General features: G+C 37.6%; 4 protein-coding genes and 1 pseudogene across 10 annotated transcripts; 2 read left to right on the top strand and 3 right to left on the bottom strand.

Annotated features, from left to right (window-relative positions):
* The first annotated feature begins 819 nt into the window (after positions 1-819).
* On the top strand, positions 820-2686 carry LOC148853297 (putative BOI-related E3 ubiquitin-protein ligase 3). 2 transcript variants are annotated; one of them, XM_088982020.1, is made up of 4 exons: positions 820-999; positions 1119-1183; positions 1297-1637; positions 1744-2686. In XM_088982020.1, exons 1-4 carry the CDS (start codon positions 962-964, stop codon positions 2326-2328), a joined length of 1029 nt encoding a protein of 342 aa, XP_088838146.1. In that variant the 5' UTR covers positions 820-961; the 3' UTR covers positions 2329-2686. The 2 variants fall into 2 exon arrangements, with proteins under 2 accessions (XP_088838146.1, XP_088838145.1); XM_088982019.1 differs by having other exon boundaries at positions 821-999; positions 1294-1637.
* An 8518-nt stretch (positions 2687-11204) lies between these two features.
* Positions 11205-13981, bottom strand: GAPA-2 (glyceraldehyde 3-phosphate dehydrogenase A subunit 2). Of its 5 annotated transcripts, none has more exons than XM_088986194.1 (5): positions 13901-13981; positions 13124-13806; positions 12604-13007; positions 12156-12400; positions 11205-11971 (listed from the first exon to the last, which is right to left on the bottom strand). In XM_088986194.1, exons 3-5 carry the CDS (start codon positions 12909-12911, stop codon positions 11469-11471), a joined length of 1056 nt encoding a protein of 351 aa, XP_088842320.1. In that variant the 5' UTR covers positions 12912-13007; positions 13124-13806; positions 13901-13981; the 3' UTR covers positions 11205-11468. The 5 variants fall into 5 exon arrangements, with proteins under 5 accessions (XP_088842320.1, XP_088842317.1, XP_088842318.1 ...); XM_088986191.1 differs by having other exon boundaries at positions 12604-13004; XM_088986192.1 differs by having other exon boundaries at positions 13129-13806.
* Positions 13982-23228: 9247 nt separating this feature from the next.
* On the top strand, positions 23229-24671 carry LOC148853295 (uncharacterized). The gene is made up of 3 exons (XM_088941042.1): positions 23229-23382; positions 23479-23557; positions 23676-24671. Exons 1-3 carry the CDS (start codon positions 23359-23361, stop codon positions 24395-24397), a joined length of 825 nt encoding a protein of 274 aa, XP_088797168.1. The 5' UTR covers positions 23229-23358; the 3' UTR covers positions 24398-24671.
* Positions 24672-27402: 2731 nt separating this feature from the next.
* LOC148853294 (WD repeat-containing protein LWD1 pseudogene) lies at positions 27403-28589 on the bottom strand (annotated as a pseudogene).
* Positions 28590-37768: 9179 nt separating this feature from the next.
* LOC148853293 (putative protein phosphatase 2C 39) lies at positions 37769-49145 on the bottom strand. Of its 2 annotated transcripts, XM_088986189.1 has the most exons (7): positions 48853-49145; positions 48663-48734; positions 42465-42578; positions 42239-42334; positions 38827-40150; positions 38473-38737; positions 37769-38109 (listed from the first exon to the last, which is right to left on the bottom strand). In XM_088986189.1, exons 5-7 carry the CDS (start codon positions 40096-40098, stop codon positions 37982-37984), a joined length of 1665 nt encoding a protein of 554 aa, XP_088842315.1. In that variant the 5' UTR covers positions 40099-40150; positions 42239-42334; positions 42465-42578; positions 48663-48734; positions 48853-49145; the 3' UTR covers positions 37769-37981. The 2 variants fall into 2 exon arrangements, with proteins under 2 accessions (XP_088842315.1, XP_088842314.1); XM_088986188.1 differs by lacking the exons at positions 48663-48734; positions 48853-49145 and adding an exon at positions 44165-44419.
* Between the last annotated feature and the right edge of the window lie 11803 nt (positions 49146-60948).

Raw genomic sequence — 60948 nt, 5'->3', positions numbered from 1 at the left:
GACATGGACATGCTGGTTTTCCCGATATAGTCGATTATAAGAGCAGGTGTTTGACACTTGTACATTAATAAACTATAGTGTATAGGTAGGACTATTACTATACCTTTATAATTTTTTGGTGCAGTCCCGACAATGCAATTGCGGAATTGCCATAAAGTGAGTGAAGGTAGTGGTCCCCGCCGTACCTGCAGGCTGCAGCGGTAACGTTAAGGTTACTACTTACTAGTTACTACTAAACGGTGTGGAGGAGGGTTGAGTAATAGGTCGGACCTCCCAAACCCGAACGAAAAAGAGAAGAGACCCAAGTTCAGGTTGCACTGGCATGGCATGGCCTGGCCTGGCCTGTGGGGCGTGGGCCCCAAGAAAATCAGGACATTCATTGTGTAAGAGACTGTGATCCTATAATAAGCAAAAATCAGGGAAACATGGATGATGAGTATGAGTGGCATGCCACATTTGCCACTGCCATGCTTACTTTTTCCGCTACGATCTGGATTTGTATCTATCTGTATATGCTTGCTTTGCTTGTTGTTTGTCTTTTTCTCCCGAATTTTTTTTTTTTTTTAGTTTTGAGTTTTGACTGTCTCTCCAGTTCGTCAACTTTGCCTTAATGTATAGGGCCGCTAGGCATCACTCCTCTAGCAAAGCCTAACGCTTAATTGCTTATTGCTTAGTACCGATTACCAAAATACTATAGCTTATTATCTATTAACAATTTCTTTCTTTTCTTTTTATTAAATTTATTTAAAAATAAAAAAGAGACTCCCAGTCCCCACACCGCACGTATAAAAACCAAATCCTCCTCTCCTCGCAAATCGCAATCTTTACATTTCCTCCTCTCCCGGCCCCGGGTCTTGCAGTCCCTCGGCCTTCTCGTCTGCGCGCGTCTTCTCCCTCACGAGTCCCGGCCTGTGTTGTGTTTGGAGCGTTGGATTTGGGGTTCAAACAAGGTTTCGCAGCAATGTCCGTGCAAGCGCAATACCCTGCAAACGCTTTCAGGTGACCCTTCTCCTACCTTCTACTTCAACAATCCTCCTCTATCTACCTACATCTCTACAACAAAATATCTCTACTTACATCTCTGCGAATTTCTGGTTTCCTTGAATTTTTGATATTAGGAATAAGAACAATCTCCTTCAAGAGTTTCAGCTCGGATCTTGCAACCACAATCACAACAATTACGGTAAGTAAACGAAACGCAAATCATTTGTCGGCTTTGTCCATGGACCCTAGCTCAATTATGCCAAACTTGACTCCCTTCTCTACTTCTTCAATTGATGAATGCTGATCAAGAAGCAAGCCAGCAATTCTTCAACGGAGCAACCGTATTCAGCGGTCCTGAGAGTGAACTCACCTGCAATATGTCCGCCTCCAGGAAGAGGACCCGATACAATCCAACTCACCCTCTTCAAACGCAAAACCATGACCCCCACTTTCAATTTGACAGAATGAACACAGAGGCGTCTCCAATTTCAACCAGTTTACAAAACCTCTCCTACCAAGATAGTCTCCGCCTGCGGATATTTGAATCCAGCGCCACCTCCACCAGTGGAAGATCTTCCTATCTTCTCCATCAGGATCTTACTTCTCAACTTTACCGTCACGACGTCGAAATCGACGCATTGGTCCGACTCCAGGTCTCTCTCTCTCTCTCTCTCTCTCTTCTCCAGCTGGTTGCTTGTTCGTTGGGTTTTATTTTTTCATTTGTATTAAACGAGTTGGCGTTTATGTTGCTCGATTCAGAACGAGAAGCTCCGATCGATACTGGAGGAGACGGCGAAGAGACATTGGAGATCGCTAGTGTCGGTTCTCGAACAGCAAGTGTGTAAGAGACTTAGAGAGAAGGAAACAGAGTTGGACAACGCGAACCGCAAGAACGCGGAGCTAGAAGTGAAAGTGAGGCAGATGATGGTCGAGAATCAGATCTGGTTCAATCTCGCCAGGAACAACGAAGTCATCGTGTCCACGCTGAGGTCAGGCCTCGAACAGATTCTGCTGCAGAGCAATACAGACCAACATGAAGTAGCAAAAGAAGGCATGGGAGACAGCGATGAGATCGTAGGGGTTGTCGCGGATGATGCAGGGTCGTGCTGCTACGAGGTGATGGTTGAAGAGGAAAGGGTAAGCGTGGCAGCGGTGAAAGATATTAAAGAGAATAGGGAACTCAAGAGCAGGACGCATTGTAAGGTGTGCCGGGAAAAAGAGGTTTCAGTACTGCTGTTGCCGTGCCGTCATCTCTGCGTCTGCAAGGTGTGCGAATCGAGACTCAGCGTCTGTCCAGTCTGCAACTCCATCAAGAACGCTACTCTCCAGATATTCATGTCCTGATTTCAACTCACTTCTGTCCGTATTGTCTTCTAGCCCACCACCGGTGATCGGAAGTTTCACAGTATTCATAGAAGTCTAATAAGCCGGTAACTTTCGGACGATGCTTGTTGTTTTTTTTTTTAGTATTAAAAAAACAAAATTATGGATTGGATATTGAAATTTGTAAGGAGACCAGACACGAAAAAATGCTTATAAAAAGCAGAAACAGTTTAAGTTGTGATTGCATTAATTGAAAAACAATTAATTAATGTAACCACCGGTTCAGGGAGTGAGTATGGTTCAGAGTCATACTCGTATGGTATGTATTTTTTGTTCTGTTTTTTAAGTGCAAGTATGGTATGTGTTGGGTTGACGAAAATTGCGAAGCATAGATAGATAGAATAGTGGGAACTGGGAACGGGGAAGAACAAAAAGGGTTGAGTCTTGTCCTTTGTGAAGTTAAGGCAAGTTATTCGTGTAGTGAATAAAGAAAGAAGTAACTATATTGAGAGGCACGTGCAAACGAACGAACGCAAAGCGAGAGATTTTGATTTCATTTTAGCCTTTAGGGGGGTGGTGGGGAAGGGGGGCCAATCAATGGGCAATGGGTGGAGCAACAGCATATATAGCATCGAAATCGTATTTGGTCCTCACAACACAAGCCAAGCCAAGCCAAGCCATGAGAAAAAAAACACGGACATATTTCCAATACACGGCTGTAAAAGTATGAGAGAACGGTGTGAACACGGTCTTGAATCCGGCCTCGATCACCATAGCATCTTGCATTATGTATGTAGTGTTCGGTGTGGAGAGGGTGTTTGTTCATCTTTAATCTCCTAATCTCTTGATGTGGTTCAAATACATGAGAGCTGCTTGTGCTTTCTTTAATCTGCTGGACTCGGAGTTAAAAAAACTAAAAACGGGCTTTACACAAAAATGGGAAAAGAGGGTGAGAGATGGTGTAGGTGTTGGTCCCTTATTTAATATTTGTTTCAGTTTCAGAATTCAGAGTAAAAGCGGGGCCAAGTATATATATAAAATATACCCAACTAGTTTCGGAATTACGGAACTGTGGTACATTAATGAATGAGCAATTAGCCTGGAGTAGGGACCAGGGATCTAATGTCTGAGGACAAGGTAGTGTGTCAGATGAACAAGTGGCAAATTGCAAGTAGTAGCTAATTAATTAAGGGCCTAAGTTTCTCATTTCAGTACTATTTACATGCGCATTCTTAAGCTGAATTCATCGCGAGTTCAAAGGGTGGTACTGTATTGCCTTGTACATGTATCGCAATTTACAAGGCTAGCTATCGGTTTTGTAGTTTTGCTTTCATTCTTTCAAGTAATTAATCGCAAATCCATAATAATTAGTACTAACGTACGTAGAGAAAAAAACATTATCCATCCATCAAACAAAACAAAAACGAATATTACAGGTGGAGGGGTGGGCTTAAGTCTGTCTCATGTGCCACATATCAAATTTTCTGGGGACCATACTCTATACCGTCGTCGGAAACACCAGTTTGAAGCATAAATGACGAAAGGTTTCCTTACCTTTGAATTTCACAATATTTGTGTGAAGAATAATCTATTGGCTAGTGGTGTTAGAACTTAGAATTCAGGAACCCAGAAAATTTCCCAGTAACTTGTCTCGGACGTTGTCGTTGAGCCAGGACTCATGGGCAAAACGTGTATGAGACTGAAACAGCCCCATATTCTTCTTTTCAAATTGCTTTAGCCTTTAGTACGTACGGGAAATAGAATGGTCTTCTTCTGATCTGACTTTATTTTGGTGTGCCGCCTGTGTGTGTGTGTAACATTAACAAATTGAAGGGCGGAAATTTAATTTTTGGCCCCATCGCCAACAGCATTAATTGTATGGTCAACTATGTTAAGTAAGATTTGTGAGATAAGAATAAGAGGGTGACAGATGAAAATGCCAACTCTTAATGCCCTGTTATTTGGTTTGGTCGGATCATTCCCTAGTTAATCGTGACACCGATCAGAGACAATGTAATTTGTGCCCACGTGGAAAGAATCTTTTATTATTTAAAAAGAATTGGAGGACGCATCTCAATCAGGGAACAAAATCAAATTAAAGAGCAAATGAACAGGCAACTCGATGCTTGCTGCCAACCATTATCCCCTTTCAAAAATAAAAACAGAGAGTAGGCAACTGACGCCGATATTTGGTTGCTTCCAAGATATGAATGTTGTGCACATACTTGTGTGCTCCTTTAGGTCTTGACTCTTGCATGTCCAATAATTAGTTTTCCTTATTTGAGTTTTAGTTTGCAATTGTAATTTGTATGCTCAATCAAATTTAATCGTTTCCAAAAGAAAAAAAAAATCAAATTCAATCGTGATCCCTTCTCAAATTGAAATTGGAAAACATATGATTGGATTGCATTGCCTTGAATTCAATCCATCGATGGAGGAGATATCAGATACAAAAGAAGATAACAGGAGGTTGTGAAAAAGATTATTCTTAGGCTCCATTCATTTTTTTCGAGAAGTTACTTATACAGATAAATGCACTTCCTTCCCAGGTAAATAAGACAAAACCATTTTATCCATAAAATAATAAAAAAAAAAAACATTATTAAAAGGGGCAATTTTATCTCATCCAAGTTTTACAACTTCTCAATAAGTGGAAAAGTTACTTGCCCATATGGGAAGTTAAGGAGGGTGTTCCCATCTCCTAGGTGGGTAAATAATATTCCCACCTGAGGGGAAGATTCCAACACTTAACTGGGACAAAAATGGCCCATTTAATAATGGATTTGTATGGCTAAAATTGTCATCTTTTTATTTGGGAAATAAAAGAACATGGGTAAATACACTTACTTGGGTAAGTGTTTTCCAAGAAAAACTTACCCAAGTAACTACAGTTACCCGGGTAAGTAATTTACCAAAAAGCGAATGGGGCCTAAGTGATACCCAGGTGTAAATGAATTATCCTAGGATCCTACATAAATATGAAAAAAGAAAATGAGTATCTCGGTCAATGAAAATCAAAATCCCATTGATCAATTTTTTCCCTCTCAAAGTCTGAAAAATGAACATGCCCTAATTCTAGGCAACCCAACCATCTAGGCTAATTCTAATTTTCAATGTACTTGAGATTATTATGACATATAGTCATAGTAATAGGTGTTTGTATCTCCAACCCACACATCACTACGGCAACACATTGAGAATATTTCCTATATTTACATGTTAGCATTCATGGGAAGATGTTCCCTAAGTTGTAGACTTGTAGTGTTCTATGGCTAGGTGTGGCCTGTGTGCATTGTTGCACACTCAATACAATAACCTTTAATATTTTTTTACCACACTAATCACCAAGGTTAGGGGATGAGGATGGCAAACCCTTGTTAGATGAGAGAGAGAGAGAGAGTATGTAGGAAATAGGAGAGATAAAGGAGGAAGTTTAGAAAGCAGAAACAAGTTTTTTCTTTTTCTTTTTTTTTTTCTAAGCATAAGGCAAAATATTCTTCAATTACCCAGGTCATGAAGCATTCTAGCTGCAAATTGAGCTAGCTCAAGTGTTACTCCGCTACATTTACGAGATGTATAAGAGATAGTGCAAGAGGTGAAACCAGAGAGAAGATCATGACACTCCAGCGACTATCCGCCAGTTTCAAACCTTCTAAGATGGCCCTTACTTCCAGAAAATAGAAACAAGTTAAGGAGAGATGTGGACTGTACTGATTGGTTGTGTGGTGGGAAAAATATGAGACAGAACATACACCTAATACCATGTATAGCTGTAAATTGAAGGGGCTTCAGGCCACTATGATACTGGAATGATATGATAAAAGGAAAAAACTTGTAACCAATCAACTGCTTTCATAAAATGGGCAACCAATCAGATGGAAATTATCATAATTCACAAAGCTTTTGATTGGCCAAAGCTCTTCTAATATCATGATTTTTATTTTTGATAATATGGATTTTCTCGTAAATTTAATTCTGTAATGGTACCAAAAAACAAATAACCAATCAACTGTATTTATTCAAAATCGTGGTGTTCTGATTCATCAAAGTTTTTTCATGTATGGTACCTTTTTGGTAGCATAAAAGATATGATATAGGGCATAATGTATGGTACCTGAACCGCACTGTGAAACTAAAGCAATGTGAACCGCATGTCACAGTTGAGATCTTCAATAAAGGTAAGTAGGCCTTCTAAAATCTAAAGCAATGAAAGGTAAATGGACGAGATTGTGTCACAAATATTCCTTAATGTAATTACATTACTGTAATTTTTTTTTTTTGGTACAAAGAAATTTATTGATATAGAGAAGACTGTTAGCCCAAGACGTAAGACGAGCCCAGACTTGATACAGCAGAAACGATAGAGAAATTTCAACCAAAAACGATTATGGGGGAAATAAAGCCTCACATGTGGCAGCAAGAAAGGAGCTGAGCCAGAGCCACAGAGCCAGGATGGGTCTGCTCCTGTCCAAAGAGCAAAAGTTTGTAGCCTCTGTAGCGATATTGTGGATAGTACTTTTCACGAGCTGCTAGAGTTCGGGCCCAATTTATTTGCTCCATTATTAAATGATATATATATATATATAAAATAAAATTATAAAAAATAATATATATGATAAAAATATTATAACTATTAATTATTATAATTTTAGTTTTTTAAATATTAAATAAAAAAATATTGTTATATATATTTTTTTATTTTTATAAAATATTTTTTCTCAAAATCGAGCTCGAGCCTGGTACTATTCGGCTCGGCTCGACTTGAATCCACCCCTAGTATCCATTAACAGATTAAGAATTTTCATTATTTGGTATTTTATGTTGTGCAAGCTGACGCTTCCTGACGGACAGTTCAGACGTTGGACTAGGTAGGTCGAGTGGCTAAATTGTAAGAAAACAAATATTGGTGTGTCCTAATTGCTTGACTTGGGATGGGCACTTTGATGCTTAAGTTAGCGATAGCGAATTGGTATTCAATTGCAATAAAGCAAGAGAGCTTAAGTACTTAAAGAGCTAAGTAGCAAGTATCATTTCTGGTTGTTGGGATGCCTTTATATAGGCAAAATGACATGAATTCTATGAAATGTGTTCTGGCTCGTCAAATTCAGAGGTGGTTCCACGCCCGGAGGCGAACTCCGCATAAGCTAATAATGCTAATCTAGTCTTGTCTGAGGCGGGTGGGATCGAGATCAGCCATGTCGATGTGCCATCGTGATCCCGGGGGAATCGGAGATAGCTACCTACTCGAGAAGGAATTCGTTGTCACATCGGGCAGGTCACTAATTAGATCCGTGCTAGATTGGTCGAGGCAAATCACCTCTTTATACCGACCTGACATCTCCTGAGGTATCCGTAGGTCATCCTACCGAGATGGGGCCAAAGACATTGAGGCAAATTCTATATGTCTGAGATTTATGTACATAGTGCCAAAATGCCGGTGGATAGTTTTATAGTACCATGTGTCATGATATCATTGGAGGACCAAATCATTTATTATCATTTTTTTTCTTCCATTTTTTTTCATGTTTCTCTCTCTTGGGTTAGATAACTCTAGCAGAGGCGATCTCTCTATACATGATCCAAAGCTGCAATAAAGACTACTGAGAGATGATTCATTTATAATATGTTGTTCTCTCTTCCGTAATTTTAGCTTGATTTTGAAGGAAATGCAGACTTTGCCGTAGCTTGTCAAAAGCTGACGGGGATGTCCAAATAGGGTGTGATGTGCTTCGGACATGCGGAAGCGTCCACTTTTCATCCCGCAAATTGATCTTTGAATTAATTTTACAAGTAACCATGAAGTTGACAAAACCATGATTTTCAAAATTGGATCAGACCGGATAGTCAGGACTGAAAAAATGGTAATCGTTCAGCCCCCGAGTCCGATTATACTGTAAACTGTTATTATCTAAATAACTATTGAAAAGGTAAAAAAAAAACCACTGACCCGGATGGTCAAATCGATAAATCGTTCAACCCGAGTAGCAGTTCGCGGGTTACCAAATTTATTTTCGTTAGATTAAAAAAATGACACCCATGTCCCCTGATTCCCATGTCTTACGAGTTAGGGTTAGAAGTTTAGAACGAAGGATCATTTTCATTCTAACTTCTAAACCTTCGTTAAGCTCCTTCCTCTCAGACGATCTACGACAGCCATGGCCGACAACGATGGACGATGACGGCGGTGAACTTCATCTATGGCGAATTTCTTTTTGAAATCAGTAGAGTAACAAGGAGCGGCGGCAGCATAAATAACAGGCGAATTTATAGCGGCAGCCACTGTAGCAGTTGGCAGCAGCAACGAGGAGACAAGGACTGTCGCGGCCGGCGGTGAGTTTGGTCGCATACCCTGTGTTGTTTTGGATTCTTTTTATTTCTCCCAATTAACTACCACTCAGCAAATCCTTTTTATTTGAAAACTCAATATGATACCATGGCTGTTCATTCATGAATTTTAAATTTTGTTATTTTTTAATATTTTATTTCTTCATAATAATACAATCAACTGAATCAAGGAATATTGGCTTGAGCAGGGTAACCTGTTTTCATATTAAGTTCTTGTGCTGGTTGAATTGCACCATAAACCAACACCATCTACCTAGCATCCTCAACATGCACCATAGCTGTAGAATTTCTGTATTTTATTTTTATATTTTTAATATATTTCATAATGTATTATTTTTGTATTTAGATAGTTTTATTTTCTGTATTTTTTGATATTTTATTTAATTTTATGTTATTTTTTATAACTTATATATATATTTTTTTATTTTAATTTATTTATGACATTACGGGTCAAATCGTTTGACCCGAACGGTCGAACTGCTTAATTGAAAACTAGTCCCCTGACCGATTTTGTTTCTGGGTCGTTTTTAAAAACCTTGACAAAACTGCCAGATAGGCATCTTTTTATAGAACAGAACCCCTGTTCTACTATCCTCTTCAACCGGCGAAGACGAAAGGCATCACCGGCAGTAAAATCTTCTTCCGACGACCGGCAACATAGAGCAGATAAATCTTTCTTCATCTTTGCTTCTCTAAAACACAGTCTTCAACGAAAGCCTGACCCTTACTGTTGATGATGCCAGTGATATTCCGCCGGCGACAAACGACCTCATCTACAACTGATCCGCCAGCAGCAGTTCCTGATTTACCATGAAAAATCATAGAAAATTTTATTAACAAAAGAAAAATGGAAATATCTCCACACTTGATTACCTCTCAGACAGCCAGAGAGAGGCCCGTGCCCATGAAACAGGGACAAAATCGATTTCAGTGAGAGCAGGCGGCAAAATCAACTTAATAAACCTTAATTTCTTTTTCCTCAGATTCACCCCTTCCCACTTTACTTTCCTCTCATTCACTCCCACTCCAATCCAAGCATAACAACGAGTGCCTTCTCTCCTCCCCTCCCTTCTTTCCTAACTCTTGTAAACTTATTGTTTTCGAGCTCTTGGACTCGTTACGGCATGGGGAAGGACGTTGAGGTTGCTGAACACGGCCATTTCTCCGCCGAGGACTACCACGACCCACGTCCGGCGCCTTGATCGATGCCATGGAATTGACCAAGTGGTCCTTCTACAGGGCTCTCATCGCTGACTTCATTGCCACTTTTGTTAGAGTTAACGGTCATCGGTTACAAAAGCCAGACTGACCAGGCCCACAAAGGTGGTGATTGTGATGGAGTTGGCATCCTTGGCATCGCTTGGACTTTTGGTGGCATGATCTTCATCCTTGTTTACTGCACTGCCGGTATCGTCGTTTGCTGGCGGATCAGTTGCAGATGAAGCCATTTGTCATCGGGGGAATATCATTGTCATCGACAGTATGGGTCAGGCTTTTCATGGGAGAAGACTGTGCTTTAGAGAAGTAAAGAAGAAGGAAGATTTACCTGCTTTATGCCGCCGATTGCCGAAGAAGATTTTATCGCCGGTGATGCTTTTTGTTTCTGCCGGTTGAAGAGGATAGCAGAACAGGGGTTCGGCCGGTCGATTTTGGCGGAGACCGGAGAGACGCGGGAAAGAAGAGGATAGAAGGGTAAAGCAAAAATGTTTTGAATCGAGGGATGGCTAACGGCGTTCATGTCCGTTTACCATTCTCGCACGTATATAAAATGCACACGCACCTATGAACGCGTGTCTTTTTCTCGTGATGTTCGAATAGTGTTCGAACGTATAAAGCTTTGACTGAGGCCGAACCCAAGATGGTGTGTTAATAATAAAATCTAGAACTCAATATCGTTTCTTTACTATCTCATTTTTCTTCTTGGTCCAATGGGTATGTCCTTTTACTTCCTTTTCTTCAAATCCTCTTAAACTATTTTTTTTTTCACAGACCTTTTCTGAATGTAACAGAAGTTCTATCTTTCTATAAGTTCTGTTATGTTTTTATAATGTTTATATTTCTTATAATTTTTCACAGACCTTTTCTGAGCAGCATTCGATTGCAGCTTAATTTAGCAGGGTGAAGTTGGAGGCCAAATTAAAATTAAAGCAGTTATTATTTTTACCATGTAAAATTGTTGAATGTGAAGCAGAAGCAGTCATGCATGTGGAGAAACAGAAATTTCAACATTGAGACCTCTTCTTATTTGGTCAATTTTATTTTGAAGGTAGAAGTGCTTAATTTCATTGTTGAAGTTGATCTAGCATCATCATCCAGCAGCTGCAATTCTGCAAAAATGCAGCTGGGGAGGAAGACCAAGTAGTGGTACGTAGCATAGGTCGTCTTACACATTACAGGCTGATCAGGCTGCTTAATTATACTTGGGTACGTAGATGGTGGGTGGGTGGGTGAGCGGGAGCCCGGCCTCTCTGCTTTAACTTTGTTGCGTTCTCCACGATAATGAATGAATGCAAATAGCATATTAGCAGTACGTAAGAAATTAACATGCATGGTTTTGCTATGCTAATGGTTGCCATAATTAATTGCCTACCAATTACAAAGAAATGATCAAGAGTAATTTTGAGGTTTAAGAAAAGTGAAACAAGGGTTACATTCTCAATACAATCTTGACAAAAATAGGCAGGCACACCTAAAAATATGGAATCCAAAATTAAGATGATAAGATGGATGGATGGATGGATGAATCCTTCCTTAATTGTCAAGGGGCGATTGATATTTGACGGGCCTTTTCTATCTCAGTCTCAGTCGTCTCTCACTCACTTCCAATTGTTGGCGACGATATCAGCCAAATCAACGACCCTCTGGGAGTAACCCCACTCGTTGTCATACCAAGCAATCACCTTAACCATGTCATCTCCCATAACCATGGTGAGTGAAGAGTCAACAGTGGAAGACACATCAGAGCACCTGAAATCCACTGAAACAAGTGGTTCATCACAGACGGAGAGGATGCCGTTGAGCTCCTTGTCGGCAGCCTCCCTGAATGCAGCATTCACCTCCTCGGCAAAGGTCTTCTTGGAGACCTGGACAACCAGGTCGACAACGGAGACATTTGGAGTAGGAACACGGAGAGCAATTCCATTGAGTTTCCCCTTGAGAGTTGGGAGAACAAGGGCCACCGCCTTGGCAGCACCTGTTGAAGTTGGAACTATGTTTAGTGCTGCAGCTCTTGCTCGTCGTAGGTCACGGTGACTCGCATCCAGAAGTCTCTGGTCTCCGGTGTAGGAGTGAGTAGTGGTCATGGTGCCCTTGATTATACCTGCAAGTGCATGCACCAACCCATGCCAAACAATAAATTTTGGGATTTTTTGGATTAATTGGGGATTAATAATCGCATACAGACTCAGATCTAGTCACTGTGTGTGCTGCCATTGCCATTGCCATTGCCAAGTAATAAAAAAACCTATTAATCGAATCCAACTACTACTGGCACTGCTGCTCACCGAACTTCTGATCGAGGACCTTGACGAATGGTGCAAGGCAGTTGGTGGTGCAAGATGCATTACTGATGATGGGCTCCTCTGGGTTGTAGCTGTCAGCGTTGACACCAACGACGTATGTTGGAATATCACCCTTTCCAGGGGCTGTGATCAACACCTTCTTCGCCCCTGCTTGGATGTGCTTGCCTGCACCCTCCCTGTCAACGAACACACCTGTTCCTTCGATCACAATATCAATCCCCAGATCCCTGATGAAATTAAACAACCAACGTTCATTCATGTAATTGTAATTAACATCTCCACCAACACCGTCACCAACCTACTATGCTACTTGTAACAACACTTTGGTCTGTGACAACTAATGCATGTGCAAGAAATTAACAATGCATATATATTTAATGACCTAATAAAAAAGAGTTAATTATATATGTGATTTAAATGGAGCGCTTACTTCCAAGGAAGATTGGCGGGGTTACGGTCGGAAACCACCTTTATGATCTTTCCATCGACCGAGATGGCATCATCTCCGACGGGCTTGACATCGGCCTCGAAAATGCCAAGAGTGGAGTCGTACTTGAGGAGGTGGGAGGCCTGCTTCACACCGCCTGTGTCATTGATGACGACGACGTCTAGTGGAGAATCCTTCCTCCCATGCCAACACCTCAAGAAATTCCTACCTATCCTTCCAAACCCATTGATTGCTACCTTCAGCTTTGCCTCCACCACTCCTCTCTTCTGACCGCTCCCACCAACCTTCATCCACAAGGGAGCCAAATAATATTACGGATCAAATGATGAGCAAGCAGAGCAAATCCACAATCCAAATGTGGCGCTGACGTTGAGATCATCAGCCTGCTGGGGTATTACATATACATACATATTACACATTACAGATTTACAGAGTTACATGGGGGAATTATAAGGGTTGGGGACTGGGGAGTCAAGTCAAGTGAAATCCACTGACCACTGACCTTACCATGCAGGCATATGCAGAGGGATGCCGACTGATTCATCATAGCCACTAGGTTGTCAGGTGGTCATCGTCATCGGCGATCAAAATATCAAAACAAGGTATCGATATGTGCTAGTTATTGGATTGCGCCAAGAACCTACCTAATCGATTCGTTTGTGCCTTTGGATAAAAAATAGGTGGGCACTGGGCAGAGACGCAGAGTTTTGTATGTTGACACATTGCAAAAACATGCAATCAAACCAGGTCCAAAGATTGGCCCACCTAACTGACCCTCAAAACCCAAATCCACTACCACACCACACCATATCCGAATTCCCTGAGACTGAAGAGGAGAATCGGCACAAACCTGAAATGGTTTGACCTTTAATTGCGAGAGTTTTCTCTTCATTCAACAACTATGTTCCAAATAACTTGCTACTGATCTCATTGATTCTACAATCATGTTTATATGACTGAAAATCAGCTATCGCCGTCATCCCTGTTGGAATGCTCGTTCAGGTGCAACATGGGGTTATGTAACATGAATAAGAAATTCTTAGAATTTTTCAGAGACAGAGATAGTACCGCAGAAGTCTGAAAGGCAATGACGGAGAGGAAGTCATCAGAAGTTTTTCTGGCGAAAGGAAGTGAAGCAGAGGAGATACGAAGGCCAGAGAAATCCGAGAAGCCCTTACCGTTGGCCTGCACCAACAAAAGGGTGATGATCAAGTATTATTTGGGAGTGCCCACTAAGTTCTCATAAATTATAACAAAGCAAGGAGCAGAAGAGCAGCACCTGGAGAGAAGGGTTGGCTACAGAGAGAGTAGTCGAAGCCATAGCAACAGAGGCAGAGGAGAAGTAGTGAGAATCCAAGTCTTTGAAGTAAGTGGAAGGAGGGGATAATAAAGAGAGGATGAGATTATGGATAGCCTCTCATTCAACGAATGGCTGTGGTTTGTGCTTCGTTTAATATCATTTCCCCCTTCCCCCGTCCCCCATCCCATCATCCATGATCGACCAGTGTCTCTCACTCTCTTATCAGCTAGACAGTTACCAGTGTTACGGACGGACCTGCTCCCGTGCTCCGCCTGATGATTGTTTTGGGCCTGGGCCTCCTGGGCCTATATCATGGATGGGTACGAAAAATTGTGGTAAAAAAAATGCATGAATCTATACTTGTATATCTTCTTTTTATTTTGTGGAACTTTGTACCCTGTTGACTGTGTTCGAGAAGGGGGAAAAGAAAAGCAAGAGATTAGAAGAATTGAATGGTTCATATTTGGCTTTATGTCTCCTGACAAAGCAACAAATGGATAGAGTGGAACTGTGAAGCCACTTGTTTAAATTTCAGTTCACTACTCTTTTTTTTTCTGGTTTATTCATTTTTTCCCTTACTTTGTGGAGTTGGGGGGGAGAGGGAGTCCCCTTTTTGTGAGCTGCAGTAGAAAGTAAAAACAAGGTTGTATAGATGGAAGGAATGTTTAAGTAGGGGATATAATGATATATTAAGGTAGATAATGGAGGTGCAATCGTAGTTGACGTTCCCATCCAAGATTGTGCATCATCCACACATATTTTATTGATGAAAATAAATCGTATTTGTTTATGTGATGATTCAAAAAAAACAAACCTAACTACAAGCAAGACTACCCACTTAGGAAAAGGTTTTCAATTCATGGTTAGCACATAATTTTGTTAGTCTAGCTGCTGCTAGGGCCTAGGGCTACAATTTCGGTTGGATCCAGTTGACAACATTGTTATAGTTAGGGTTGACTTTTGCCAACCCAATACAACTCTACAATTGCTACATACCATCATATATTTGTCTTGACTCTTACGCCCTAATGATTTCATTTCATAATTTTATATTTATCATTGTTGTTTTCATGGTTTTAGATTTTCAAAAATAGACTCCAACAATTTGAAATATTCCCTGTTTTGTGTTAATCAATGATTAATTAAGAGCATTTGAAAGATTTTAAGAAGATGGGAGAAAGGTCAGGTTGATTGGGTTAGGGTTGAGGGATTTTAGATTGGATTAGTGTTAAGGTTGACTAGTTTGATCACGTTGAAAGTTGGATTGAGTTAGGGGCTCAGAACCTTGGGTTGGTCAGGGTTGAGGCAGTTTAGATTAGATCAATGTTAGATCCCGTTGAAAGATATACTACCACGTAATGGGTAATGCGGCCATACATAAGGTGGATTGAGGTACTTTATAAATACATGGGTTTGATATATATATCAATGCACGCCACATCGAAGACCAAGACCAAGTAGGGTTACGTGCTATATCCATATTTTAACTACTAATTCTATATATGCTACTAGCTAGTACATTGGCGACGATGTATGATGTATCCCCTATTCCTGTCTCTATTTGCATATAAGCCTACAAGTGAAGTTAGAAGTGAGTAATCATCCAACTTAAACCCATTTGGATCAGGTCATCGAGCAGCTAGCTTAATTACTTTGAGGCTAAGCCGGTGCTCAAACTGCCAATAACAATATTAGAGCATCCCTATCCCATTGAAATAATTAAGATCATCTTCTCTTCTGATCACCATGTCTCCTGCAGATTACATCGATCTGACATAAAATTAGGGCTGTTCATAAGAAGGTCCAATCCGATTAAATCGACCAATCTGGACTGACTCAATCTGAGTCGATCGGGTTTTGATTAATACGGGTCAGTTTCGGGTTATGCAAATTCCTAAATCGATTATTCGGATCGGTTTCGGTTTTCGTACAAGAAAACTGAAACTGACCCAAACTGAACCGACTTAGTTCAAACATGAAGTTCCAAAGCCCATTAGGCCACCTAGTTTTTGAATGGTTGCAAGAAGCTTTGGATTAGTGAATAATGATTAATGATTATTCGGGTCAGTTTCGGTTTTCACACAAGAAAACCGAAACCGACCCGAACTGAACCAATTTTGTTCAAACATGAAGTTCCAAAGCCCATTAAAATTAATAAGATTTTATCACAGGGATGAACTTAAAACCAAAACCAACCCAAACCGACCCAACCCGACTCAAACCAACCAGGTCGGTTTCGATTTCTATGTCAAGTAACCCGACCAAGTAACCCATGAACAACCCTACATAAAATATCAAATTATCATAAACAGACAGACAGACTTTGTATTATTGTTGATCCAACGCCATGTAATAATTCTTGATTCTTGGTTTTTCTTTTTCTTTTTTTTTTTTTTTTCTTCTTCTTTCTTCTGAAAATTATTGATCGTTGAGTCCAAAAGAGTCTAAATAGAGACAGAGATTCATTGGGTGATGCTTACCGGCCATTTTTTGGAGATGATAAACCACAAATATAGCACCCAGGAAAGTATATAATTAATAAAGGCGAGAGACAAGTCAGACTAAGGTTTATCTCAACCACAAATTTGTGTGACTTTGAGCTGATCAGTGTTTATTTGTTTGGGTCCCACAGTCCCACTTCCATTTGGCACGTTATGCTACCATGTCCACAACCAATAATATATTTTTCAAACATGAATATCCCATTCACAGAATACTGTTTCTTTATTTTAAAAGGGAAATTCTATGATACTGAAAAACACTGTGAATTTTGATAAATATAATACCACTTGAATACCTGATTGGTCACTTCTCGTATGATACCGATTGATTGGCTGTGAATTTTTTCTTTCCGATATCACAGTCAAAATGGCTTTTTTTTTTCATATTCTCTTGATCGCTGAATTTATTGTAGGGCCCACTCATTTTTCTCCTGATTTATTAGAATTATTGTATTAAAGGAGATGTGTTCGGAGCACCTAAATATTTTAGTGCTATATGATAGCTGCAAGATATGATACAGAAAACACTTATAACCTATATATCAACTCATAAGAGTAAAAACCAATCCGATTGTATTTATCAAAATTGACGAAGTTTTGATTGATGAAAGCATGTCTCATATCCAAGGATTAAAATATTGATACGATACTCTTGATACAGGGGGTCGTCTATATTGGTATGATACATTTTTATATCGGGCCGTATCGTGTTGTATCAGTGGATACGATTTGATATATATCGATATGGAGTGTATCTGTGTCTAGTTTGACAATATTGTATATTGAGTACTTTTGGATTGTTTTTCATCTTTAATACAAGTTAAAAAAATAGTATTATGAAAATTAAAATAAATAATTTAAGATTTAATTTCCTAAAAAATTTAATAAAAACTAAAAATTATAAAAATAATATATTTCATCTACCTTAGATGATTTATATATTTTATTTTACTCATATTTATAAGTTAAAAATGAAAACATAGTTATTATTTGAAAAAATAGAGTTATTATATAAAAATACTAAATAAATAAATTTTCCCAAAAAATTAATGGAAAATAGAAATATAATTATAAAAACTGAAAAGAAATAGTTTAAGATTTAATTTTCTCAAAAAATTTAATAAAACTGAAAATTAAATATAATTTATTTTATCTACCTTAAATGATTTATTTATTTTATTTTACAATTATGTGTAAAATAAAAAACATTATATGTTAAAAATGAAAACATATTTATTATTTAAAAAATGATTGTTATTTAAATAAAATACTAAATTAATGAATATTTCCAAAAATTAATAAAAATTGAAATTTATAATTATAAAATTGAAAGAGTGATAATTATTGTACAATGTTTAAATGTTCTAGAGTCATGGTATTGTTTATTGTAATATTTTTCTTCATATAACCTATTGAAGCATGCATTTCTCATTTGTTTATATCTTATTCATAGATAATTCAGCTTTTTGTTTAGTATGATGAATGTATTTATGTGATTTGTATGCATTTCATTAGTGTATTCAAGTATTTCTATATCTTTTGTTCGTATCCATGCGTTTTCAAAATGTATCCGTATTTGAGTTATTCGATATGATACTTTATACCGATACTTTAATCCTTGCTCATACCCAATGTTTTTAAACCGCCGTTGACCATAAGGTTGAACCGTTCAACCCAAAAACCGGTCATTAACCGGATCTGTTTACCTTGTAACTCAGAGTTATAACAAAAATCGTTGAAATAAAAATCAATAAATCGTTGATCCGGCCATTTGAACTATCGAATCGTTCAACCCATACAACAGTTCGTAGCTTAAAAATGAATACGTTGACATACTAAAACTTCCTCTCTCTCATCAAAGACTAAAATGACAATTGACCAAAAAGTTTAAAAAAAAAAAGTAAGGTGAAAAATATCAAGTCTTGAAATTTGATAAGACCCATAATTCATTTTACAATTCTCACGAGAACTGCTGTGTCATGTGTTGAATAAATGAATTATTTATTTTATTAGAAAATTCAAATAAACTGTAGTTTTTTTTTTTCATGTGATGTATATAAATTATTATACAAGCGTATAAGAAGAAAAAACCTGTTGTGATTTTATTTATTTTTATTTTCATTTAGTTTATCATGGGTTAATTTGTTTGATCCGGACGGTCAAACCACTGAACCTTAACCCAGAAGGAAAAACAGTTCCATTTCTGAGTTGTATTTTAAAACTTTGATCATACCAATTAAATTGGACCATTGAATTGGTTAATTGAGAGAATCCAGATGTGCTACGCAGTGCCACAAATCCCAAACATGAATGCGTTGTCAAAAGCATCGTTTCACTGGTTTTTGGGTCAGTTAATTCAAACGTTTTAATAAGTAAAAATCATGTATATCTCATCATTTTATCCATTGGATTGAAATATTAGGATAAAATAGATATAAATATCATGAGAATGGGATTGAGAATGAGAGAAGAAAGAAGACTGAAAAAGAAGAAAATGATCACTTGTAGCAGTGATGGCAATGATGACGGTGGTGAAAGTAGATCTGATCTCTCTCTCTTGATCTCAGATATTGAGCCTTATCTTTTCATTCTATTGTTTTATTCCTATTTTGTTAGTTTATTTTTTGAAGACTTTAAATATGATATATTAAACCGCAAACTATTGTTCGGGTCAAATGGTTTAACAGTTAAATCATTTGGATCAACAGTTTGTTGACTAATTCAATGATTTTTTTATAAAATAGTGGTTTGGTATTAAAACGAAACTGATACCTTGACCAGTTTCTATACCAAACAGTCCAATCATCTGAGTCAATAACAGTTATAAAACCATGCCATGAAATACAACATACATATAACTAGGGAAGTGGGGAAACATGTTTAAAACTTGAGGTTATAAATGATGATAATGATTGAAGGCCGAAGCTAGCATATGTGGGCTCTAATTATAGATCATCCATAGTTATATGTTCATAAAGGCTATGTTTGGTTCCCTGTGTGTTTATTGGAAAAACACCATCAGTGCCACTTAGGTGTTGGCATTTATTGTACATTGAATCACTGTTTGGTTTCAGCATTTATCAAATAAACATAAAAAAAAAAAAACAGAAACACTTGGATTTATGTGCTTGAGATATTGGAAAAACTTCAAATTCTAGTTTCTCCCAATGCCCTAATGTTTATTAAAATGAAATACTTACTTAGAACATTGTAAGTTGGGGTGAAAGATAGCTTTATGAGGGTGTTACTTGAAACGCTCAACCAAATAACAAAAACAAATAAAAAAAATGTTAAGTCGAGGTGGAAGATAGCTTTATGGGATATTAATTGAAACAATTTAACTAATCAACAAAAGCAACAAATATTTAAAGTTTTTCAATTAAATGTTTATTTGAGAAACACTACATCTATAAACACTCAAGAAATCAAATACATAAAATCAAACGAACATCTAAACTGTCTAGTTAAAATATTAATTGCCTTTTGTTGTGCAGATTTATTATTCTTATCAGGCCAGGGTACAGGGTATCCAATGCTGGCGGGGCCAGTAGAATCAGTCCCCATTTGAAAAGGTGTGAGAGGGAGTGTACTAACCGGTACATAATGGAAATTTCAAAGAAAAAAATAGGAAGCAGCTGAAGAAAAAATAGCAGTGACCAGTGAAGAGAAAGAAAAAACTTTAGGCTGTGTTTGGTATAAAAGAAAAGGTAGAGAAAGTAGGGGCGGAGCCATGGCCCCCTTATGGTCCCAAAAATCCCCACTTGCGATTTCATATACATTCCCCCCTGTTCACCTTAGATTCTGACCCCTCATGAAATTTCCTAGCTCCACCAGAGAAGGGAAAAGGAAGGGAAACAATACATTTCCCTTTATTTTTTCTTTTGAATCAAACACAGCATTAGAGAGCTTGGACAAGCATATAATCCCTAGGCCTAATCCTGAAGAGGGAAAGGTAATAAGAATAAAAAAGCATTGTTATATTAGTTGGAGCATTACTGTGTTAGAAGTAGAAGAGGTATATTATTAGAGAAACAAACAAGCAAACGAAAGGATCTCAAAGTTGGGTAGCCAAAGGCCAAAGGACATGCATATATGTATATAGAATAATATCTATGTTGGGCGTCATTATTTAACAACCTCATTAGTCAGTCATATTCATATATCACTCGAGAGGCGAGAGGAGAGGAGAGCAGAAGTAGTACACAGAAACAGGAGCAGGAATAAATTATCCATCACATTCAAAGGCTAGCTATGGCTGTTAACGAATAAGGAGAGAGTGGGAAGAAGGTAAAGTTCAATCCATCCATCAAATTTTAATTTTAATTAAAAGTAATATAACATGGAATGGAACCTACATCTTCCTACAACGTAACCTTAACCTAGGTAGCAGCAGCTCTCTCTCTCTCTACTCCATAACTAGTGACTACCAAATTTAAAAAATAAAAAAGTCCTCCCCATCCATCTTCAACTTCATTCTAATTTCTTTTCTCTAGCATTCTCTTCTTTTTATGGAATTGAAAAAGGAAAGAAAAAGATGAATAATTAATTATATGCATTGCATCCATTTCAGTCCACGCGTTTGGTTTTGTTCTTCCTACCTCCTATTCCCATTCTCATTTAATATATATATATATATATCTGCAACTGCAAACTCTTTTAATATTCCTTTAATTCCAATTCTCGTTTTCCACCTTTATTTTAATTTCTCCATTACATACAAATATGCAGAGCATAAAACCTTGTATTGTATTTTTTTATCTGTATTTGCATTTTATATTTATAATCTTTCCACACTGAGCCCAACAATGCAAACATTTTCACCTCCATCATTTACCACTCTTACAATTTATCGTTTGGGGGGAGGGGGGAGTTGGTCAATGGGATTTTGGTTTCTATTGACCAAAAATCTCATATTCTATTTTTAGATTTATGTGAGGAGCAGTGAAAGTTTATTTCTCTGGGTATCACTTAAGCATTTACCACTCTCACAATTTATCATTTAGGAGGGGTTCTTTTTTTGGATCCTGAGAGGGGAGAAAGTTGGTCATTGGGATTTTGGTTCCCGTTAACCAAGAATCCCATCTTTTTTCACATTTATGTGGGAATCAGGAAAATTTTATTTTCCTCCGTATCACTTACCCGTCTCCTAGGTGAGTAAAAGGGAAAATTGCCAACACTTGAACTGATTGAAATGGTCATTGCCTTGTTTACATGAGAAATAAATGAACATGGGTAAATGCATTTACCTAGATAAGTGTTATCCAAGAAAAACTCACCCAAATAACTACATTTACCTAGATAAATGACTTATCAAAAAGCAAACAAGGCCTTAAAAATATAATTGAGTTCATTGGCCTCGCCAAATGTTTCTTCCAAGTATTTGATGTCAAAATAATACAACAAACATCAATTAATTAATCATGAAAAAAGCCAAATTCCCACTATAATTGAACAAAATTGAATATCATCTTTCTGCCATGTTTGGCTGCAACACCCAACACTCTTTCCAAAAAAAAGGACTATACATAAAACATTACAGAGGAACATACAACATTTTATTCCTAAAGGCTACAACTACCGCCATTTGTTATTTTGTTTAATTTTAAAAGCAAATTATACGAAATAAAACACAGTTACATCCAACCCAAAGCCAACGGGAGGCTAATAGCATGATACGATACATAATTGGCTTCGAAATACGATCTTGCCGGTTTCCACCTCCACCTGTAGGCTTCAACCTTGATGTGATGTATCTTTTGTTCATCTTAATAACATTTCAATTATTATAACAAAAAAGGCTCCGAAATATGGTGTCAATTAATGATATATAATTGTTCTCTACCTGTACAACCAACTCAAGTAAATTGAATTATGGGTTTGCTTTAGGAGATTCTTTGCTTTTCGGTTTAATTACTAGTTGCCACCTGTCCAAATCTTATGACAGAAGAGGCAAAGCCTGATATACTCCAGAACCAGAAGTTTACAAAAAGACGTCCCTACCCACATTGTTAAAGTTGGAATCTCAAAAGTTAAATCCTTTCGAATGAAAATAAAACACTACGGAAAAAAGAGTACAACTTTCTCCCCTCTCATAGAGACCACCTCAATGGGCCAATGTCTATGAATCAAATACGTATATGATACGTCCCTCCTCATTTGTCTAATGACGAACTCGTCCTTTGCTTTTCCTTATTCTTTATATGGGTCGTTAGTTAACGAGTATCAGGATATCAGCACAGCAGGCCCTTTTTTGACCTTTCTAGATTCAAATGCACAAGACAACCCAATGAAGCAATTTGAATCAGACCTCAAACCACAAGAACCAGTAGTGGCTCATTAACCGCCCTTGTTCCCTTTTTTCTGAAGACGAAGAAGAAGAAGAAGCCCGTATGTCTTTGAAAATCACCTTCAATCCAAATATGAGTGATTTGTATGTTCCTATTAGTTATTTGCAGAAACACCTATGCTATAAGTAGAAATGGCAAACAGTACGTAATGTATATATATATAAATATAATATACAAATAGCACCAAGTCCAAAATTGTCTTTTAGGTTTATAATAGAATAGAGGGTCAATGAGAAGTTTGGCTTGGCACACAGTTGGAGGAGAATTTAGGAACATTGAAAGTGGTTTGATGTTGAACATCTTGGCTTGCAGAGAAAGCTGTCCAAATGATGCTTTTGAGTTGGGAACAAACAAAATAGGCGAGTGATTATTAAGCAAACTAAATAAAAATTAGAAACCCATGACCTGCTGACCCCACATCTGTGTTCTATATAAAGCCAATGATCCTACACATAAGCTACACTGACACATACACCCCCTTCTTCTCCTCCTTACTCCTTCCTTCCATGTTCTAGTTCTCCTTACTAATTGCCTCTTCTACCAGCCCTTTCCTCTCTATCTTCATTAGACTACTGAAGATCCAGGGGGCATGGCAAAGGAAGTAGAACTTAAGGTTCTATTCTCATCATAACCCTCTTTCTTTTTAATCTTCCTTTCTTGCTTTTATTACTTGGTGCCCTGAGACGACGTTGCTCTGGCTTTCTTTCAGAAAGTGGAATTGAAGGTTTCAGTCATCTGCTGCGAAGGTTGCAAGAGGAAAGTAAAGAAGGTTTTACAAAGCATAGAGGGTAAAGAACAAAGAGATAGAATTCAATCCAGACCGCTACTCTGTCTTCTAGCTATTTGCTAGCTACTGGGCTTTAATTTCTTATTATCTGACTCCCACCGCCTGTCGTTCGTTCACAGGTGTTCTAAAGACAGAAATCGATTCTTCTCAACCAAAAGTCACGGTCCTTGGCAACGTCGACCCTCAAATTCTCGTCAAGAAGTTATTGAAAGCCGGAAAGCAAGCAGAAATATGGGTAAGTGAGAATGGGAAAACAGAAAAAGAAAAGAAGCAAGTAGAGACGACGGCCAAACTAGAAAAGTCGAAAGATGGAGATCATGGTGGAATCAAATCAGGTGGATGCGAGCAAGGAAAATGCGCCAACTCCAGCGACTTGAGCGAAAAGGTCAAGGAGAATTCGAATGGAATTAACAGCAGCAGCAACAACAAAGGACCAAAGAAGGATCAAAAAGAGAGGGACGATAATGGAGGTGGTCAAGAGGTTAGGAAGAATATAAATCCTAGTCCTCCCCCTGCTGAAGTGATGAATTATGCTATAACTCCAAGCACGAGGGTGAATTGCTGTGGTATGAAAGAAAGCACGGTGCATGATAGCTCTAACCATACAAGGTGCTGTTACATGGTGGATCCCTCTGCTATCCCCGCCCTACCACTACCACCCTATTACACAATAGGCGGCCCTGCAGCTGTTGCAGTTCATCATCAGCAACACTACTGCTACTGTGAGCACCCATTACCATCTTCTCAGGCTCAGCTCCCGCAGCAGATGCTGCCGGTGCCAGTGACGAGGGTTGGCGACTACTTCAGCGATGAAAATACGGTTGGGTGCTACGTGATGTGAGTGGCTGCGGATGCTGCTTTGCGATGGATTGAAACCTGCAAGAAAAGCCACAAGCCAGCGAGAGCATGCAGAATTGCAGATGCAGGCTATTTACCTCCCTTCCCGAGAGCGATAGCCCACTGCCCATATGGATAGATGATATATGTATAGTTTGAACTTAATTTGAACAAGGCTAGGGCCTACTGACCTGGGGGAAGGGGTTTCCCAGATTCTTTGTTTGTTTCTTTTCTTTAATCCTCCTCTTTTCATTTTAATGGAAATACTTTCTGTTCTCTCTCTCTCTCTCAGCACCAGCAGGCCAAATTAAGGCGAAGGCGAGAGATGGGTTTGATTGAAGGCGAAGTGCAATAATAAAGATGACATTTAGGGCAATTGTAGTCGTCTGAGCGACCCAAATGGTGATATGGACCACATGGAAAAAGCCAGAAAGGCATCCCTCTCTTCTCTCCGCCATTAATTTACCTACCTTCTTCCTTGAGAAAGCATTACCTACAACCAGGGTCGTAGAAAAACTCAACAATCCCTAGTGATTTTTTAACACGCCAATGTTTTAATCAGATTGATGTGATATTTTCTTTTTCAAAAATCATTAGGGGGCCGTTGAGTTATTCGCAGTCGCAGGTAATGTGTTACTCTTCATCCCCTCTCTCTCATCACATGGTCCTACAAGGAAATGTCCAAAAATTTCAGCTCCGTGCTTATGAACCTACGCGCATACTATTCTTGGGGTTTAAGTTATGTTTTTATTTAAATTGCAAAATATAAAACTGCATTATTCAGGGGTTTGTGGCTGTGTCAACTTGCTTCAAAAGCTTCACCATGAGTATTTGCTTATTTACCAACTTTGCACCGTCTTCATGGACATGGATGTCAATCGTGCATCTTTGAATTTGATGCCACTGGGAAAGGACAGGAAAAAAAATTCCTTTATAAATAGTCAATGTATAAATAAAGCTCTGCTAATCTTGAGTGTTGGCTTTAGGTTTAGGCACCCTGCTCCTGCTAGCACCTTCTCTCTCCCCATTCGTTGAATGCCTGAATATTTCAAAGGTCTCGGAATAAATTTATGGGATACACTATGATGATTCCCATAATATATATATATATATATAAGCAAAAGAGAAAGAGTACCCTCACCGTAGACGTAGAGTGAAGAACCTTCCACCTTTGACAAAGTCACTTGGCTGTGATTCGTTTCCTTTGATATTTTCTCATGCGTGCGTCTGGTCTGGAGTTACCCATTGACGCCTATTCTTCTTTTGTTAGGAATCTGGTCAACCCAAAGGTTCCCACTACAGGTTATTATAGCCTAAAAAGCCAGGCGAGTCTAGGACCTTCATTTATAAGATGGGTTTACGCATGGGAATGGAACCTGGGGAGTGAGGAGGCTCATTTTTTTATCAAAGCTTGTTTTTTTTAAACATCATCTCTCAACTCCAAATCACCAATACAGTAGCCCTTATAGATGGGTTTACACTTTAGCTAATCAAAGTAATGGAAGAATCTCATCACTAACAGAACTGATTTATTACTTCAAATTATACCTGAAAGTTCAAGAAACTCCAAAGAGTCCAAGAGGCATGCTACTACTCTTCACCGTCCTATAAACAAAGAAAACAAGGCACCTCGCTGGCTGAATGAAAATAATATTCCTCATACATCAGACCATAGATCCATATTTACTTCCAAAACTTGATACAGGTCACGTCCAGGTCCAGACTATATATGAAACCTATACATGCTCTGCCAATGCATGGACACCCCCAGCCCAACCAACTTCATCATCTTACCACCCTTTCAGCAGAAACAAAACATAAACCAGTAGCTGTAACTCTCTTATGCTCATGTACATTTCACACAGCAGTGAGCAGACGGTATGCAATATCCAAGTATACATCACACGCATAAATCCAAGGCACCGTGCAGGACTCTTCTTAATTGCCATCTCATGTTGAACTATGGAAACCAATCAATTTGCTAATGCTTGCTTCTTCAATAGCCAATTCATTGTCAAATTTGGTGGGAGAGGAATAGCATGCTGAGTTAGAGAAAGGGTCGCCTTGTTTCTGATCTCTTCAGAACATAATGTTATGAACTAACAATCTGATAAATGATGTCTTCTTGTTTAACATCCCTGAATTCTTCTTCTTACTTCTTCTTACTTAGACCCTGCCCGGCCCTGAACCACTTATTGGCAATCAGAACCAGACTTGATCCTTTCCTTTGTTTAACAAAGCTAGACCACCTTGTTCATCATCCTGTACACAAGTTATGATCCCCAATCTACCTTTGCATGTTGGCTACCCCCAACCCCAAAACATTTCGGCACATTTTTGCTGATATGGCAGATGTTTTTGATAGCAAGCAGGAAGGAGGCCAAGAAAAGGAACAAAACCATCGGGAGGTATGAAACTCCCCATCGAAAAAAAAACACTTTTAAATGAATGAGTGAATTTTTGATAGAAACATTAGATTTTCCACTGAAATGCTGAAAGAGTAATTTCAACTATCCCAATTTCCGAACTTAACAAACCAAAGACATCTTTGAATTAAAAAGGAAAAAGGCAATAGAAAAACATACTCCCGTATTTAAGATTAACTTGTTAACACCATTAAAACACAAACACCAACAATTCGGGTCCTGTAAATGGAGAAATCTTTATATAAACACATAAAAATCCTCAATCTCTCTGGACATTATGTAAACCCCACTCCGAATTTCATCAAAAGAACAACCAAGAAATAAAAGAAATCTATTAAAATAAAAGAGAGATAAAATAATAACTCAGATGTTTCATTCAACCCATGTTTTATACCATTATTATCAGAAATATTGAATTTCGGCTTGAAACCTTGAAACAGGTGAAGATTCCTACTTTCCAAACTATTAAATACGAAAACAAAAGAAAATTAAGGAAAAAAATCGAAGAAATCAACAACCCAATTTACAGACTTCAATTCTACAACCGACCGACCCATGTTACTAGCGCCACTAAAATCAGAGATAGTAATAATCCGTCATCCGTCACTAAGGGGAAAAAAGGCACATCATATCTGTGAAAGATGATAAGAAGCAATAAAGGGCAATGAATCAAACCCGATAATCTTCAATAACAAATCTCCGATCTTTCAAATATAATTCAGACTCCACCTCAGCTTTCAGACCGTGAGTATCTGCAGCTTAGTCGAGAAAGAAATCGCAACCCAATCCGGCTTAGTCGACGACCATTGCAGTTGCTAATCGCTGCCCCGGCCGTATACGCCAGAATTGGATCCAATCCACCCTCCACCGACTGGCCCATCGACAAAAGATCCTATATCAACGCGCCTGAGAGTCATCTCCAACCGTACATATATGACAACTTGTGACGCCCAATCTATTGCGTTAACACTAGCCTGGTGCCTCTGCAACTCTACCACTGGCAGCGTCGGAAACCGGATGTCCAGAACCACAATCTTAAGCACTTAGCACTGTCGATGATTATGGTTGCCATGTACCTTGGATTCTGCTTGTTCCACCCCAACCGCACAAGCGGCGTGTCGGGTTCGGAGCTTTCATAGATGATAGTCGAGTACCTTGTCGCGTAAATCGAAAACCCTGACGAATTCAGCGGAAACCAAAGCGAAAACTCCGACGCCTCCTACGCAATATCGTAGACCTCCTTATCGTGCGATTAACTGGGCCGCAAAACTCGCTGCTTTTGTCGCTGTTGAGGAGGCTCTTGAGCTCGACCCGGTCGTCAGAAATGCGCCATATAGGGAAAAAATCACCGGAGGTGGCGAGGAGGTCGGGTTTCTGACACTCTTGTCAGGGATGAAAATAGTCTTGGTGAGTGGGTAAGGGTATTCGAAAGAGAGATTTGGGTTTGAGCAAATTTCACCGGTGGATTGGACGATTCCGATTCTGATACTCTTCAAGGAGATTAGCGATGGCGAGTCTGTACTTGTTTTCGCAGCGGACGCTCCAGTTCATGGCGTAGATGTGCCATGGAGCCTCGTAAGTGTAAATCTCGGAGCGCTTTTGCTGCTCCTCTGACCCGTCCTGAGTAGGATCGGTACTCGTCCCCATGGAACGAACGGACTCGGTTGATCAGTCGGTTATTGCCCGTTGGCCTCTTCCCGTCTTTCGCCTTCGTTGTGGACAACAAGAGGGAGGAGAGCGGGTGAAGTGGAGATATCTATAATGAACAAAAAAAAGAAAAGGGTATTGACAAATAAAAAAAAAGGGAATAGTAACACCAAAATGTGACGGTTTGATACATGCTTAGCCTTGAGTACGATTGGCAAGATTACAATAGGGACATGTCTCTCATTTTTGTCTCTAAGATTTTTAGAGGAGAGGTAGTCGACCTCCTTAGGTCCCTAACCTTGGCATTTCTAGACCTCCATCCCCTTGCGGGGCGGTTCTGGTTAACGACTAGCATGAGTACCAGGGTTCCTCATAGGTGCACATTTGCTCATGGGGACAATGTTGGACCGGCATTGTACTACCGATACTCAAGGGAGGCTTGGCATGCGGGCTTGGCTCAAGCACGTCCCTTCACCTCACCAGTCCCTTGCCCAAGCTGAGTGAGCTATCCCGTTGCCTCTGGCGCACGGGTGTGTTTCGGCCCAAGCGGTTGTCTATCTTCGTGGTACACAGGTGCCTGTCATCATCAGCATACAGGAGACCCATCACATCGGTGCCAAGTCACCTCATCGGCGCATGGTCGCCTTGCATTATGGTTGTCCCCCTTTAGCACGTAAGCGGCGCCTCCCATGGACCGGTCTAAGCCAGGAGAGTGCCCCGGCCATTGGACTTTAGGTCATGATCCAGTGCTACTGACTTTGGTGGAGCCATCCCATCGGGCAACTCCTAGCCTCTATGCGTTATAAAGGCTTGTTCTGGCCTGCCTTGGCCAGGACATCGAACGGGTTCTTCCGCTGTAGAACTACCCCCGTGACAATTGGTATCAGAGCAAGTTGGCCAATTGCAGCCGCAGTTGGTTTTCAGCAGATTAGCCCAAATCTAGTTGAAGCGGTCATTTCGACAAGCAACATTCTGTGGGGTGCGGTCCCTAGGCACTTCCACCCAGGATCGAGCAGAATTCAGATCAGGCCTGGAAAGAGGCCATTCCTTAGTTCGTGTCCCCATTCCAATGACACTAAAACAGCTTCCCTTGCGGGGGCAGACACATTGGTTGTTATCCTCATGCGGGGGCAGACGCGTGAGCCTTGATAGGAATGTGGGTACACTGCCTGAGCAGATTGTTTATCAGGCCTAGCAAGAGGCCATTCAATGTTCGGGTTCCCATTCCAATGACCCTAAAACAACTTCCCTTGCGGGTGCAAACGCATTGTTTGTTGTCCTCATGCGGGGGCAGACATGTGGGCCTTGTTAGGAATGTGGTTACGCTGGTCGTTGGAGCATGGCGACCCTACACCGGCAAAGTTTCAGGTGGACATGCTCAGTTTTCATGTTGAACACTTACAGCAACAAAAGCGCATCACAAGGCGAGTGCATGTTCGGCAACTCATGGGTAAAAGTTGCCACACTCGCACAGATTGCGGTCAAGCCTCCTTGAGGCAGTAGCAGTGGGGCCCCCTCGGAATGAAGATGTAGCCCGAGTCGGCGAGGCGAAGCGTAGTTTTGAGGGCCAGGAGAGCATAAGCCATGGCTAGGTTTGAGTAACCCGCACAGGGTGAGGTGAAGTCTGTAGGCCAGCATGGTGAAAGGGTACCCAAGTCATCACCAACATGAGGAGTAGACCTATCAACGTGTTTGGTAGCATCACTGAAAAGCTACCAAGAAGACGGTTGAGCCTTGAGGTAAGATGATACACGGGGCGGACCTCCGCAAAGCACCACACACATTTCTTCGAGGGCCCTTCTTTCACAAATCAACGACATAGGCATTGCGTGGTTTGAGTAACCTCAACATTGGAGGGGTGAAGTCCAGGCAGGCCGGCATGGTGAAATGGTTCCATCCCCATAAATGGACACCAACATAGGCAAGACCCGGGTTGACCAGGTGAGCCCAGGAACTGGTGGAGAAGTGGATAGCACGGGACACAGACGCGCATTCACGTGAAGACCATTGTCGAGGTCGACAATGAGTTGAGTGGGGGAGCCTGTGATGGTCTAGCACAGGCTTATCCTTGCCTACGCTTGGCAAGCTTACGTTAGGGACTAGCCCGTCATTTTTGCCTGTAAGATTTTTGGGAGAACTGATGTCATCTTTAGGCAAACCACCAGAAGCTTGACGTACTCTTTGAGGAGGGGTGGTCGACCTCCTTGGGTGCCTAACCTTGGCACTCCTAGACCTTCATCCCCTTGCAGGGCGGCCCTGGTTAACGACTAGCATGGCTACCAGGGTTCCTCATGGGCGCATACTTGCTCATGGGGCAGTGTTGGACCGGCACTGCGTTGTCGATACTCAAGGGAGGCTTGGCATGCGGGCTTGGCTCAAGCACGTCCCTTCACCTCGCCAGTCCCTTGCCCAAGCTGAGTGAGCTATCCCGTTGCCTCTAGAGCACGGGTGTGTTTCAGCCCAAGCGGTTGCCTATCTTCGTGGCACACAGGTGCCTGTCATCATCGGCATATAAGAGACCCATCACATCAGTGCCAAGTCACCTCATCGGTGCATGGTCAACTGATACATTGCTCTCCTTCAAAAACGAAACAGATTTTATCTATGCAGCCTGGAGATCCCGGAGTTTTTTTGTAAGATACACAATTATTCCATTGTATAAAGACATCAAACCCCAAGGCAAAGGTACGTACAATTATTTACTCACTAATACTCAAGCATTCAAGTATTCAACTCATAATCATAATATAGTACTGATTTAAGCACCGGAACAACCTTATCGGGTTAGCCACCCCGAGTTTTCTGATCTACTATTTTGTAACTTGGTCCAACTCACCACGCAACTGACATTCGAATCATCTTTTAGCTAAGAATATCCAGATCACACATGATGAAATGTAATGTAATGTAATGTAATATTACCTGTTTTACTTCTACAAAGCCATCCCACATTCCCACTCCCAAGCCTGATTGCTTGAACTCTAAAGCCTCCCAGCCCCAGGTCCCAAATTCCAGCCCCATCCCATCAGTATTCAGGAGAGGACCACCTGTATGGCAGTATGCAACTGGGAAAAGAGGAGGATCGACATTCAACAAACAGTAAAGGCCCACTGTCCAACGGGTCCCATGGGCCTTGACCCTTGACTTGAGGCTTCAGGCCAGCTGAAGACGGATTGTTAGATGCCACTTGCCACTCCGCTCTCATTGTCTTTTGTTTGCACAAAATTGAAAATTCTGCTCACCTTTTTTGCCCCAAATTGATCAACAATAGATAAGAATAAGAGCCATAGAGTAGTGGGGGTCCCAACGATACATGTTTGATGTTCCTAATAAAATAGGGAAAATCTGTGATATGGAGACAGTATCTTTTCCATATCATATCGGATGAGATGGACCAATCAACATTGACTTGTATGTTTCGGTTAATAAGGGTTATCTCAGGTAACCGGTTTTAAAAACAAGAATTTAAATCACATTTCAAAACAGAAATCCATCTCAAGATAAGAAAGGCGTTAAAGTCTTCACCAGTCACCCTCTCCCTTCTCTCTCTCTCTCTCCAAATTCCAACCCCCATGCCCTGCATGGCTGCACCATTCTCCCATTCCATTTCAAAAGCAACTGCCTCAATCGTTCACTTTCATGGCAGTTGTTCCTATTTCGATTCCACATTTTAGGCAAATGCAATTGCTCATTGGCAAAGCATTGTGAAAATCCTGAACAGTTACTTGAAGACTTTGAGAGCTAATTAGGTGAGTTGTGTATCAAAAATGATAATCCCATTGTATTACTTGGTTTGAACTTTTCAGTTTGGTATTGACTTTATCTCTTGGTTTGGTTGGTGGTCATGTAGGGCTATGCTGAACTTCTCGAGGGAGACGACATAAAGATTCCAGAATGGTTTTCATTCAACTCTAAGGATGGCGTCAATGTAGTTGGTGGAGATTCTTTTCATGAATGTGCATCTGTTGCTGATTCATGTAAGAAGGTTGTTGCTGTCGGAATTAACTGCACTCCTCCAAGGCTTATTCATGATCTTGTTTTATTAGTCCGTAAGGTATAATCCTCTTCTTCTATGTGAATTCATTGAACAATGCATATATTTTTCCCAAGAAAAGACCAAAGCTCTGTTATTGTTCACCAAATAGCACTATGCCGAATACTTGTTTGTTTCATTGTATGTGTTGTGTTGGGGGTGACACTGCCATAGAATTGGACAGTCAAGTTGCAGCCTTTGTATCTTTTAATGTATTTTGTCCATTAATTTGATGGATAGTACTAATCATGCATCTACTTCTTTTTTGCAGTTTTACACAAGGGCCACCTAGGTTTTGACGTGTAAAATTCACTCATTAAAAAAGAAAAACCATTTCTGTGTAGGCAAGAAATTGAACCTTCTTGCCAAGTGTCCAACCTGGGTACCTACCCTCCTATTGGCGTGAGGTTGAGCTCAAAGTCCAGACAATCTGGTCTACAATCACTATCAGCAGTTTTGGGCAATAAGCTTTTCAAGTTGGGGTCCTGCTACGCATACTTGGTCATATCCTTTATGTATTATGAAAGAGAGGAAATTTTTGTGCTTCATTCGTTAAGTGCTTTGACAAGAATCTCTCTTTTAATGCTATATAACCCCTTATACCCTATGCTGCCTTCATTTATCAGTCGTGCATTGTCATCTAGTTCTGAAAATGTGAAACGAAATAAACATGTTAATTACTAGTCCTGATCATAGTGACAAACTGGTTTAGATGCTGGTTGATGTAATTAATCACATCTTATTTGCCTTGCTGTTGCTCTTTTTTCATGAAGGAAACTACTGGAGTGTCAGATGAAGATTTTGTTTCATATGTAAGTAAATGGCGTGAGGTCTGGGCTTCCCTCATAGGAGGCTGCTGCAGGACAGCCCCCATCCATATCTGGAGCACTATCCATGTAGTCTTTTGTCTTACCATCGCTACACTAGTAACAATTCACCGGCTTAGAATCCTATTTTGAGAGAGATGTAAATAAGAAGTAGAAAAGGGCTGGAATTTGAAGTTTTCCTTGTCTCCTTTTTTTTTTTTTTGGTTGCTTGTAATAAGTTATCAGACTCTTGATTAACTGTGAGGTTGGAATTTTACAAAAAAATTTCCTGGTCTCTGCTTTTTCCTATGTTAGACTAAAAGTGTATATATATATATATATATTCAAATCTAGATCTTTAGCCTTTACCTTCTTTTAAAAAGCTTTTTGTGGTCAGGACTCAGGAAATAACTTATTGAAGAGATTTATTATGTAGTGTGGGCAACCATTCTCTTTCCCCCTTCTTACGTTGGGAATGATGGGGTGATTAGGTTGTCTAATTTCTGACATGACAAGAGAAGGTAGTTCTATCATTTAACATCTATGCCAGCTTTGAAGTTATCCATGTGGTAAACTAATTTCTTCCAGTCTCGGATTATGAATGGGGGCCGGATGGTTCCATGACTCATTGACTTACACCGATGATGGAATAATGGATCGCACCCCCCTAAATGACTCGTATAAACGTATTAGCCTCATAGGTTCCTCAAATGCTAATTCAGTCAATGGAATAATGTGCTAGCTTGGGTTTCTAGACCTTACCCATCAACATCGAGCAAAGCATTGGATAGACCATCGGGCACATGGCCTTCATCCTTGAGCTTGCATGCTACAGCATGTGCATGTCTTTTTGTCAAGGCATGAGGGACCCCATTCCCAATTAGTACATTTCTATGGAACAAATGAAAATGTAATGTGGGTCAACAATGCGCATTGATCATACGAACAGTTGCACTTACTGGCAGAGTGCACTCCGAGATCCTTGTTTTTGCTTACTACTAGTCAGAAAAAATTTATTCAAACACCCTTTGACCCTTTCCTTTCTAATTTATCAAAAAATAAATAAAAATAAAAACCCTTTCCTTTCTACTACCTTGCTTAGCAGATGAACTAATCTCTTTCACACGATAATCAACATCATATGAACAATAAAAATGAGAAAAAATAGTATTTCTTCTTTTTTTTTTCTTTTGTTTTGGACAAAATTTCTTCCTACTTTTGATAGATAACATCCAAACATTTTTAACTAAAGAAATAATAGCAAAAGAGTTGATGTTCAAAAAAGCGTTGTAACAACCTGAAAAACAGAACTATAAAAAAGCAACAATAGGAAACATCATTTCTTCTTGAATTCACATTATATTAGATGTACAACAATGTCTAGAAATGATACTGAATGCCCAAGCGGACTAAGCTCGGGTTCAGAAACAATGGTTTTGTACAATGCGATTTATATCTGTGGGAAAATGGGATCAACAAAAGAATTGTGCATAGGATCCAAAAGCCAGAGTTTAGCTATGTGATGATGAGAAGAGGTAAGGCTATGAATTTCTTCCATGAGCCAGATGGTGGCTTCAGCTTTACAAGGATGGATTATAGTATCCAGTGGGCGATGTCCATCTTCAGCACCAATCCTTGATTGGTCTCACTGTTTTAGGAGAATATTGGTCAGATAATGTAGAGGCTTCCCATATAACTATTTGATGGATTTGCCCAGGCCCTGCCATGAGATGAATAACTTATGCACGTTGAGAAGGAACTCGGTATCTGATTCATGTATTCTTGATACATTTTTTCTCGTATGATCATAGCACCTACGTCAAGGAGTATGTCTTACACTGCCGTCACAATAGTTGTAACAACAAAAAGTAATTTAATGAATAAGCTAATTACGCAGACAGCTTAGGATGTACCAACAAGATTCCATCCAATGGTGCAAGGAAACCAATAGAATGTGGACTGTTCATGAAACAGGAGAAACTATTTTAAATATTGGAAATTCGGTTTAAGGTATCAAGTTTTATTTCTGAGAAGCAGAAACTTACTAAGATCCAATGCACATCTTGGATGATGTACGATTTCAACACGAGTAAGAGAGGGAGAAGTTCGACTAGAAGAGGAAACCGGAAGAAGATAAGAATGGGTAACGGAGGAATCGGCTAAGGGATAGGTTAAAGAGTGAGTGTTTTTGGATTTTTTAAATTTTAATTAACGTATAAAAGAATAGTTACCTGTTAGTTAAATACGTTGGTAGCTTCTATATACGTGGCAATAGTAGATGTTTTAGATGTGATATAGTTTTTCATATCATAGTCGGACCCTTTAAATAAAACTTAATAAATTTAATGATAATTTCTACCTATAAAAAGTATTAAATATGAATTGGTAGCATAATTGTAAATTGTTTTTGATTTTTTTTCCAATTTTTCAATAACTTGGGCCTAGTAGGCCTGCCGAAGCCTGGAGGCTGGACTATGCCTATCCAGATCCCGAATGTACTAATTTGTAGCTCGGGTTGAGCCTGTGTTGAAAAGATCGGATTTTGACGTCGGGCTAGGTCTAGACTCAACTCAGTGGTCAGACCCAAAGTCTTAGAATTATGCTAGGTTGACCTTAAACCTGTTTAGCCCGTTCAAGTTGCATCTTTACTTGCAAGTGGTGGTTATTTAGAAATAGGGAAAATTATTAATCAGTATCCTGTATTTTGGTTCGAGTAACAATTTGGTGTCTGAACTTTAAAATACAACAATCTAATATCCAAATTTTCAAAATGTAACAATCCAGTATCCAAACTTTCAAAGTGTGACAATCTAATACCTGCCGTTAAGTGACATTTGAAAAGTCAAAAATGTCTTTCGAATGTCATCTAATTCCCTTTATCAACCATCCAAACATTGACAATAAAACGAACAGTCCCAAATTCTAGATTCTTCTAAACAATCACCAACTTTTTTTTTTAATAGAGGAGGCTAGGATTTGGGGCTGTTCAGTTTTTTGTCAACCTTTGGATGGTTGATAAAGAGAATTAGATGTCATTCAAAGGACATTTTTAAATTTTCAAATGTCACTTTATGGCTGATTAACAGAATGGTTAACGATAGATACTGAATTGTCACATTTTGAAAGTTTGGATATTAGATTATCACATTTTAAAGTTGGGGGACTAAATTGTCACTCGAACCAAAATACAGGATGCTGATCGGAAATTTTCCCTTAGAAACAAATCAAGTATTTTATGAATTATTTGAGTTTAATTTGTTAAAAGCTAAATTTAATTCGGTTTAAACCGAACTTCAAATTTCAAATCAAATTCGAGCGAAATAAAACTTACACGCCTAATCGAACCTAATACATACAAATGATGGGAGAGATTGGCCCTACAAAATTGATCGGTGTCAAATGTGACACGTGATAGAAATTATTCACGCCTGCATACCAAAAATCAGCTTTTTCGGTGATTTCAATTTTATTTGCCAATCCATCAGAAAATTTCATTTTGCTCACTATGAGGCTATAACTTTTTTTTTTCCAGCAAGTAGCTAACCCGCCTCCGGTGAGTGCTCTTCTTAATGGCCAAATAGACTAGGCGTATCTTCTGATACATTACACCAGAAGGCAGAAGAGAGAACCCGTCATGGCTCTCCACTACGAGACTTCATTTTACCCGTTTGTTATGCCTGCCTGTTTTGAAATTGGCACTGAGTTTCTTACAGAGAGTTTCTCATACCGATCTCACAGCATATCTTAACCACACATCCGGAACATCTCCCTCACAGCATGTCCTAGCCACACATCAGGAACATTTCCCAATTCGTATTTATTATTCATGGGACAAGGTGGAATGTGGCCGTGAGGAGAAAATCCCAATTTACCGCCCACTCGGCCCAGAAAGCATGACTGATGAATGATGTTGCCTCCCAAGTCCCAGCTCCAAGTGCAAAACCTCTGTAGCCTATACACTTTCTTACCGTTCTACGACCATGCATTTACCACGCCATACTCATTCGATCCCCCTCTTTGGCCGGACCGACCGTCCAAGATCATCCAAGGGTGAAGTATCACGTCAAAATCAACTCCAACAATTTCTCAATGCCATGTTGATATCGAAAAAGCTTTCACCAATCAAACCAAACCGCCTCGGCGGTGAATTTCAATGACACCACCTGATTGGTTACCACTTACCAGTACCACTTTTATGATACGGGTTACATTCATGATAGTATTAGTTTGGGGTTTCTTTGAATCTCTTGCACTTTTCGTACAACCCAATGGCAATTACGCACGAGGCTTGTGACGCTTTGTTCTCTGGAAACCACTACTCCCTGGAAATGTTACTGCAGTGCAGAGAGCAGAACACAAATGAGAGAGAGAGAGAGAGAGAGAGAGAGAGAGAGAGAAGCATCACAACCCATCACCCATGTAGAGAAAACGGGAGGAGTTCAAGAACTGTGGAGTGATGAGTATGGCTTCCTGCAAAAACCAAATCATCATTGATTTGCACTACATTACAACCATTCTGGAACAGATCCTTATTCCAAACTATGTAGACCCATCATAATATACGAATCCTATACAATCAATTTATACCAGGTATTTCAGTCTGAACCTGGATTATCTAAGGTGCAGTATGGTTTGAACAAAGATGACGTAAGGATAGCATAATGGTTGTTGCATGCCTACAGAGATGTTGAAGCAGTAGATGTACGCTGCTTATTTCCGAGGATGATCACAATAACTGTCACATCATCATGATACTTTCTCCTTCTCCCAGCAGGAATGCTCATTAACTCCTCGGTACTGAAACCTGCAAACGAGAAAATTGTAAATTATTACTATTATTTTTTCTTTTTTTTTTTGTGTGTGTGTTTTCCACTCTAATATGGAAACAGCACTTTAATTCCAGTAGCAATAAGGTGCTGCCGCACTTAGAATGCAAGCAAGAAAATTTTAAAGCGAATAAAAGGAGAAACAAAGAAAACCAATATTTTCTTTTTTAACAAGTAAAAGAAAGCCATGCTAAGTAACCCTAAAACAGTGCCACATGAAGCTGAATCAGAAGACCAGTTAAACATGGTAAGCTAAGAGGTGCAACCAACTAATTAGAACAATAAGCGACCTACAACACCATGGGCATGTGGAGGACAAAGGTGGAAGACTCAAAATATACCTGCATTTTCAGCAGCCCTCAAAACAAGTTGCTCAACCAGATGCTTTGCAGGATCACCGAAAGGGCTATCTTGGATAAACAGATGAACAAGTTGCACAACTTCATCATTGCTGAAAAAGTCAAACAAGCCATCACTCCCTAAAACAACAAACTGATCATTCTCTGTCACTCTATGACTCTTGGTGAATGGATGAGTATATACATAAGGAGGACTACATAAATTGCGAACTCGAAGGATCCCCATCAATGCATCATTCATTTCTTTCTGCGGGAAATACAAAACAAATAGGTGAATAAAAGATAAATGGCACAATTTCTGAAAGACTTTATTGTCAACAATGAGGTAGACATTACCCTTTTCAGGTAACCAACTCCAAATGCTCTGGTTAATTTCAGCTTCCCTTTCACTCTTCCCCCAAAAATAGGGGAGGGATCATCAGGATGATCAGCCATAACTTTCTCGTACTCTATTTCATTGTCAACTGTATGAGTTTCTGTCAGCTGGACTGCCTTCACTAAACTACCTTCCTGGATACCACCCGTAGCTAGTACAGCCCTACTATCCCCTAAATTCAGAATATACAAGTCATTCCCATGAAGAAGCACTACCAGAACACAAGATCCAACAGATACCAAATCAGGTCGATCTTCCATTTCTTGTTCAATCATGGACATAAAATCACTCTCAGCTTGAGCAAGAGCACAACTGAGGCAACCCAGCACACCAACACGGAAGGATTCCGATGGGAACTCCCTATCAAATGAATGTGGAAGGATGGCTCCATCCTTCTCAGAATCAGAAGAGTCACCTTCTTTGGCCAGAGAAAATCCAGTCCTGATAGGATCCACTCCTGCTGAACCACTTTCCAATGAATCATATTTCTTCCTTGTCCTCCATTCCAGTAAATGCAAATAAAAACCTATATTTTCATAAAGAGTTCCAGCTAGAAAATCAGCTGCATCCCTTCCATTGAATCCATCATATACTCCACAAAACAGCCATCCATTTTCTTCAGAACATACAGCTTGGACTCTGTCTTCCCCTGCAGCACCTCCAGCCATTTGCACATCCATAGCATTGAGAAAGCTGGATGACTCTATCCTTGTAGGAGCACTCATAGGTTTCCCCAAATTCCTTCCACTTTCAAGGAGATCATTCTCTATAGATACACTTCCGCCTGAAGTAGACATGCTACCCTGAGAACTCAGTGATAAAAGGTCTAATCGTGCAAGAGAAGGTGAGGATTCTAACCTTCTGAATGAATTTGGAGAATCCAAACCTGGCAATATTTCCTCTCCGATTATACCATTACATATGTTTGTGTTTGCCAAGGTAGCATTAGCACTAAGAGCAGCACCAGACAAACAAGAAAAAGAACTGCTTCTCATCCTCATTTTGGAGCTTTGGATCTGAACCTCCGGTGAGAACTCAACCTCATTTTTTACCAAGAAAGAGTTGTCCTGATTAATAGTGCTGCACTGATAGCCAAAACTAACACTCAGTTCCCCTGAAGGCTCAGGGAGATCTAGATACCCTTTCATTATTTCTGGATCAAAGGGTGGAAGAGCACACATGCTGTGGTGATCAAGAACTGTTCTTCCTTGAACAGAGAGTGTAGAGCCCATACTAGATGAAAAGACAGAGTTTAAGACACTTAGAGATAGAGAGAAACTGAACCTGCAAAGGATTAACATTTATGATTGTCATCACTTCAGAAATCTTTATAATGAGCAACAGCTCATTTATTCCATAAGGTCCGTGCATCTTCCCAAGATTGGAAATTAACAAGACCATTGCTCTTAAATATAAATTATATAAATTTTACAACAATAATCTAAGTTGGAAATTTATAGCAAGCATAAAAAGAAAAATAATGCATGCAAGAATCTAAAATTTCTTGAATAAGAAAGTTTTAATTTTCTATCAAGATTTTCTGAGATTCTCAGACTACAGATATATGTAGAAAAGAAAAGAAAATAATAAAAAAGTACTCCAAAGCAGTAATAGTAAGCATGCTTATAAGTGCTCAGTATGTGTCATTATGTGTAACATTCACAACTTTCTTACAAATCATCACAACACGCAAAGGGGACCAATCCTAGTTCATATCGGAGGAATAGCAAGTGAACCATCTATAGAAGTTCAGGCAAAGCAGTAGCAATTCTGCCTTTTCCTAACAGATAAACAAGTTTGAACCCATTTTAATCTAGACCTCCAGAAAGGAGGATGGCAAAAATGTCCAAGTAAGGAAAAAAAGAGCCATTCAGCATGTCAAACAGGAGGCTTTTTAGATGACCTAATTAACCCGGATGGATTAGGTAAAAAAGATTGGTGATGCCACATGCACACCAGTGTTTTCAATCAACCGTTAACCTGGGTGATCAAACCATTTGAACCATCAACCAGCAATAAATCTGGTTTGAGTTAGCCCCAAACCTGGTAGCCAGTAAAAACTGTTGACTTGGTCAGAGACCTGTTGACCTGGATGGTTGAACTGTCAACTCACTTGACCCAGACAATGGGTCACAGGTTACAAATTGCATTATATTTTTGTATTGTTAAGGTTTAATTTTTTATTGTAACCTATGGCCACTGGTTTTTAGGTGCCTTTTTGCATTCTAGATGGTGGAAAAGAACAAGGATGGAGACCAAGTCCATCAACATATATAAAACAAAGAAAAAAATGAAGAGGTGCAAAAACTTCTGGAGGCCATAACTTTGTGCTCGGTGATTGCATCAGGGTAATTTTTTATGATTTTTGGTAACTTTTCATAATCTGATGCAGCCCCCTCTATCTCCCACCTGAACAGGGCTTAAAGTTCTTCTTAATTAATAATTATTAAGTTATCAAGTTAGGTCAATTAATCAATCCAACTAAGACTGACTTGGAGCATGACCCTTTTGGCTCAACATTTAGGTTGTTACAATAACAATGGAAAGCCAATGCACCACTATCATAAAAATAAAAATGATATTCATTCATTGTCAAAAAAGACCATGAGCATATTCTTTAATCATATTTTCCTCACACAATTTTTCCATTATGAATCAAATATTGATTTATATGGCCAGCTAATTTAAAATGCAAACAGCACCAAAGATGAGAATATATGCACTGTTTATAATAAATGAGGATATACAATTCCAGTGCAAATGTTTCCAATTAAACCTGTTCATGGGCCGGGCTCGGGCTTGGCTTTTGCCAAATTTTGAATGGGGTCTGGCCCGAAGCCCGAGCCCGACAGAGTGTAAGTCAAGCCCGTAGCCCGGCCCATGAATAAGTGATAATGATAGATCGTGAATTTGTGATTTAACAAGTTGATTCTTTTACTGCAAGGGCAGTTTAGCATGAAGACTCCAACATACAGCTGAAATCTTTTAGTTGTTGTTTTTTGTTGTTGTTGCCATCAATACCTTTTCTTTTGATTGGATTATCTTTGCTTAGTAAGGTTATAGAAAGGCAAACTACTCCAGGCCACCAGCAATATAACCCAAACAAGAAAAGCTTGTAATAGTTGAAAGGTTCAATCAAATAATTCGATCAAGAAATGAAGAGAGGAACCAGAAGTTATCGTTAAACACCAAAAGAAAAAGCTTCAACAATATTAAGTCCTATACAAGAGCTCCAATTTATTATTTAATCATCAAGCATCCCTTTAGATGCACTAATTTATTACTTAATCATATATGTAAAATAAAAAGAAAGATGAAATTCACTAATGACAAAAGAAAAAAAGAATGAAATTCATCATGAAAATTGCACACCTGCCACAAATATGGAGGTCTTCTCCTTAACATATGAACCCATGAGTAGGGTATAATTGTGGTAGTTCCAAGATTCGGTTGCTTGAATGCTTTTATCTGGCCATTAGACATGACTAACATATGAAGTAACTAAAAGATAAAGAAATCATAAAGAATGTAAAACCCAAAAACAGAAACTTATATACAAACACTCCCAAGAAGCTGTAAACAAGAAAAAAAAAAATACCACTCTTCCCATTATTTACACAACGAGCACCATATGCTTGCCAGATTCCTTTGCCTCCTCCATTCTTTCATGTGGTCTTAATAACACCTCAGTTGAATGCCATTCAATAGTTACCTGAAATTCAAGTTCGGAATGAATCATAAGCAATTCACATCAGTAAGCAAATCCTGAGAAAAATACCCAACACCTAATGCCCAAGCACAAACATAAGGCAATTGGTTGCATCCCAATTACCCATCCAACTTAGAATTATTTTATTCTCTTCAACATTTTTTTGCCCCTTAAGTCCTTAGTGCATTAAATATCATTGTATATTTGTATTTATCAATATATTTAGTAATTAAATCTCTTTATAAATAACATTACACTTCTTCCCTCAAAGAAACTAGCACATTAAATGGAAATATTTAAAATGATCCTCATATTTCTTCTCTTTAGATGCTGAAATTCTACCCTTTTTGCTATCTAGATGGATAATAATGAATTGGTGTACAAAATTTAAAAACAGATAAGATTATGAAGCCCTCACTATGCAAGGAAGATGGAAGGATTAACTAATTATCAGGTGCATATCTCTCTTCTAATAATATTCAATAGAAAATAAATGCGGTGGCTAAGGGCAATAAAAGCAATAACTATTAACTAATATGAAGTAAACCAAGCATAAAAAAGGAAACATAAACTCTAAGATTTTAATCATCAATATAGTTCCATATAAACCGTTTGGCCTTTCTCCCTTTTTCTTTTCCTTCCAGAGAAATAATTTTTAGCTTAGGAACTCATTTCCTTTCTATAATAGCAATAATAATAATTTCTGCAAGCTGAAACATCTAAAAAGCAACAAAAGGGTCAAAATGGTACTCAATGTCAAGTCTTTTATTAAGCTAAAAAGTGCTTTTTCTGACCTGGGTTCGGGAGAACACACCCGATGAAGTACAATAATTAATAAATATGGTTCTCCTGGCTTAGCGATGGACTAAGGTAAAATCAATAAATCCGAGATACAGGGAGTTCGTTCTCTCTAAAATCTTATCATGAAAGGATAACAGCACTCCAAAGAGAACGGGGTGAAATTGAGTTTATATAATTCAAAAGAAATCTTCCGATAATAAAAAGGTTATCACAAAGCAAAATTTAGATACTCTTTCAATTCCATTACTTAGATTCTTGACCCCAGACTTCAACTCAAGAATTCAGAAAACTTGAAATTGTCTACCAACCATTTCTCATCCGAATTTCCAGGTACGACGAAAAGAAGAGAAATACCAATAGCTAAAACCCAAGATATCCAGATCTCCATTTTATGTAAGGCGGTTACCGAGATTGAATCCAAAAATTTAACAAGAAAACTTCAATAAAGGTTCAAAACCAAAGAAAAAATTAATTAATTAATTAATTAATTAATTAATAATAATAATAATAATAATAATAATAATAATAAAGCTTTATTCAGAAAAAACGATAAGGTACAGAAAAGAAGAAGAAGAAGAAGAAGAGCAAAGAACTCGTTGCATAAACATACATCATTTCCGCCACTAAGGGACAGTAATAGTAGAATCAACAATTCAGAAATGTCAATTTAAAAAGAAAGGAACAGAGGTTATCTCTATAATCAGCGCAAAACGTATAGAAGAATAGACCAAAATTAGAAATTAAAAGGAAAAAAGAAAGCGAGAAGACATGAACCCAGATTCACTTACACATAACGACCTCCACCCCAGCTTCTACAGAGAGAGAACAAAGCTAGGGTTCGGGAAACCAAAGATGAAATGGCGCTTCTGAACCCTTGAAGTTCTGTGCTAAGTATAAGAATTAAGAAGACGAAGAAAAAAAAACACAAGATATCTGAGTTGACCTGGAGAGAGAGAGAGAGAGAGAGAGAGTATTACAATTTACACGGCGAATGAACAGGAAACATGCCAAGCACCGCGAGAGTCCGACGCGCGCGACGGTCCCTATCAGCAGTGCGGCCACCAGAGCAGCGTTACTTGGACGCGCCACGTTTCAAGCATCCAGTCCATACAAAATGAGGGTGGCCCATTCGAGGCCAGAAGACCTTTTCCTTTTCCTTTTTATTTTTTTAACTTTAATAATTTAATGTTCGCTACGTACATGGTTAATGGTTTTTATTTTATTTTTGGGTAAAAATTAAAATATTGGGTATCATTACATGTTTGTAGTTGGTAGAGAAGAGATCAGATTGGCGCCCTACAGACGTTCTTGGCATGAGGAAATATTCTCAATACACGGCTACGATGAGATGTAAGGTGCGTGTGAAGCGCGGTCAATGGGGAGCTGATGCGAATACTGTACAGAGACGATAGTTGCTTTTGTAGGTGGGGACTAGGGTAGGGAGGGAGGGGCCTTCGATTATTATTTGGGAAAAGGTGAGTTCAGCGTGGGACCCAGTTGTGTCCGTATTACGCGGCGGGTACGACTGTGGAGAATGGAGATGGAGAGCGCTGCTACCTGCTACCTCACTTTTTAGTTATTGAAAAAAGAAAAGGGATACATCACCATCGGCCACCAATCAGATGGTGACAAACAAATCTTTTTTTCATCTTTAATAAGTTTCGAACAAGTGACGAGATGCAAATGGTGACAAATAAATACGATAACGGTGGAACATGCGAGGGAAGTTTTACTCCGTTTGTTAAATAAAACCCATTTTTTTCGAGTATTTTCCTCTTCCTTGGCAGCGGCGGTGAATCAGTCGTGGATTCTCTCCTATTTCAGACCTCCACCTTTACCCTGTCATCCTCTCTCTCTCTTTCCCTTTTTTTTCTCTCTCTTGTCTTTCCCTCCATTTTCCTCTTCTTATGTTGTTTGTTTCGTCACCATCGAGATCCCGAACACTCCCCTGTTCAAGATGAAGCATAGTGGCGACAGATAGGAATGGCAACAGAGCGAGTTTTGGGTGGGGATTATATTCTCTGTTCTCAACCCCAATTATAAAATTAACCCCATTCCCGTCTTTGATCCCCGACAGGGATGGGTTTCCGTAGGAACCTAAATCCCTAAATTTTTTTTAAAAAATAATATTTATTTGAAAAATAAATTTTCTTAAAATAAATAAAAAAACTAAATTATAAATAATTTTTTAAATATGTTTTAATATATATAATATAAATAATATAATAATATATATTTAATATATACCGAAATACGATCGGGACCAGCGACAGCAACGGGATTTAACAGCGACAACCCCCTCCCGTTTTTTGATCTGATTCACTTTAGTCGAGATTTACCCTGTTCCTCTATCATCGTCGGCGGTCTAGTAGGTTATGTGGCCGTCGGGTGGATGGGGGAGAGAGAGGGAAAAGAAACCTCCGGTCGCTAGCTGCCATCTAAAACGATTAGAGTTAATTTTCATGAAAAAAAAAAGAGATGCAAAGACAGGTTAATCCATCCAACGGTGATGGTTGTTTGTCGCCGGCAGTAGTGGATGTTAAGTCGCCGCCAAATGGATGAAGAGAGGAGAAGAGGGTAGTACTCGAAAAAAATGGGTTTTACTTGACTAACTAACGACGTAAAGCATCCTCGCGTAATTCAACGTTTGCATGAAATAGAGGACGCGTGGCCTTCAATTGCGTGAACGGTGCCCTGACCGAGGGTGCCTAAGACTGAAGCCGAACTCCACAACTACACAATCACTGTAGGGCCACCCCTCTCCTGTTGTAGGGTATACCAGTATTATTCATGGTCTAAACTATCAATTCAATACCATATACTGGATGCAGGATGCAGACCAATACGTACGTGACACGGATGGAATGTATTGACATTTGACGGTATTGGTGAATGGTGATGTGTTGATCGCTATCAACCGATATTCCAATGTCAATCAAAACTTTAACAGTCTGGAGAGAGAGAGTGGACAAAAATAAATAAAAGAATAAATTATTGATTATTAAAATCGAATTGAAATTACTATGGATTTTGTAACTTGCTAGAGTTGGTATTCATTCAAAGTTTTCCCATGTTCCAATCAATACTCCAAACCAACCCTTCACACTTCACGTAAATTACTAAAATATAGGTGTTTATACTTTATTATAGATACTTAAAATTTTATTTAAAAATATTTAAAATGAGAATGAAAAATGTAAATCTACAAAATGCTTGTTTACAAGGGAATAATACAAAAGTATATATCATCGGGAACATGGAAATCCCGTTAAGAAAAGTTAGTCGTGAATAGGGGTATTCATGGTTGGGTTTGGTTAATTGTTAGTTTTTTATATTGATTAATCAAAATCGAATTGGTAGCTTACGTATTCTAAAAATATCAAACAAATCGATTCAATTAACTAGAATTTTCAGGTTAATTTCATCAATTCGTTTCAATTTTTCTTGCCCACCCCTAGTTGTGGGTTGATGGTATAGATTGTTATGGAAATATTGACGTTAAAGAATTTTAAGTCAGCCAGCCACTCCAAAATGTTGAAGTAGGCACGCTTTTAACACTAGTGCAAAGAGTGATGACTTAACTAATAATATGTCTAATCATTCAACAAGTGAATAATGGAAGCCACGTACAAGCCCATACTATCTCTTTTTCAATGGTTAAGGTTCAGATTGGAAGGAGTATAAATACAAATACAAATACAAATGCATATAAAATAATTGGCAACTTTCTCCTTAGGTGAGAAATTTGTTTATCCACCTAGGAGTAGGGGTGATCATGGGTCGGCCCAGGCCAAGCTTTGCACTTATAGTAAGGGCTATAGTTTAGGCCCGGGCCCGGCCCAGCCCAAGGTCCTAGGCCTGAAACATAAGCCCTAGCCTAGGTCTACATGGGCTCGGGTTGGGCATGATTTTGGGCTAACATCTTTCATATATAAAACATTACATATCTATAATATTTTATATTAAATGGTATAACATGTATATAAAATCATTTTATACATTATATAATATAAAATATTACATATAATATAAATTATACATGTCATGTTATAATATTTATATATAAAATATATAATCTAATGTAAAATAACATATATACATATGTATACATTATACACAAAATGTGTAAACTTAAATATATGTGGGTCGGGCCAGGCCTGAAGTATTAAGCCCAAGCCCGACCCTAAAATTTGTGGGCTCGGGCTGAAATGATCACCCCTACCTAAGAATAAGTGATACCCAAGAAAATAAACATTTCCTAATCTCCACATAAATATGAAATAAAAACATAAGATTCCCCTCTCAAAATCCCAAAATCGAATGCCCTCCAAAGATTAGAAAAGTTCTTTGCAACATCTAAAGGTGAAGAGGGGTTTAAATAATTGTCAGAAACGTCAGGGAGGTATAAGTATTTTACCCTTAAATAAATGGATGGGCAGGCACCCCTTCAACTCAAGAGGCATGGGTACCTTAATTATGTAATTTAAATAAGATTTTTCGAAAAGTGTAACTTAAATAAGTTACATTGGTTAATTACGTGGGCTAGACCATCAAGGAGGAAGATCAAAAAGTGTCCACGAGAATTTTACCCATGTCTACCCATAATTCATCACCCTCCCATATAGGAGGATGAGATGTTCTCCATGTGTGATACTGCATGTAAAAAGAATTTGTATGGGCAGGAGATCTGGAGTGGAAAGATTGTCTTCGAAAACATTAATTTCCATACTCTTGCTCCTTCAAAGCCAACAAAATTGAATCACACCGTATTATGTGTGCCCCACCGTGCCCCACAGTAACAAAAATGGGTGAACAAATTCAATTAATCGGTCCGGTTATAAATTGAAACTGATCAACCCAATTAACTATCTTCTCAACACGAATTACAGTTGCAACAACATCGGTGTTGGGCGAATAAGACCCCATCCATTGGCATCCTAAATTCCTAAGAACTCTCTGGATGCCGGCAAGCCTCCTAGGATCCCATTTTCAACATAAAACCAGCAGAATGAGCACAAAATATCAAAATAAATTTAGAAATTTCTTAACGTTTTTTTTGGGCTAGAAGAAGATAAATTCTAACATTTTTTTATCATACTTGGGAGAAATGGGATGAAAGTCTTCTTCCTCTACCTTCCAGGTGTAAAGAAGCTTTTGATTGAAATGGAACCATTAAAAAAAACTATGCGAGATGGAGCAAAACAAATCTTCAAGTTGGGAATTGTACGAACTGGGTAGGAAAAGAGTAAAACAAAAACTAAACTGAAGCTAAAACTAAAATCATACCTAGGTTGAGATGAGAGATCAGAGTGGAACAACGCGGCAAGATTGCAGGAAACGGATGAGATTTGTCTTGTTCTGTTCAAAAATTTTCAATTTTGAATAAAGGAGCTTTTAGCATGAGACAACCCCACCGTGAACTGAGAACTATGAAACTGGGTTGGAAAAGACTGAAAGTCTAAGACTAGAGTCATACCTGGGTTGAGATGAGAGATAAGAGCTGAACGATGAAATGTGCGAACTGGGAGTAGCACTAAGCATAGTTCGAGACAATGAAACTTTGGGACTGTTTTACACTCCTCTTGGGGATCTCCAAAAGGACCAAAACAGGGGAAGAGTAGTCTTTAGTTGTCTCAGTTCTTCGGTTTGGCCAGAGGGAAGGGAACAAAAAGAGTCCTATTTTGAAGTAGTATTTCACTGTATTCACGACTTTGAATTGTGATTGCCTTTAAGTCCATTTTCGAGCTGTTAATTGGAGGTGGAAAGGATAAGGAAATTCTTATTGCAAGTTTCCTTTTCTCTATATAGGTTGTTTAGCAAGTTTTTTTACTTTCCCTATCAATTACAGTGGCCTTTAGTAGCGTGTAATTTTCGCGGATGGGACTATTTTGGTTTTATCCACATTAAGATATAGTGTTTTGGCATTTTGTCAAAATAGCGTGTATAGGGACGGGTTACACCCTAATTTAGCGTCCATAGTATTTTCTCGTGAATGATTCATATTATGGTGTGGGTAGTTTGTGGGAAGATTTCAGTGTAATGCACATGTATTATATTGGTCCAATTAATCTCATTTTATTTAATCTTTTTATAATTTTTAAATTTTTAATTTATAATATTTTATCAATAAAATAGTAATTTTTAATGTTAATTTTAGCATAAGTCCGACAATTTTCCTTCTTAACTCTTTTTTCATTATTTAAATATTAGTTTTTTAATATTTTTATCAATAAAATAATATTTAAAATATTAAATTTTTTAATATTTAAAATAATATTTTTTAATTATTTAAAAAATGCAATTGTTATCTACATATTGATGCTTTTTTTTAATTTATTTACCATATAAAATACAAAAATTATACATTTATGATTGACTGTGTAGATTTTCAATAAAATGTATATGAAATACATGGAATCAAAAAGTGTGGTATCGACCTACAAAACGCCACTATGGGTGTGGCTTGGTTTGGTCCACACAATCTATCCATAGTTCAAAACAGCTATGAACTGCGGTGTGATGTGGATTAGTCATTGCCACAAGGTGTGGTGTGATGGGAAAAGGACGAGTTGCTGATGTGGCGTTTAACCCTATATAATATAGTATAGATTTGCACGCATACTTGATGTTATTAATGCATTTTTTGGGATTTTGATGTTTTCCTTACAATATCCATCTATAATTTACCAAAAAATAAAATAAAATATGTCCAATAGCATTTTGTTAGTGTATGGGGTGTTTTCCTTACAATATCCATCTACAATTTACCAAAAAATAAAATAAAAAATGTACAAATTACTTCCAATTAGTGTATTTCAAAGTTTTTAAAATTTGATTGGACAAGGAACCATTTTGGAGACCGATTCCCGAGTTGAAACAGTCCAACTATTTGGTTCAAACAGACAGCCCATTCTGATTTAAAAAATAAAATTAAAATTAAAAAAAAATGTCAAACTTTGTTGTTAGGATCAACAATTCAACCACTCAGGTCAGTGGGTTGCTGACCATATCAATGGCTTTTGGCCAAAAAGTGATTTTAAGGTAAAACAGAACTGATTACTTGACTGATTCCCAAGTTTCCAAATCTGACCGTTTGGTCTAATCCGATTTTAAAACCATGGTGTATTTAAATACCCATTCTAAAATTGCATTTCTAACTTTTTTTTTCATCATGTCTTACACATGGGATTAAGCCATTAAGGAGTAGGGACATACAAGGGCGCATGGAAGGTCCAATGACTGATCTTGCACCTCCATATTCAAAGGCAAATCCAATTACCTTTATCTATTGGGTCATTGGTATCTTTCCAAATTCCAATCATCTACGAGTAACATATCCTAGTAGAAGGGTGGCTTGCGTTGGAACAAAATAAATGGGGAAAAAGATACTATGAAAGAACATGTAAATTTTGAAGGACTTTTTAATGTTTTTCTCGAAATACCTTTTAAGGTTCCCAAAACATGACTCATACAAAATACAAATATTTGAGCAATTATCATTTTATAAGTTTTAACATTATACGATACTATTAAAATATTCTAATCAAATTTTTATTGCTTGAATATAATGTCAACTATTTAAAAAACGATACAAAAATGGAATCGTTCTGGCCACTGGTTTTTGAGTCAATGGTCTGACTATTTGGTTTGAACGGATGGTTCGTTTTGACAAACAAATTAAAAAATAAAAAATGGTCAAAACCATTGAACGAGTCGATGGATCGACGGTTTGACTGCACGGGTCAACGAATTATTGACTTTTTCAATGATTTTTGGCCAAAGACTAGATTTGAGGTAAAACAGAACCGATTGCCTAAACGGTTCCCAGGCCAAATGGTCCAACCATCTAGATCTTGAAAACCTTGCATAAATCTATATATTCTAATATAATGGGTTTGAAAAAAGTTAGCTACACGTATCAATACTTTATACAAGGGAACATTAAGGTAGGTACTAGGTATCATAAACCATGTGGTTATTCCCAATTCAAAATATTTTTAATTTTATTGAGTAAATTGAAGTAAAGATTTTATCATCACTATTCACCATTACTTAAATTAAATTAATTAAAGCCTCAAGGACAACTAGAATCTCACATCCAACGAATCCCTCTCATGCATCTCTCAATTATAACCCCTTTCCATCCAACAACCTTATTTCCCTCTTCTACATTGTTTGGTCAGTCTCAAACTCTCAATAGAAATTATGATTGATTGAACAGCCTGGCTGGTGTTGTGGTCTTGACCTCTTCCATTGATATTTCATAATATGGGAACATTTCTCGATGATATTTTATAATTTTTTGTACTATTATTAGGAAATGTTTCTAATACACGACTGTGATGTGCTTGTGTGATGTTGTGGGGCGCAGATGTGAACTCAATTTTTGTCCTAGAAAAAATAATAATTTCACTTTTTTCTGTAAATGTTGACACCCCATTCTTTAGTAACCAGGGAGAATGTCTATCAGGTGGGCTATGTTAAGGTTCAACAAATTTAATTTGTGAAATTTTGTTAAGAAATTTTCTTCAACTTTCTTTTTTATCATATTTTTCATTGAACTAAACACAGTCGTAGGAACTATTCCTCATCTCCTTGTGATAGTAAATATATTCAAAAATAATGTATTGTTGTTTGTTTACTACTTTTATATTTCTTCTTTTATTTGGGAAAATTATAGTCTTAGCCGGTTCAACATTTAAAATAATGTTGCAACTTTGTTCAAAAACCAACAAAACTCTCACAACCAGCTATACATTTCAAATTATAAAAAACCACCCACCATGTCTTTAGAGGCTTATGTGGTTGTTGCCAATATGGGACTCTTAATCCATGTTAGACAAAGTAAAAATCCTATACTAAAATCGCCCTTAATGTTGGGTTATTTGAAAATAAAAAATAAAAAAGTTTTTCAGTTTCTTTCCCACTCCCTCCGTCTTTTGATCTCCCTTTCACTCTCTCACTCTCACAGTCATCTCCCTCTGTTCAACGACTATGTGATTTGAAAAAAGGGTTTTACATTCTCTCTGCCAATCTCTCTCGCTCTCTCCCTCTCTGTCAATCTACCGTTCTCCCTTAATCTCTCTGATTTTGTTTCTCACTTAATCTCTCGTTCTCCCTCATTCTCTCTCTTAGTCAATCTCTCATTTTCCGTCATTCTCTCTCTCGGTCGATCTCTCCTTCGCCCTCAATCTCTATCATTCTCTCTCAATTTCTCTCCCACTCCCTCTCTCATTCTTTTTTTTTTATAAGCGTGCATGTGCTTTTCACGTGGCGATTCTAGATGATGATCATTATGGTAAAATATATCCAAAATTTTCTATAAACTTTATGTACTTTTTATTTTTTGTTTCTATATTTTTTCTTCTTTTTATTATTAATTAGACGTAGATTGCAAAATTCAAATCTGATTACATAAATACATCATCCAAATATGTGATAATCAGATCGAATTGGAAAGTTTCAAGTATCATTGACATGCTTACCTGTTTGGCTAAACTCTTCTTTTTGTAGTGTTTTATTTTTTTGTTGTATATTTTTTCTTTTGTTCATTTATCAAATAAAAAAATGTGAAACTTAAATAGAGCAAATGAAGCAAAAAGTAGTAGTTCAATTTATAATTTAAACGTTACAATTAAAACGAGACTAAATTCAAAAAATGAGTATTTTAGTCATTGCTTTAAAAATCAAACCAAATCAAATAGTCGAACCATTTTCGCCCAAGAACCGATCATGTCACTAGTTTTGTTTTGGCCCTGAACCGCTATTTTACAAAAAACTATTGAAATGGTTAAAGAATTGTTAACCCGACGGTTGAACTTTTAAAATGTTCGACCTAGTTAATGGTTCCCGTGCCACTTTCAAACTAATTCCATTTTTATTTATCTTAAAATGGAATTTAGAAAATAAAATAATTGAAAAAAACTTTCATATCTCATAATTTTGTTCAATTATTCCTAATGGCCAAAATTAGTTAGGATTTTTAGTTTTTCTATTTTGATTTTGAATTTTCTCATTTCCATTATTCTTTTTAAGTTGTAACAAAAAAAAATACAACTCCAATGAAGAAATTAACAAATTGATGCAAAAAGATGAGAGATTAAGCATCGATCTTATATTAAAATCTGAGATACACCAAACCATTGATGAAGCAAATGATATGGGATTTAAGAGAGATGGGAGAGATGTAAGAAGAGGGCAAATAGCCACCGACATCTTCTTCTTCTTCTTCTTCTTCTTCTTCTTCTTCTTCTTCTTCTTCTTCTTCTTCTTCTTCTATCATTTTTTAACTTCTCAACTTTAACAAGTCACCTCCTTCTTAGAGTCTTACACTCCCCTCTCATAGCAATGTATATAAACGATGGACTTTAAACTAATACTAATTTAACAGTCAAAATAAAAAATTACATTATATTTTACATCTTACCAATTTGACCCTCTCAAACTAAACGATTGAACCCTTGACCCAAAAATTAGAAGCCACAGCGGTTCCGTTTCTAGGTTGGTTTTTAAAACCTTCATTTTAATAAAAAAGTTCCACAATCTTATTCATATTTTTAATAGTAGTGTAAATATAGAATTATAGATGTGTTCAATTTTTTCTATTTTTTTGTGTAAAAATAATTTCGATATGTCACCCTTACTTTTTATTTAATATGATACATACATGATATTATACATATGCCTAAATGCTCTTTTTTGAAAAATTTATGTATTTTTTTATATTTTTATTATTTATTTATGACATTAAAAGTTAATATATTTGACCCAAACGTTAAACTTTTTATTATTAATTTTTATATTTCATTCTTTTTGTCAATTTTAAATTATGTATTTCACTTTCATTGTGAATAAATTAATTCTTGTTTATTACACTTACTTTTATAATTTGGTTAATAAAATATCATAAATGTGTCTAATTTTTCTACATTTTTTGTAAATTTTATATTTATTTCTATTTTAAAACTTTTATTACCTAACTAGAACTTCATAGATTGATTAATTTGCTTTGGATGGTTGAATTGCTTAGCCACCACTTGGACAAAGAATGGCTTTGTTTTTTAGTTAGTTTTTAAATATATTATGAATTTATATTGTTAAAAATATTGACTTAAATCTAACTAGTGAATTTATTAGTGAAAAATAACTTAAAAATATAAGATTTGATAAAAGAAAATGTTATTTAATACCTTAAGTATAAGACTTAATGAGAGGGGATTAAATGAGGTGGAAGGTAATAATTGAATTTACATTTTCAACCCTTATAATTTGAGATGGATTAAATACACAAATATGACCATTAGAAAATCAATTGAAACTGGCATTAAAACTATAATAAATGACTTTTATACCCTTTCTCAAACAAAGAAATCTATGGTAATTTTAGTCCAAAAAAAAATTCACATGGCATTCACACTTTTATATATAGTATAGATTAACCATACTGTATTGAAGAACATAAGACTAACTTGATATGGTTCTAACTTCCTCAGCCCAATTTGATAAAAATTCACAAGAAATTCTTGGCTATGAAACTTGCACCAACTTAATAGAAGTTTATAACTTGATTATACATGTGGTTAGTCTTATGTTTTGCTATGGGATTTGATTAATACCGTATAAGTGTGTAAGAAAAAAAAAGAACAAGAGAGGGAGTGAGAGAGAATGAGAGATCAACCAAGAGAGATAACGAGGGAGAATGAGAGATTGATCGAGAAAGAGAATGGGAGAGATTGAGGGAGAACGGTAGATTCACACACACACAGAAGGGGAAAGAGAGAGAGAGAGAGAGAGAGAGAGAGAGAGAGAGAGAGAGAGAGAGAGAGAGAGAGAGAAATTGACAAAGAGGACGTAAATTTAGAAATCGAAAACCATTTTTTGTTTATTTTCAAATTATATAGTCATTGAGCAAAGAGAGACAATTGTGAGAGTGAGCGAGTGGGAGGGAGTGGGAGAGAAATTGAAAAACCCTTTTTTATTTTCAAATATCCCATTATTAAGGGCAAATTCAATATAGGCTTTTTGCTGTGTCCAACTGAGACTCTTAACCCATGTTGGAAATAGGCACATAAACCTCCAATGACATGGTGGGGGTTTTTTTAAATTGGAATGTAGAACCGCCTGATAGAGTTTTATTGGTTTCTGAACCAACCTGCAACCAAATTTTAAATGTTGAGACGGCTCATGCTATATATTTTCTCTTTTATTTTTTACTTCCTCGTGAATATGCAACAATATTTTGTGTTAATAGATTTTTTTAAGCATATTAGGCAAATTCATTCATAATACTCATTTTTTAGTGCTTCATGGGGCAACACAATTGGGGGGGGGGGGGGGGGGGGGGGTGGGCTTAACCACCCCTAACCTTGGTAGTAGCACGATTTGATCTTAGGTCTTTGTCACAACGGGGCATCCACTAGGTATAGCCCCATGAAGCAAAAAAAAAGAAAAAAAAAAGAGAAAAAAGAATATGTGAAAGTGAAACAAAACAACATAAAAGCAAAGGTTAAACTTGTTGAACAAAAGTTAATTAAGAGCATCGGGAGTGAAACAATGCAAAATATCTCTTCAAAGTTATAATATAAAGTATGTTTTTATTCTATATATAACCAAAAAAAAAAGAAAATTGAGCGCCCATTATTAGCCTTACCAAATAAATAATTTATCTTTCAAATATAATCTATATTTAACTCGAGTTGTAGCTAATGATTAAAGTATCGGTATCTGGTGTCGTATCGGACAACTTGGATACATATACGGATATAGATCGCTTAGGAAATGCATGGATACGAACGAAAAATGCTTGGATACGCTAAGGAAATGCATGTAAATTCAATAATTATATTAATAACTTCAAATTTAATGTCAAAATAACTATAAATAATGTATAAATACATAAGAATTGTATATTTTAATGGTATATCTGAAGAAATATATTATTATTATTATTATTATTGATATAATGGGATGCATAGATATTATACAATTTTATTGATAATGTATCAATTTTTTTTTATTAAAATCCAAGGCACAAAAAATATGCAACCATTATATTTGGATTATTATATCAATTCTTTTTATTTTAATATTTCAATATTTAACATCAGCAAAAAAATCAACTAAAAATTAATTTGCAAATGTTTAGTAAATAATATTTTCACTTTTATAAACAATAAATATGTTTATATAAAATGCAAATGAAATTTTGAAGATGCATATCATACGAAAATTCATAAGTTTTAATTACAAAATTAAAATTTCATTATTAATATTTTTATTTTTATTATTTTTTTTAAATAAAAAAAATTATTTAAATGTAGATTAGTGGGTTTGATATATTCAATTTATATTATATTCTCAAATATTTTTTAAACAATATTTTATCTTTTTAATAATAAATACATTGTTATTTAATGCAAATTGAAAAATTAATTAATAATTTATAAAATAATTATTATAATTTATCAAGTCTACATAGATGATTTTAAGTATTAAAATAATTATTCTATTAATAATATTTTTATTTGTATAAATATACTGAAATTAAAAATCATTTATATATGTGGATTTGATAAATTATTTATTTATTGGTTTATAAAATAATAATTTTGAATATTATTCTTGTTAATTTGTAGATGGAGTTATTGAATATACTATTCATTTAGATTAAATGTAATAATTAATTTAATAAAAGATAATTTATTTCATTTGTTATCCCTAAATGGAAGGTGGCTTGATGGTTAATACACTTGCGCTCTTGGATGTTACGTGACTCATGTTTTGGGGATCGAATCATGCTAAAACCATTCTTTCTAGTGAAGGCTATGAAGCACTTTTCTATGTGATACGCGGGTTCAATATGTCTCTATACCGGTGCATATCAGCCGATATGCTGCAATATGCGCTGATAGTGTATCAAACCGATACACACGATTGATATGATACAGTATTAGTCGTGGCATATCTTGTATCTTCCCTTAGCCATAATGTCACACTACTAGCAACTTGATGTATGACTTGACTAGAGCATTGGATGATAAAATTGAAGTTGCTTTAACATCATAATTAAATTAAACTTAGATGTCTTATTTGATTGGAGCATTTGATGATAAAATTAAGTTGTTTATAGGGATGCAAATGGATCATATCGAATTTGAATTAGGGTATATTCAAATTCAATCCAAAAATCTTATTGGATCTTATGAGTATGGATTTGAATTCAATTCCAATAAAGAAGTCAAATTTTTGGATCTGATCTTATTTAAATTTCTTTAAAAATTAATAAATTATTAAAAGAAAAGTAAAATATAATATTTTAAAAAAGAAAAACAAAATATAACTATCTTTTCAACTATTTTCATCATATATATATGCATTTTTTATAAAAAAACTAATTAATATAACAAATTTACAAATATGTAATATAAATAATATATTTATAAATAAATAACACATATGTGTTATATATATTTATATAAATAAATAACATATATATCGGATCAAATCATCTCGGATCGAATAGGGGTGATCTGAATTTGATCCGAAGATCCGAATAGGAGATATCCAAATCCAAAAAAGTAGTACTGGATCGGATCAAATCAGAATCCGATCCATTTGCACACATAGTTCTAGTTGCTTACTCAGTTTAAGATCATAATTCATTTGGCAAACAAGTGACCACAATCAGGGGTCAAGTGATTCTGGATTAGGAATGGCAACAGAGCAGGGATCATATTCCCCATCACCGAATCTAAAATTAACCCTGATCCCTATCGGGGATAAAATTTGTCATTTATCTTTGATCTCCAATGAGGATGGGTTCCCCGTGGGTAGGGATGAGCAAAAAAAAAAGGCAAACCGAACCAATCAAAACCGAATTGAAAAATTAATTAACCAAACCGGTCAGTTCAATATTCTTAAAAAACAAAAAAAATTGGTTCGGTTTCGGTTAACCTTTTAAAAAAAACCGACGGTTAACCAAACCAACCGACTAGCACCTACCCGCCTTTTTCCCCTTTCCCAATTTCCCCTTCTTCGAAACCTAAACTAGTAAACCTAATGGTCTAACTGTTGGCTTTCTCACTCTCTTAGTCTCTCTTGTCTCTTCATCTTCCCTAATCCCCAATCTTTCCTCCAGCACTAGTCGTCCTCCAACCTATGGCCTCTCACCTAGTGACCAGTTTTCCCCTTGCTTCGGTGCTTCCTTCTCTCTCTCTCTCTCTCTCTCTCTCTCTCTCTCTCTCTCTCTCTCTCTCTCTTGCATGTCATCTTCGTCTCAGTCATGCCAACCATCAAGCATGCAACAATGCTGGTTGTCGCCTCGTCGACAAGCAACAAGCCAGCTTAGCCAGCCCCAACTACAACAACCAACCAAGATGTTGGTCGTCGCCTCGACTCCACCAGGACCGCCACCTCTCAGGCTTTCTCTCTCTCTCTCTCTCTCTCTCTCTCTCTCTCTCTCTCTCATCTCTCATCTTTGCGGCTCCACTACCTCTCAAGCTTTGACTTCAAGTGGCAACAACCACCAACCAGTTTGGCACTGGCAAATCATCGACCACCACTTCGCCCTCGCTCCTCTGCCATGTTTGTTCAGGTATTTTTCCCTTTTTTTTATTTTGAGTGCATAAAAAAATAAAAAAACCGAACCACAGTTAACCTAATTGGTTACATTGGTTCGGTTTCAGTTCAAATTAAAAAAGAAAAATTGATTAGGTCGATTCAAAAAACCCCACGATTTGGTTAATTGAACCGTAAGCACCCCTACCTATGGGGACCCAAATCCCCAAAATGTTTTTACATAATAGTATTTTTTTTTTTAAATATACTTAAAATAAATAAAAAATTTAAATTATAAATAATGTTTTAAATATTGTTCGATAAAATATAATATAATAGTATAGTATAATTAATATAAATAACATTATATATATATATATATTATTGGGGTTGGGGCGGGGTGGGAACCTCAATCCCCATCCCTGGCCTCATCGGGTTGGAGAAGTTGGGTCCTCATTGGAGATGGGGAAATTTCCACCCCTATGCCAGATTAGGTCAAGGTTAACCCAACCCAAGTTGTTGAATAACATTATCCCGTAGTTTTTGGGTTCAGCTTAGGTCGGACTGGGTCTGGATTAGCTCAACTTCTCCAGTCTTCATTTGTCAAGTGTTATTTTTTGGACAATTAAGGATTGAGATCAATTTAATTTTAGGGCATAATTCTTGTGCTTTAGATTTTTTTAACTAATAACTGTTAACATACTTATAAACAGTCGGACATGTAAATAAATAGTTACATAGATAACCATATCTAAGTTGCAGAGTTTGGATCTCCTAAGTCCTATCTATAGGACACTACAACTTCTACATTGGAAACATCTTCCATGTTTATATGTTATCGTTAATTGGGAGAAATTTCCAATGTACAAGTAATGTCCCGGATCTTCCCCGACCTCGGCGTTTATTCCTCCTCATCATCTGTAAAACTTAATATAGTCTTAACATCATCATCTGTGTGGTTTGTTCTCAGTCTGTAATCCCTACGGGCTTGTCATAATGCTCCCATTATATTAAAGTTCCCTGTAACTTCTTCCACCCTGTTACGAAATAGTTCTTGTTCCTTTCTTCTGTTTGTTATGAGATAGTTTTTGTCCCTTTCTTCTGTCAATTAGCCCATGTTCCTTTCTTAATTAGATTCCCCTGCTCCTTTCCCACTTAGATTCCTTTGCACCATCCAGCTTTACCTATCTCGTACCACTTCTCCTTACTAGGTCCCCATAGTGAAACTATTGGGGAGTAGCTACCTCTTATCCTTTTCTCGTGAATACCGTATATCTACTTGGCCAGGATGACCTCAAAAGGCAAAGAGGTCATCTCCACCACTGATTTTATGCATGTAATGGAAGACTTTGATACACTCTTCTCACATGTAGTTAATGTTGGTAGGGAAGACTAGCCATCCAGCTTTGAACCAATCAAGGAAGCTATTAATTTAATAGCACTTACCTTAAAGGATGCATTTTTCTACTTCAACAAGTCACTAAAGAAACCCTTGCCAATCATGTTAGCGCTCAATGGAAAGCTACAACTCCCATGATTGCTCGTTTTATTGAAGGAGGAAGTCTCAAGTTTTCCTTCACTAACCAAAATGATAGGAGAACAACACTAGAAGAAGGACCATGGCTTTATCGTTCTAGTTGGATTCTTCTTGAGGAGTGGCGTGATTCATACACAGGCACAGAGGACAAGCTCTAGACTCAAAGTGTATGGCTACAAATTCATATGATACCTAGAGGTACAGTAGAAGACAACAAAGTTTGCTCACTTGCTCAAGCTGCAGGCTCCATTGTTCTCAATTAGGAGAAAATCCCAATAGGTTGTTTAACTCAAGGTTTGTATGTCTGCAAGAAAATCATTATCGACCTTCGCAAGCCTCTCTATACTGGCCATCTTATCTTTTATCAAGGAAAGCCAATTTGGCTTCGATTTTGCTATGAGCAATTTCCCAGAGTTTGTGCCAACTGCGGTCTCATTGGACACATTTGGTCAAATTGTAAGAGATTGAACCCATCCATCT

The sequence above is a fragment of the Nelumbo lutea genome, chromosome 4 (assembly GCF_056320005.1).
Source record: "Nelumbo lutea isolate HS-2025 chromosome 4, American lotus-T2T, whole genome shotgun sequence".
Classification (NCBI taxonomy): Eukaryota; Viridiplantae; Streptophyta; class Magnoliopsida; order Proteales; family Nelumbonaceae; genus Nelumbo; species Nelumbo lutea.
This window is presented reverse-complemented; position numbering and strand designations above follow the sequence as displayed.

Coding starts and splice junctions, on each gene's coding strand:
- GAPA-2 (XM_088986190.1), bottom strand. CDS start 13,942: ATGGCTTCGACTACTCTCTCTGTAGCCAACCCTTCTCTCCAG. Junction 12,906..13,689: donor TTGCCTTTCAGACTTCTGCG/GTACTATCTCTG, acceptor TTGTGGATGAAG/GTTGGTGGGAGCGGTCAGAA. Junction 11,972..12,155: donor GGTCCTCGATCAGAAGTTCG/GTGAGCAGCAGT, acceptor ATGCACTTGCAG/GTATAATCAAGGGCACCATG.
- LOC148853297 (XM_088982019.1), top strand. CDS start 962: ATGTCCGTGCAAGCGCAATACCCTGCAAACGCTTTCAG. Junction 1,184..1,293: donor CCACAATCACAACAATTACG/GTAAGTAAACGA, acceptor ATGCTGATCAAG/AAGCAAGCCAGCAATTCTTC. Junction 1,638..1,743: donor ACGCATTGGTCCGACTCCAG/GTCTCTCTCTCT, acceptor TGCTCGATTCAG/AACGAGAAGCTCCGATCGAT.
- LOC148853295 (XM_088941042.1), top strand. CDS start 23,359: ATGGCAAAGGAAGTAGAACTTAAG. Junction 23,383..23,478: donor CAAAGGAAGTAGAACTTAAG/GTTCTATTCTCA, acceptor GCTTTCTTTCAG/AAAGTGGAATTGAAGGTTTC. Junction 23,558..23,675: donor GGTTTTACAAAGCATAGAGG/GTAAAGAACAAA, acceptor GTTCGTTCACAG/GTGTTCTAAAGACAGAAATC.
- LOC148853293 (XM_088986189.1), bottom strand. CDS start 40,098: ATGGGCTCTACACTCTCTGTTCAAGGAAGAACAGTTCTTGATCACCAC. Junction 38,738..38,826: donor GAGTTGGTTACCTGAAAAGG/GTAATGTCTACC, acceptor TATTTCCCGCAG/AAAGAAATGAATGATGCATT. Junction 38,110..38,472: donor GAGGGCTGCTGAAAATGCAG/GTATATTTTGAG, acceptor TCTCGTTTGCAG/GTTTCAGTACCGAGGAGTTA.